The following is a 60948-nucleotide window of genomic DNA, read 5'->3' as shown; positions in this document are numbered from 1 at the left end:
TGTGAGACACCTCCCAGAGGCCAGTTGCAGCGCTGTAATCACCACGGTGTCTACATTGGCACCGCAGCCCTGTAGCCCCGGCACAGAAAGCTGAATGCCTCTCCTCGGGGTGGTTTCTTCAGAGTGCTGCATCTGTGCAGTTTCTGTGCAGTAAGTGGCTTGGCAGCATCTACACCTCAGGAGTTAACAGCACTCAAAGCTGGTTTACTGTGCACAAACTTGCCAGTGTAGACGGGGCCTTAGACCTGTGCTGTACCAGAAGCAACAACAGCGCAAATTACTGTCAGCAAGTGTGAACCATTAGAAAGTAAAACTACTCAAAAGGTGTAGGGGGCCATCAATGGTCCAGAAAGCAACTGGAATGTTTCCCTAACTGGGCCTCTGATGATCGCTCATGCAAAGAAATCCCAGGCATAATGCCAGCATAGCAGCTCTGTGCCACTACTCCTCCACTCCCAGGGAATGTTAGGGCTGAGAGGAGGTGTGGGTAGAGTAATCAGTGCTGCAAAGATCCTGGGCTGGCAAAGCAGTCCCAAAGGGACCAACCCAGCACCAGGTTGTCTTCAGGATCAGGGTGGCAGAGAGTCATTTATGTTCTCATGCTAACCATCACTCATATGTAGGACCCAGCAAATTCACAGACAAGAAAAACGCATCACAGACCATGAAATCTTTTGTGTGCTTTTACCCTATACTATACAGATTTCACAAGGGAGAACAGCATTTCTCAAACTGGAGGTCTTAACCCAAAGGGAGTTGTAAGGGGATCGCAAATTTATTTTAGGGAGTCATGGTATTGCCATCTTTACTTCTGTTCTGCCTTAAGAGCTAGGTGACACCCTGCCAGCAGCCATGCAGAAGTAAAGGTGGCAATATCATACCATGCCACCTTATTTTTGCACTGCTGCCTTCAGAGCTGGGCAGCTGGAGAGTGGCGGCTGCTTACTGAGGGCCCAGAAATGCAGGCAACAGCGCAGAAGTAAGGGTCACACTATCATACCATGCCAGCCTTACTTCTGTGCTGCTGCTGGGTGGAGCACTGCCTGCAGAGCAGGGATTCCAGCCAGTAGCCGCTGGTCTCCAGCTGCCCAGCTCTAAAGGCAGCTCTGCCGCCAGCAGCAGTGCAGAAGTAAGGGCAGCGGAACCACACTCCCCCTTCAATAACTTTGAGACCGCCTTCACAACTCCTTTTTGTGTCAGGACCCCTACAATTACAGCACCATGACATTTCAGATTTAAATAGCTGAAATCATGAAATTTATGATTTTTAAAATCCTGTGACCGTGAAATTGACCAAAATGGACCATGAATTTGGTAGGGCTCTACTCATATGTCCTGAGAGTCTAGCTCATACAGAAAATAACTAAGCAAACCTACCAAATCTTAGGCAATGTGAAGGATTTGTAGTTGGGCATTATTCTGACAGGAGTTTCATTAATATCATTATCCACTTGAGCTCCTGGTCATCTTAGATTTTGTTCACTTAAAGCCCACTAAGTATTTTATACAAAAATATGTAATAGTATTCCACTATTATTAGAAAATAACAAAGGGTATGTAAATGCTGACCCACCACTGGCATTTATAGGCATTGCTTCACCTCCATGGCTGTTGAGTTTCTTGTCTATGCCTTCATCTCCTTGGTCCTGGACTATTTCTATACCCAATGGCTTCTCCTAGACTCCCCTAGCAGCTCCAGACTGTTTATCACCACCCTTTCAGACACACAAAGGAGCCTGATTACATCACTCTGCTACTCAAACAACTCTGCTTGGTATTTGTAAACATATACAAGCTGTAAGTCATTTACCTTTTTGTATTTTACATTGTCTGTTTCTTTATAAAAATCAGTAAAAAGAATGATAAACCCCTCACGACTCTACTAGCTCCCCATTCATTTCAGGACCCAGTTGAAAACAGACCTTGTTTTCAAAGCCTTCCATAGATTGATATAAGCCTGTTTTATGGACTTCCTTCATGCCGGTGTCACCACTGTGGGTGTGAGACCCTTTTCCTCTGCAGCTCTTGCCATCTTGAATAACCTGCCTCATTAAATCTCTCTCTCATTTCAAGTCTTATCTGCAAATATCTTATCTCTTCATATTTCTCACCTGCTCCCCCTACTTTGTAATTATGTCATTTAACTCCATAAAGCTTTGGGGATTCAGTTTGCATAAAGCATTATAAAAACAATGTTGTATAGTGCTGCACTTTGTTTTCCAGGAAAATAATTTTACTTTTTTTCCTATCCTTGCACTGATTCAGTATAGGTGCATAAGAGCAGAACAAACTCATCAACCAAATTGACAGCAAAACTCTAATTCCAGGCTGTTAGTTGTAGGTAATGCTTTGTGTTGATGTACTTGCAAAGTAAGAAAGAATATAGGCTGATTGGTTTCCATTTACATTTTGGTAGTTTGAAAACAATTAACTTGGAAAATTGATCAAATATGCTTCGTAATTAGAACTGGAGAATAAATAAGGACCAAAAAGCCACTTCCACTAAGTCTATTTTCTGATCAAATTTCCACTTTAAAATTTGAACTTCATGGAGTCAATGCTTCAGCCTCAAGTGTCTCATATTAATTGCCTGGTATTTTCATTACTGGCCATGATGGCAGCAAATGCTCTTCCACAGATACTGGTATTGTAATTTATCTGCAAAAATAAATCACACATTATAGCACTTCTCCATCCCCCCCCCCCAAGTTAATTGAATCACTTCTTTAAATGTCTCCAAGCCTGATGATTTGAGAGAGGTTTATTGTTTGAAATATTTTAAGAATTCCATTCCTCAAGTTGCATGCAAAATGATCTCGATACTTACTCCAGATAAAAGTACAGTCCTAAAACTTACTACAGGGATTTTACAGAGAAATATTAATTCACTATAAAAAGATTCTACATACCAAAAAGGATCCAGTGTCTGAATATTACACATCTGTAGTGGTAATTACTTAATGAGGATTTTTAGATCTGTCATAAGTTCTACAAATACTACAAAACCATACTTATATTTTGATTTACTTTTTACACTAATGGTTTCAATATAGAATCCAAAAAAGATGGTGATGTCAATCATCAGCAATGATTCCTGACCATTGGAAGTCCAGAAACTACCAATGACAAAAACTAGATTTGATATACTATTTACTGTAAATGAGACCAATGGATCAGCTTTCAAACCTGTGATAGTGTCCATTTCATGCTGCACAGATCTATTCCTCGCTGCTGCAGTTAATCTGATTCTAAGCCTACAGTCAGGATTTTAGTCAAGCCACAAATTATTCAGTTACCTATAAACCCATAGATGGGTGCAAGCAGAAAGAGTCTGCAGGGGTTGGGGTCTGTGGTTTTGGTTTGGCCCATATTAGAAATGGGTCAGTTGCAAAGTTTGGTTTTATCTTTTTTAATCTATGGTTTAAACATAATGTTCCCAGCACAGATTTACCACTAGTCTGGTCTGCTGGGGGCTGATGTTACCCCCTATGGAATGTGCACAAGGAGTAGCCTCAACATTTGAAGGTTTCCTGAGATCTGCCTGAGGCCATAGCCGCCCATGTGGGTGTCCTCTGTCTGCCTAGCAGGCGAAGAGCTACATGCACAATCTGGCCAACTGCTGTCAGCTGAGCATCACTAAACCTCAGATAGGGATGGTGACAAAGTGCAGTGTCTTGGATCAGTGCTCTATAAAGTGTGTGCTAACATCTATGCAGTTGTGCCAGGTGTGCTTTTGGTTCCACATACTCTATGCTGAGCGACATATATAACGTACCGTCCTACTTTGAACTTCTCTTCAATTTGCTTTTTTGAATTTACTATTTGAAAAACACATCAAGCCTCAAATGGACTGACCTTTCTGCTAATGTATATCACCTAATGAACGGATGCAATTAGCTAATTCATATTGGAATATTGCACTTTCCAGTTCACATTTATCATTTCTAATTGTTCAATCTGGTTTGCCAGTTTAAATTTTTTATTATTACCCTTTAAACTAAAGGAATAAGTCTTATATCTAATTAACTGAACTTACATATTCAATTAATAGATTCATTATACCTTAATGAATATGGATACAGCACTGAGGCAACAGCAGATTGCTGTGTCGGAGTGTTCCAACCTATATATCCTGTAAAGAACATGCTATGAATCTCAGAGCAATTTTTTTCAATTAAACAAACCGGAGTGCTAAGAGCATAGCGCATATGCAAGCTAACATTTCTCTACAGCGTGAATTGGACAATTTTCTGGTCTTTGCCCTCATTCTAGCATCTGATAGATTCCCCCATGCAAAATGAACCCAAGCAGCAACACTTCTGTTTCTGGAGAGACAGAAAATTTGGGACCTCTGAAGAGAACAAAGTGGAAGGGCGACTGATTGAGAGCACCTAGAAACAGCAAGACAGGAAGCTTCTCACCTGCTAGGCGGCAGGTAATTGACTGAATGAGCTTTCAGTGGAGTGAGTGTAACACTGCTATTAGAGATGACACAAGTGAGAAGATAAAGGGGGACCATGTCACAGGATCCTAGAGCCTGGGCTCTAGCCTGAGCCTGGCTGTCTACATTGCAATTAAATAGGCCCACAGCCTGAGATCCATAAGCCCAAGTCAGCTGGCATGATCCAGCCACAAGTTGTTAATTGCTGGATAGTCCTACTAGAAGTAGGGAAGTAGAAGCACTGAGCACAAAGCAGTGCCTGGATACAAGGAGATCTTGGGGGGCGGGGATGGGGGGGTTGACCTTGGGAGTGGGCTGGCAGTGTAAAGGGAAGGTGGTTTGCAATGTAAATGGAGGAAGTTTTGTTGCCCTCCTAAAGATGCTGCCCTATCCATCTTCAAAGATTTGCTTGCCAAATGCAGCATGTTATATTGTTTTTGTGGAGATGAAAATAAGTCCTCACTTCCCTTGGGTTTTCTTAAAATAATATTTCACACTAGGAAGGCCCTTCTAGAATCTTTATTGTCTTATCCGTAGCCATAACAAGGCCCACTGTTCCTGCTACCATAAGGAATTTAGTCTTTGTAACTGGGTAAAAGGGTTTGATAATGCATCCCATTCTGATTAGGAAAATGTAGAACTTACATCATCAGAAAACTCCACTGGAAATACTTCACGGCTGTCTTGCTTTCTTCATGCAGCACAAATATATTTACAAAGAAACCTATTGCTTTCATAGCAACTCCCATTTGATCTACCTTTTGAAGTGTTTCTTCTTCAGGGGTCTGAAATTAATAAAAAAATATGGAAAGAGCCAACAATATTCTGTTCTTGCAGAGAAAGGTATGCACAACTCATGGACCTTAATTGTTCTGAAAAACAGAGAGTATGTCTGAAAATGGACAGGGAACTGGCCAGAATAAACTACTTCTCTCTACTCAATCAATCCATTCTCAAAAAAATCGCTGGCCAAATCCTGCCCTGATTTACACACCCCTCTCCCATGTGCATACAATAAGATAAAGCTAAGTGTAGTGTAACTTACAAAAGGAGCTTAGATTAGTATTATAACCAGCAGGTGTAAGGAAAAGCCATCACTAACCCAACACAGAACATTGGCATGGACACAAAAAATAGCTGTACAACTACAACATGTTTACTACACTTGCATTTTGAAACAAGAGCAGTGATACAGCAGCATTTCACTACTGCCCTCTGCTCAGCTCTTAGAGCCCTGTGAATGTGAAATGTTATCTCGGTCACACTATTTCAGCTAGATAATCTCGGAGCGCACACATTCTCAACAAATCATTGCACAGTCGTCACATACATGAGCATAGGAAGTGCCATACTGTATGCTCCTTAAAGCTATCTCAATCAATGGGATGGCTGCACGTAGCGAGATGCTGCTGGGCCCCTCTTGCTTCTGCCCCTGCTGCCCTCACAAGACCAATCAGGGGTGCCTTAAGTTGATACAATCACCCATGTATTTTATTTATAGTTCTTTCACACCACCAGCTTACTCTCTATGTGCAGGATTTTATAGCCAGACTTCACCAGCCCCTCTCAGCCTTTGGCCTTTCTCCCCCACACACAAGCCTTTATAGCCCCCAGTTAATTAGGCTAGCAGCTGTTTCTAGTTGCCAAGCAGGCAGGGCTATTCAGCCAGCCCCAGTCCATTCTGGTGTGACAAGAGGCTGATTATGCTCTTCGTGCCCAGCACCCTGTCACACACCTCTCCCCTTAGGTAACCACTAGGTTGGTCCATCCCAGGCCTCTCCTCCTTTGCCAGTGGGGTTACTCCAGGGGAGTCTCTTGCCTCCCACTGGGTGCTCCCCAGGGTCCTTCTTGCAGGTTCGTTCATCCCCCACCCACAGAACATACACTGTGTAGGGGGTGGATGGCCCCACCGCTCTGCCACCACCCACAGGTCACCACACCAATCACCTCCCCAGGTTTGGCCCCCCTGCTTCTCCCACTTTCCCTCCAGCAGGGGATCAGGGTCAGCCAAGACTTCTCCCAGGACACCAAGGGCCAAAGGTTCCTCCAACCTGTTCATTGGGGTCTGGGTCTCTTTGTCTGGGGGCTCTATTTTGGGGCACTCCTTTGGCCCCTCCTCCTCGACTCCCTTTTCTTACTCATTCGGACTCTGTTGTCTAGGGTTTTCCTCTGTTCTCTCCTGAGGACTTTGGTCCTCCCCCTTCCTGGGGTCCACTAGGGTAGGGGGCGCCCCTCCCTTCTTTGGGGTCCCTCTCTTTTTTCCTCCCAGGAGTCTCCTCCCTTTACCTCCTTTCCCTTTTGGGAACCAGTCCCCAGTACCACTGGGTACAGTAACCCCTCCACTACCCCGACCTGTTTCCAGGAAAACCTGCTCCATGCTTCCAGGGGCACCTGGTCCATTGGGCAGTGCTTCCTATCCTCATGACGTACTCAAATTTCATCGACCTCACCCCAGGGATAAGCCTGTGTGACTTTACCAGCCCCCTATGGATGAGCAAGCAGGCCGAGGCCATGTCCATTAGGGCCATCCGGGGCTTCCTCCCCACAATGGTGGCAGTCCTTGCCCCTTCCCCCACCCTCCAACGTTAGTCCAGCCGCAAAACTCGGCTAGGCCACATCCATCTCCAGGCAGTCACCCCTTTTATGTCCCAGTCATCCGCACTGCCAGCACACGAGTTGACTGGGACGACTGAGGGCTCCTCTTTCTTTCTCCCTGGCCCCTTCCCCGGTGGTGTTTCTCTGGGTTTTTTCCCCCAACTCCGGGTCCCTGCACATCCGATCCTCCTTCTGGGGTAAGTCTGCTTCCACATACTCCTCTGTTAGCTTGACTGCAGCCTCCACTGTGCTCGGCTGGTGTCATCTGACCCGGACTCACACACTTTCTGGGAGGCTCTGTAAAAACTGTTCTAGAAACACTCGGTCCATAATTTCTCCCACTGTTTGGGTATCCAGCTGCAGCCAACAAGTGGCCCAATCCGTCAGCTTCTGGTGAATGCCCAGGGCTGCAACCCCCCTGTCCACCTGACCGACTGAAATTTCTGGCAGTATTTTTATGCCGATGGGATAGGATGGCCGCCTTCACTGCCTCATAGTCTTTGGCCTGGTCATTACTGAGCATCACATAGGCCACCTGAGCCATCTCAGCCAGATAGGGAACCAGTCATAGGGCCCAGGCTGCCCTACCCCATCTGGCACCCAGGGCTACCTGCTTGAAGGTGCAGAGGAAGGCGTCCTGGTCATTGGTGGGGTTCATCTTACACAGGCCCAATCCCATCGCCATCACCCCACATGGGACTCACCAGTCTCTGTAGGAGCTGCTGCTGCTGCATGTTAGCCTGCTCCCTTATAAAGTCCTGCAGGGTTCTCTGTTGTTCCAGCAGCCAGGTGAGAAAGACCTGCCTCTCTAGCTGGTGGGATTGCTGGAAGGGTTGCAGCACCTTTTGCATCTCCTTCTGCTGCTTTGCTAGCCACTGCAGGACCTCTTCCTTCTCCGGGCCGCCATGCACTCATGCTGGCTTCATATCCCAGACAAGCCCCCATATGTAGCAAGGCACTGCTGGGCCCTTGCTGCCCTTATAAAACCAATCAGGAACACCTTAGGTCCATGCAATCACCTGTGTATTTTAATTATAATTCTTTCCCACCAGCAGCTATCTATGTACAGGGTTTTACAGCCAGACTTCACCAATAACAGGCTAGAACCACCAGCCCCTCTCAGCCTCTGCCCTTTCTCTCCCCTGCCCGCCTTTATAGCCCCCCCGGCTAATTAGGCTGGCAGCTGTTTCTAGTTGCCAAGCAGGCAGGGCTATTCAGCCAGTCCCAGTCCATGGCAGGGGGCTGATTAAGCACTGCATGCCCAAGACCCTGTCACACTGCACTTCTGTGTCTTCTAAAATGTTATCATTATGTGTTATTTCCTGAGACCTGATGGTGTGTTCAGCCTTTTACAGAACAGAGAGCTGTTGGCTTTGCCCCAAGGAGTTTACAGGACTCTCACTGCCTGCAGTGGGCTTTGAATCAGGCCCTTAAGGCTATAGCCAATGTGGAATATGCTTACAGTGTTTACTAATAGAAGTAACATGAATTCATAGGAATCTTTCAGGTTTGTCACTCCAAGGGGCTGATGTTTCTTCTCTGGACTGAGACCTTTTACTCCTCTATCTGATTCACATTAGCACTTATGCATCAGAGATCACAGCAAAGGATAGATGGAGGCAGACCAGAAAGGGAAAGAGGGTCTGCAAAAGTGTTCCTTAGGTATGCAGAGAATCAGTAATGCTGCATTTGAATCTATTCAGCTCTTCATCATAAAATAGTTGCTTTCTTTGAATGCACCAGCAATAGCAATGATTCACTTTAGAGAAAAATCCTTCAAAGATTGTGTAGTAATTTTTCTGCGAAAATGTAAGTTAGGTGAATAAACTTGCACATGGACAGGAAAAACTGCTAATGGGCATATTTGCCGCGGTGTAGCTCAACTAAAACCAACAGATTTACAGTAGGGAAGAATTTGGCCCATATAATACAAATACTGAAAGGTGCATTGTGTTGCATGTTAATAAACTTGCTCACCCTGGCTATGCTGGGTTTATCACTTACATCAATAATGATTTATGTGATACTCGGAGTACTATACTGTTAAGAACTCAGTGCTGTATATATTGTTACCCCTCAGAACTAAGCTTTGGGAGCAATATGCAGCAGCATTATTCTTTATTTCTGTAGGACAAAGCATGAGAGGGAATGTAACGAAGGTAGAACAATGCAGTCTGTATATAACCTTTCCTCATTCCTATTCTGCTTGGATATAGACATAGGGCCAAAGTACAATCTAAAGCAGATTTCACGGATGTAATGGCACAATTTATGCGGCCCCGTTCTGAGGTTACAGTATAGGTACATTCAAGAATGGATCACATTAATATTGTAGACATTCTTTCCCTTTTTTAAAAAGCTTTGGCCTCCCTGCTTTCAGTCACCTGAATTCCATTTAATGATACTTAAACTGTATATGTTACACAAATTGGAAACTCAAGTCCAGATGAAACATCATTAGCAAAAATCAATAAACTACAGGCAGGGAGTATTAGCCTCTTTGCGCTGTTCTGCACATGTGCGACCCTCTCCACCCCTTTGCAGTAATAGCAGCCTTTCCACATGAGTGATGCTCAAAGGCCAGGATTAATCACAGTCCAGAGATGCTGGTGCAGAGCAGTGGTGCTTACTGCATGGACCTGGGGAGTTACATTCCAGTTGTCAGTTTTTTAAGCTCTAAGCTACCCTGACAGTCTTGAAGGATGCTCATGTCATCTGTTTGGCAGTGCCAGTATTCCTACCATTATGACACTGCGAGCAGGGCCAAGATGGTAAACCTGAGAATGAGTGAGATTAGTAGAAAACAGTAATCATGGTGTTATCACATGACCACTGTTTAACTGGACAGTCCAGCTCTCTATGTAGTAAATGAGCAGTAACAGGAAAGGTAGATTGCATGGATTACTAATTAAGGTTTTAAATGTTTAATAACATTTCTTTTTCCTTACATTTCATGTGTTCTTTTTTTCTCCCAATGCCATCTAGATATTTGTTAGAACTGAGAGAATACTTCAACAAACCTGCTGTGATTATCACTCAGATGATAAACTGAGTTCACTACAGCTATGTCTGTGCCCTTTTGTATTGGCTTTCTGCAAAGAGTCTAGCCAATGACTTTAATGGGAGGAATATATGTGAAAACTGAAAATTGTAAGAAAATATTAAAGAATATTTGAAGAAAGCAAATTCTGATCTTTTAAATGTAGTATTGGCACTAGAAAGCGGATTCTCAGAGTTATGCTCACCTAGCTAAGGAACAAAAGCACTATGGGGAAAGCAATGTGGTCTGGAGAAAGGAGCATGGAGTTGAGAATGAGGAGCTCTTGAGTCATAATCTTGGATGTGCCACTGACTCTAACCTGTGGCTTCAGCCAACTCTCCCTCTCACAGTATTCCAGAAATGGGGCTACCAAACCTTGCACACCTGTTGTGAGGATTAATGAGGTGATCACCACACAGCCCTCTGAGCATGAAAAGGGGTATAGAAATGCAGTGCAACTCTAGAACAATGCAGCTCTTCATTGCCTCCCTACATAGGGCTGTGGCTACCTGCCACAAGCTAGGCCTGTGTTATAGAAGGAATTGCTATCAACAGTCTTCTTAATCAATTACTTTTCTTAAGTACACCACTTATGTCTCATCTTTCAAGGAGAAAACTCTATGTTCACCTCATTCTTGCTGTAATGAACATGTCCTCGGGAACCTGCTGCAATTTTTTACACAAATAATTACACAGATCTTTTTCTTTCATAGCCATAGTAAAGTTGTATCTTTTATGTGCTGTAATAACTAATATCCTGAACATGTAGCTTTGTGATGCAGTGGTGCAAAGGTGTCTCCCAAAATGTAATAAATAGGGCTATAATCACATTACACCCCAAAGCTGCACAGAACCAGAGTGATCTCTGGAATAACTCAGTTGAAGCAAATGGAGTAGACGACTCCTGAGTGAGGGAAGTGAATTTTACCATTACCCTGGTCCTGCAGAATCAGACCCTTCTTCTGGATGGGCCAGATCCAAAACCCACTGACGTTCATGGGAATGGGAATTCCCACTGATTTTAGTCGGCTTTAGGTCAGGCTCTATATTCCTGATGCTGCTAGGTGCTGCTGCTTTCTACATAGCCTTATTTACACTAGCACCTAATACACAGACACCTAACACCCCATAGGTGCAGCATGGCTGGAGACAGGAATAGCATAAACAAGATTTAGACATCTTTACCACTGGGGCATCTAACCCACTAGTGGAACTGCAGCCCACTGGGAACTGTGGGTATGCCTGCACTGCAATTAAAAACCCACGGCTGGCCCAAGTCAGCTGGTTCAGGCTAAGGGGTCTTTTATTGCAGGTTAGACATTCAGACTTAGGCTGGAACCTGAGCTCTGGGACCCTTCCCCCCGAACATCCTAGGATTGGGCTTGAGACCAAAAGTCTACATCACAGTTAAACAGCCCCTTAGCCAAGCCATTTGAGCCTGAGTCAGCTGACACAGGCCAGCCATAGGTGTCTAAATGAAGTGCAAATATATACCAGGGAGCCAAAAGCCCCCGTGTGTAGACACAGCACCAGACCCTATGCATCCCCAACTCATCATGAAGTCACCTACCAGGATTAGGCTCTGGGTATTCCTGTATTTAATACAAACAAAGCCAATGGATGAAGCAATGTGTCAACTTGTTCAACTCAATCAATCAATGTGTCAGCTGAGTCAGTGACACATCTGATAGGAACAACCAAGATGCTAATAGCTTTTTAAAGAAAAGTAGATGAGTGTTTCACTATAGAAATATTATTCCACACTGGGCCTGATTCTGTAGGGTGCTCAGAACCTTCAGCTCTCTTTCAAGTCAGTGAGAAATAAAGTCCTGAATACCTTGCAGGATCAAGCCCCTAGCCAGTTTTACTTCAACATAGGGACTACAATTAAGCTAAACATTTTAGAGGCATACAATCTTTTTCAGTGCCAGTGACAGACTATATCACACTGTTGAAAGCCACTGGACTGAAGCAGATTTCATTAGAGGCGTTTACATTATTCTGCCTCATTGCTCTCTCATTAACAGGGCTCTCTCACCACTAGAGAGTTAAGGTATTTAGCCCAAGAACTGTGTTACTATTCAGTCCGTGGATGTACAAAATCACAGCACATCTAAAGCAGCATTCTTCAATAGGCACTGAAATCGCTCTGAACTGTACAGAATGTGCCTTTTTTAAAAAAAAAAAAAAAAGAGAAAGGCTAGAGCACATTTCTTTGGCAAGCACTCACTCACTGGCACAGCCTCCTTTGCAGAAAGGTTTCAAATGGCCAACAACTGCGTAACTTTAATCCCATCTGGGAGCAAAACCAAAGACTTGCTTCCATATTTGGCAGTTTTTATAATCTCTCTCCTTCTCATCTTTTGGGGAATTAAACACACAAAAGATTACCTTGGTAAAAGGTAACCTCGGGGGAAAGACAATGATTAATCCATCCTGTGTGGAATTAGAAGAAAAAAAGTTCATCAGCTTCTGATTGTGAGGTTTCCAGTATTATCTAGTTCTGCTAATATAAATAGAAGCCAGCAAACTCAGATATCGCACAGGATGGAAAACTTATGATGAATCATCAGGTCACGCTGAGGGGATCCAGTCAATGCCTGCACAGTCAGATGATTTCACTGGCTGCACAGATGTCAAAATCTCATATTTCAATGTATAAGTAAAAGTGTCAAAGTTCAGCTGAAGCAGGGATGATTACAAAGCAAATTTGAGGGGTCTGTGTTGGAGCATAACTGGCATTACAGAGCAACAAGAGGAACCAAAAAAATGAACGGGCAAAGCAAAAGAACATTCAAGGAGAAATTTGCCTTGAAGAACAGCTTTATAAAAGAAGCCCTGTCAGAATTCCTGGGAACATTTGTCATGATAGTAAGTTTCAGCTACTTTCTTTCCTTCCCACTAATTGAATGATGGACAGTATTTGTAAGGGGACATGTGTTGCTTTTGCTTGTCTCTACAAGTAGATTGGGTCACTGACTGACAAATAGTGCACAACAGTAAATGAATTGTTTCTATTAATGGTAAGTTCGTTATTACTTCAGTCACTTGAAATAAATATGCATGACTCAAATATAGACACTAGAATATTTGTTGAATATACTTTACAATTGTCTCTTAAAAGTTTCATTTGATAGCTGTCTAGTTTTTAGTGACTTACCAACTTCTGAAAAATGTGCAGATGTGAACAATACACTTCAATAATCCTGCTTTTCAATTTTTTTTAAAAAAATCAGGAATTTCTCAGTTCTCATGCACGAGTTCTATTTGCATTGACTAATGAACCATATTGCGCATGTAGGGGATAACAGATCTCAGACTAGGTATCTTTTCACTGTGTTACACAGATTTAATCCTCTGATTCCTAGTGAACGTAATAGCTGTTGCACTGCTGAATCCTCAGGGATTTGAAAGCTTATCACATTTTGTTTGTGGCTTTTACACTATTACATTTGCTGTAACCTGCAACTATTTTCCATTTCAGGTAAATATTAGACCCCTCCATTATTTATTCACAACGGCAAAATGTTTTCCTCTTTACTTCTTGTTCAAAAAGTTTCCTGGGATCTTTGCATATTAGAAATTAGACACACAATGTAAACTTGATTTACAAAGACACACTGACATGTTAGTAATATTTTAATAGCCATAAATTAATGATTATATTGTGCTTTCCAAACACTGACTAATCCTTAGTGAGTTTGGTATTATTCTTTTTTATAGATGGGGAAACCGAGGCACAGAGCAGGTCACCAATTTACCAGAGAGGATTATCTGGGATTAGAATACTAGAGCTAATCCCCCATCCTTCCTTGTAGATGGAATTCAACTGTCTTGTGGTTTTGCTAAGTATTTTATCCAGGTGAAACTGCATCAGAAAATAAACAAAAAAAAAACCTACCAAGATCCCAAACTAAATGCAGGCATAATACTAGCATGGAAAGGTGTATTTTTTTGTCTGTAATCATGTCAATTAGATTTAAAGTATGCCATCTTCTAGAAGACTCCTGATAGTTATGTAAGTTTTGAAAATGACATTCTTTATCATACTTCAACAATCAAAGTAGGATTGTTACTGCACCGGCATGACAGTAACAATCCTACTTTGCAATTTTCTAAAACATCTATATAGTGTTATAGCAAGGTACCCAGATTCAAGAATCTCAAAGCATTTTACCAATTAAGTTTCACAATAACCCCGTAAGGAAGGAAAACATTTTACATATTAGGAAGTGTGATTACAGAGGTTATATGAGGCACGCAGGAAGTCTGTGGCAGAGCTGTGAATATAACCCAGATCACTTGACATCCAGTCCTATGTCTTAAACACATGATCCTCCCCCCTCATTAATCAGATTATGTAAGTGAAGAAAATATATTATAGTGCAGATGCTATTATTTAATGTTCTGCCATGCAAGAGTGGAAGGAAATGCAACCGTACAGTCTGTATTATAGTATAACAGGGAAATCAAACTACATAATCCTGGGGTTGGCAACATGACTAAATTTCACAACCTACTTTCCCTTTTTTTAGTTTAAAGTTGTTTCAGCCTTGAATAATGCTGAAAAGACCTACAAATAGAAAATTGGATAATTGAGCAATCAGAAAGCTGCTAAGAAACTAGGCTGATGTTTTGACTGCAAAGGATTTTCTGAAGTAAACTACAGTACAGGGTTATTGTAACAAGGCGCTTCCTTTTGTGCAGTTACTTGCCTCACGATTTAATGGGATCCCACTGCCAATAGCATCTCTCACCTCATGATTCACTTCTTTTAAAAAAAAATATTAAAACTGATTTAATTTTGAGTTGGTGAAAGGGGCATGTTTGACAACTCTGGAGACAGAAATCCACAAAGAGCAGACCAGCATCAAGGTGGACTGCAGAAGAGCTTCCCCACACTGTCCCACTGACAAGCCTTAATCCTATTCCAGAGTGAGAGTCAGACAGTTCAGTTGGTCTATTCAATCCAGAGCCTCTCTGGAGGCACAACTAATGCCAGTTGTGAGGTTTGCTTGTAGGACGTGGCTACTATATCCACCTAGAAATGGGCTAAGACCGCCTATTGATTTCTCATAGGCCACATATTGCAATGACTTTTCAAATTTTCAAAAAATAATTGCAATTACCAAATTTGGGTTTAATGGAATAATAAAAATTAAAACGATAATAATTTGGCAGTCATTTATTTCTCCTAGAAGTAGAAGACTGCATGTGTTATTACTAACCTCAGGATTCCAACCGTACTGACCCTAAGAAGATGTATCCCCCCCCTTCCGCTGCCAACACACACACACACACACACACACACACACACACACACAATGCGTTCTTATGTTACCATGTTTGAAAAGTTCACTCAAACCTGGAATATTATTTTCAAACTCTGAAAAATTCAGTGTGAAAGCCTTATAGGATTTGTTTCAGGATATTGGTAAAGTAGCAACTGGTTATGGGGCAAAACCTGCCCTTCCACCAGGGTCGCGGAGGGTTCTGCCTACAGTAGAACTGATGTGGATCCATTGAGGACAGGTCTTGAGGATGCCACACAGAGCTAGCTACTCACACACCGTGTGCCAGAGCCTGGCTTCAGAGGAGTTCACGGCACACCACAAATCCATAGGAAGCCACTGACGTAGGTGGATTTGATGGCATATAGGTCAATGACCATGGCCCCCAATATAAAATGGGTCATAGATGCTGCTGTGTAGCCTACTCCAGTTTTAGACCCCTCTGCTTTCACCACCAGTTTCCTAAGTGTTCCCCAGCACACAGTATAACTGCTCTAGTTATGCTCTAGGACCAGGATTGGAGTGGTTCGACCATACACAGGCAGTGAAAACGTTACACTTAATCAAGGCAGGAATGTCAGGCCTCATGTGTAATTTCTAAGAAACAAATTTGGACTAGTGCTGTTTCTATATTAGCAGCACAGGCAAATGTGTGCTACGAGGAGCATGCATTATGCCAAAGATTTCTGCTGGCAAATGGTTTGCTGATATCTGAACTGTTCATTTCCCCCGTTTTTATACTTGTGTTGGTGGCATTACACATAACATCTAAAGTCTCATTGTGTAGTTTAAATACATTTTTAAAGATAAAAGTCTATCTTTAACCCACCCAGTTATGGTATGTCTGCAGCATTTGCAGCACATATATAAAAATAGAGACACCTGTTTTCTTCACAGCAGGTGCAATGTCATGTGATTTTTGCACACCCAGGACATGGAAACTACAGTATAGACCAGATCGTTCCAGTTCTGGCTGACATTTGGCCCTGTTCTCATTATGGTGGCGTTTGCACCCCTCCAAAACAGGCTGTGGGTTCTGCCCCCAAATCCCAGGGACCTTCCATGGGTTTCCATGTTGCATCTGGGTCTCCCACTCACATGCATGCACCCAACCCCTGCCCCACACCAACCTCCCACACACAGAGAGCTTCCTGGCAGTGAGACTCCACTGGAGCCACATTGACAGGGCTTCTGCAGCTGCCTGCAGCCCTCGCGCTGTGGGGCTTGTGGCACATTTCATCCCAGAGTTCCATGGGGCTAGTGGGAGAGATGGCACAAGGACAGTGGCACAACAGAGTGGAGAAGCAATAGAGCAGAGCTGTGGGTTACATGATTTCCAGCTGATCTCTCATTAGGGGTCTATGTAGGGCTAGTCTGCCTCTCTCTGGTTTAAACCTTCTTTCTACATATATTTTTTTCCCTGCTGTTTTCTTACCCTGTTCTAAAGCCATGTCTGTGAAAGGGTGTCTTGCATCAGGGTAGCTTACACCAATGCAGCTACACAGAAACCAAGCTGGTGGTGATGTGCTGCTTCAGTGTAAAGTCAGACTTACTCCAGTTCACACCAGTGTAGCTCAACTGAACTGGAGCCACGAAATGCTCCAAAAGAGCCACTTCCCTCGCTTGTTCCATGAACTTAGTGTATTTTCTGTTCCATTTTCACTCTGGAGAGAATGTTCTTGTTGAAAGCAATTTCCCAGAAAACTGGCTATGGAGCAAACAACAGGCAGGTAGGGGCAGGGCCTGTTAACTTGCTAAAGTAGAGCACAAGCTTCCACTTGCAATTTCAGGGCAAGTGGGTGGCTGTTGTGCAGGCTCCCTCTACAAATAGATTGTGTGTTGTTTGCCTGTGGCCTCCTACTGATTATGGAGAACATTTCACTGTGGGTTATAGTTGGAGATGATGTTGTATATGTTTCATGGTACATCAACACTGTAACTGGGGTATGTCATTGCAGCATACGCACCCAAGCTAGCTTTAACCTAGCTAGTGTGGGTACCTGATCAGTGAAGCTGCAGCTGGACAGACTTCAACACAGGCCATTCAAGCCTGTCCAGAACCTTAGGTAATTATTCAAGCAACTAGTCTGCGCTGAAGTCCATGCTACTGTGGCTTCAGTACTGTTGGTACCCGCGCTAGCTAGATTAAAGTTAGCTTGGGTATGTATGATGCAAAATGCTGCAATCACAGACCCCAAATGCAATGCAGGTAAACCTGTAAACTTGACCTTGAAGGGGGAAGAGATGAAGACTTAGGATGGCTGCTGTCCTTCTGCACAGCTTTAGTCTGTGGTTGAAGTTGCAAGGCCTCGTTTGTAACTCCCATTGAAACGGATGGGTGTTTGTTGTGTGCATAGAGACTGATCTGTGGAGATCCGATACACCAGCTGTGTTGAAGATGCTGCCACAGGCTGAGGGAAGGTAGCAGCGGTTGTTTGACTAATGACTGAATGCCAATTTATCTTGTGGTCATCAAGATCTTTTGTCTTGTTTTCAAACTGCAAGCACTTCATTATTGTACTCACCACTTTTTTTTTCTGGTTCCTATTGTAAATAAACTCCTCTTTGAGTTTGCACCAAAATACCACATCTTGCTTTATTCCTGCCTGAAAAAACTACAAATCAATCATTGACTGCTGGTCAAGTCACAGTCAAGTCAATAAATCCATTACAATTTAGCTGACTTCATATTTTTTTTCTTCCATACTCCATACGAACTCCAGTGCACATTAAGAATGGCACGGTATTGCAGATCCACAGTAGAGAAGCCATATTTGAAGTCCTTATAAAGTGGTGTTTATTGGATAATAGCCAGTTTAAATCTTGATTATTTACTTCTGTTTATTAAATGAAAGATGTGTTTAGCCTACATTATGGAATAAGGACTTACAAATTTTATATTTTTAACAACAATGATGATTTAAGATTTGTCATGATCAAAAATCCAAAGTTTGAAGAGAGGTTAGAGTATCTATTTATAGAATGAGAGGGTTCAGTAATTTTTGTGTATTATAAGATATAAATTAAATAGATATCAGTGGCCTCTAATAGCCAGCTATCAGCTATCAATTGACAATTTCCAGAAGGCATCACGTGAATGGTTAGTTAGAAGGGATTTGAAGTAGGATGGGTTAGTCATGAGTGAGAAAAAAGCGGTTATAAATGAAAGATTAAAACGCATTTATAATTTAAATTTTGATACATCATTTACTATGGCAACACCCTTTATAACAACGTTCTATGCATTGTTGGGCTCGGGTATAGTAATACTCTGAAAAGTGGCTCTACAGCGTCACAGAGTTCTATGTAGTAGGGCCTCTGGCAATACTGTAGTACAAATAACATAATAATCATCACTCATGATTTGAACTTGACACAGTTTGGTCCTGAACTGCCAGAGCATTTTACAAGTAAAAATGTCTGAGCTTTTTCTATCTGCCAATGCCACAAATTCAACCTGGGGTGGGAAAGTTTTCTGGCTCCTGCAAACTTACCAGTAACAGATTCTGAATCTAGAATTTTGTTGGCAATTCTACTGATGACCTGCAAGCCAAATAATAATCCCTCTCTCTCTCTCTCTCAAATGTATTGAACCTGCTTGCAAACAGAAGTCAAACGTAATAAAAACATTGCTTACTTTTGTCACTAAATAGGACAGTCAGCCCAATACACATGCATCCAATTGTGTTGAGTGAGGGGGATATTTTTGCATAGTCACTTTTCTGGCCATAATCGTATTTTTATCAAAATTAGGTTTTTGCTCCAAACAGCTGTTCATATTTCACTGTAGTTTTTCTTTCCAAGTGAGCTGAATGGTTAGCAGCGGAGTGGAAGAACTGGAAGTAAGGCGAGCTAATGTTTTTCAAACCTAAAATGTTTTTCACAGCAAATAATTTTTTTTAAAGTTACAGGAAATCCTTTGTGTTTCCTGTTACCCAAAGTGCAAAATTGTGGTAGTCAGGCTTTCCAGTACATGACATTTTAATTTCAGGTGCTGCAAACAAACATTCTGTACTATGCAAAGGTTTTAAAAGAGAATTCAGTTCATCTTTGCAATACCAGCAGCCCCATCTCATTGGCTTCTGTTGATTAACACAGAGGTACCAGTAAGTAAACTGGGATACATTTTCAAAGGACAGAGGCCCAGAGTCCTTTGTGCAGATATAACTTTTGCCAGCAAAACTGGCACTGAACTGCATGCACATGGCTGAGTACTTTAGCCTCTCCCAGCCTGATTGCAAAATAATCAAAACTACATCCACAATTCAACCATATGTGCAAAATGTGGGTGCAAATTTTGCAGGCGCAAATTTGGACACTGCTCTTTTGGAAATTTGGATCATTAAGTAAGAAAATAAAAATAAATAAAATGAAGTTAAAATAAAATTTCCAAACTGTTACAAGAACCTGGAACATATAATGAGAGACAAGAAATTAACTTTCACTACAAAGTGAGTTTACACTCTTTTGCCTTCAGTACGCTCTGATTGTTAAAATCATAGAATTGTTTAGGTTAGAAGAAATTATTGTGAGACTTCTAGTTCATTCCCTTGTATAATGGCAAAGTTAATTTCTAAGCCATGCCTAAAATGGTTTATGACTGATATGGCAATTTCCTGCAATATTCTTGAAAAATCTTATTATGTTTAATTTATGTATTATTGTGGGCTGGGGTCGTATGGAACCTCTCTAGAGATGAGTGGCAGATACCAGACCTGGCAATTCTAAAAAGACTATATTGAAAATATGCCAGACAAGTGTGGAGTTCTGGAACAATAAGTGAATTTTCTGGGGAGTCCCTAGGGAAAGGTTAATGCAAATTCCCCAGCTCCAGGAGAGTATCATTATCTGCTGATTACCTGTTACAGCAGGCCAAGCTCAAAGACCTGAGCACTATAAAGAAATAGGCTGATCTGCCTAGTTTTTCTTCTGGTTCTGGATCTAAGATGTAACCATGGGGAAAACCCAGTTGTTGCTTGTGAAGGACTAAAACCTACCAGATCCCTTGGTTGGAGAAGGCTTTGATACGTTCTCTCTCTAATGCTTTTACCTTAAGAAAAAATGTGCTTGCTTAGAAGAAGCAGTGTGGTAACTTACACCTGCGGGCAATACACGGGTCATAGCCTTTGGAGAGAAAGCAAAGCACAGCCACTCGTCTGTTTAAGCAGATTGACTTGTTGGGGGTATCACACTGTAAGTCAGGGAACTGCCTGAAAAACCCCACTCAGAAGGGAGTGAGGCACAAATCTCCACCCAGAAGAAGTGACAGCAAGGAGCTGGAAGCAATTAAATGGTGCCCCAGGGTGGACGACAGAGGGAGAAAATAGGTGCAGTTGTCCTGAAACTGTGACTGCACAACACCCTCAAAAGATGAGCCAGGGAACTTAAATTCTTAATTCTGCTGGATGCTGAAAACCATAGATTTAACAAGTGCACTTATCTTGGCTCATTACAACAATTTGTAACATACCCTATCGCCTGCTGCCCATAACTGCCCCCTGCGGTCTTCTACAGCAGGTGTGAACCCCTTATACTTAATCTATTCCACCTTCTGTTTAGTTTAGGCACTCTGGTTACCTTCTTCAGACCTAAGGAAGAGCTTGTCCCTTCCACCAACAAAAGCTGGTCCTATAAGAGATTAACTCACCTAGCATGTCACACTGTTCTATTAACATTTCAAAAAAATTACACTTACAAAATGTATCCTATTTTTGAATGAAAACAAAGTTTAACCAGCTGAGGGCCATTGACCAATGGCATTGTACACACAGCATGGGGTGTGACTGTAGATGTGGGAGTATGACCAAGGCCCTGCATTCCCATTCATTTGCCAGCACCTGGAGGAAGTACATACTGGACTTTTCATGTACCACTCTCCCAGGAGCCATCAGGCCAGCTTCTGTCCTATGCAGGCACAACACCTGCAGACACTACTGCCTGGGTGATACGACTTCCCAGTCAGCATTGCTGTGGTTAAACATGCTTTTACTTTATTAAAGCTTTTACGTTTGTAAGTCGGTGCAGGAAGGAAAAGAGACAGACACCTCTCAGTACAAGAATAAATTATGAGACTTGCAAGGAAACACCAAATTAATATATTCTAGTTCTTCTCAAGAAGCTAAAAACTAATTCTTCCCTCCTTCTCCTTTCTCTGCATCCCAACCCCTGTTTGAAGCAGACACCTTCCACTCCTGCAAGGTAGGATCTTCAACCTGAACTCCTTCAGAGTGTTTTCCTTTCCTGGATTTCTAAAACCCAGTGAGAACCTGAAAATAAATTTTCACTGAAGAAATTGGTTCAAACTGGTTGTCTTGCCTAGTTTAGGACAGAAAAGCATTTCAGTATCCAGGGCTGAAGAGGACAATATTAAATTAGAAAAAAATATGAGAGAGAGTACAGACCTTTCCAGTTTCCCCGGGCAATGTAACAGTTTATTCCTCCTCTATAGAACATGCAAGAACAATAATAAAACATTTAAAACACTACTTTAAAAAATGAAGTAGGATCTATAGCTCAATATTTCTCATATATATGTTTTATTTTACAAAGAGCAATTTGAACCAGATCTTCATGTGTTTTAAAGCTTAAATGTACTCATTTCTGCCAGAGCCTATGAAATTTACAGTATATCACTGTCTCCTAGTAGTAAAGTTTTTTGCCATTAAAGAGAAACATTTTCAAAATGATAATCATTTTAGGGTTTATGTCCATACTATTTAATTACCTAAATGATCAACTTTAATTCCAAACCTTATTTTATTGGATAGTGAAAACAAATGAAGGGAAATCCATTTGAGCCTGAAAGGCTATTGATTGTGTCCCAGGAGATCTCCAGAAGAATGGATATGGCACTCTTATTGCTCCAAGTTTGATTAAATTGCAATAGCAGGACAAAACTAAATATATAACTAATCATTAAGAGCCATGTGGTTTTAAAGTAGTTACATGAATTATTTTTTTTTTTACGTAGACTACGTTTTTATTGCACCATGAAATTAGAAATGGTATCAGCCAACACACTGGAGATACTGGAAAAGATGGAGATGAAGAATCCTTTTTGCTGAAGACTTTCCAAAAAGGATAAAAAAGCTTCATAAAAATCCTGTGCCCTGAATTCTTCCAGAGCTCTGACCCTACATACTAGCTGTTTTAAAACATGCCTCTGTTGTTATGGTTTGAATTGCGATAATGCTGAGGAGCTCCAGTTATGAACTAGGCTCCATCGTGCTAGGTGCTGTACCAACACACAGCAAAAAGATGGTCCTTACCCCGAAAGATCTTACAGTTTATTATAAAAAGAGCTAATCAGGAAATCAAATGGGAAATAACGATTTAAGCAAAGCTGATTTTGCAACTGAATGGATTGTAAATGAAAGAGCACTATAAAACAGACAAAGGAAAAAACTTTTCAAGGGGATACCAACGACCTGATAATTGTGTCTCTGTCTGAAAACAGCTTAGCTAGTATTATTAACACCACCATCTAAGATTCTCGTAACTGAAGATCACAGAAAAATATTCTTTACGTTTTCAGTTTTACTTTGTGTATTTGACAGCAATTTGGGTATGATCAATTTCACTGTTTCCCCCGTAGAATCAGGTATTTAGCCAGTTTCCCTTCCTTGTGAGGATCCTTCATATAGCAATAGGAAAAAATAATCTTTTTTTCAAATGGGAAAATGTGATTGTCCCCCGGCCAATTTTTGTGGTTTTACAAACAGGCAGAGGTAGGGCCTGTAAGTTCTTTCTTTCTTTCGATTATACTGCTGTCCGTCACCGCAGTAGCTGAGCAAAGCAACTTTCATGCATGCTTGACAGCAATACAAAAAGACCCTAGTGGAGTCTCTGACCCTCCTCCCATTTCAGAATAAAAAAAACCTGTTTGGGGTATTTTTTAGGAGTGTGTGGGAGGGGCAGGGAAGTGTTAGGGTTTAAAAAAAATTTTAGTTGTTTGAATTGCATTACAGCTATATTCCTTTGAGTTTTCTTTAATTGACTAGATTTCCATGTGTCAAATGTTTGAGCAGATCGGAAATGTCCACTGTTCCTTTGTCTGCATTCATTTTAGAAAATGAAGCTTTGGAATAGATTCCACCCTTGAGACAAGAAGGTGCAGATCACACCCTGCAGCACTAGCAAGGCCTATTATGCCCCATGGAAGAGGGTCGCAGAATTAACCCATGGGAAGGGCTGTTGGTTTTCTCACTGCCCCTCTTCCTTGAGGCATCCACAGGTCAGGGACAGCTTCAGGGCTGCTCAACACTGGAAAGTTAGGTAGACCTAGCTAAGTCGCTCAGGGGTATGAAAAATTCACTCTCCTGAGAGACATAGTTAGGCTGACCTAAGTCCCAGTATAGACATGGCTAGGTGAGTGGAAGAATTCTTCCATCAACCTGCTACTGCCTCTTGGAGAGGTAAATTTAACTCAGTGACAGAAAAACCCCTTCCATCACTGTCGTAAGTGCCTACACTATAGTGTTACTGCAGTTGCATTTCTAGCCTAGACATACTCTCAGTTTCCACAAAGAACTCCACCAGAGACTGTCAAAGGCACCCACAAATTAGCACATCACCTTAGAACCTAGCTATACTTGCTCCCAGGTCAGTGACACCACTTTATGGGCTGCGCTGCTGTTAGGACCCAGGGACTAGAACACAGGTCTTCAGAGCCCAGGGCAGCTGATATTCCCACAGTGGCACTGGGAGGCCATGTGGAGGCACAGGTAGGGAGCACCGTGCAGAGTAGGTGCCGCAAAAAGCACTGCCCAAGAAACCCAGAATGACTATCTTGTGGCCCTCCGATTGGCCAAGTATTCCTACTTAGCCCTAGGAAGTTGTTGGGGCAGCCACACAGATTTTGGCCTGCTGGAACTCCAGACTTCGCTTCATCTCCTGATCTCCGACTCTGACTCCAGCCTGACTTCAACCCTGATTTCTGCCTCTCGATTCTAACCTGGTACTATCTCTGATCTCCAGTCTCTGACCCTAGCTTGACTCTGACCTTGACTCTTGTTTTCGGGACCTGGCCTTGTGATTGCTTCAACTCCTGCCAGGCAACTCCAACCTCTGGTGGGCAAACCTCAGCTGTGACCGCCTATACTGTTGTCCCTTACAACTGGTTAGACATGTTCCCCACCACAACCCAGCAGAGGGCAGTTTGCAGACATTTCAGCTGCCCATCTGATGGAATTTCTGGAATCCTATATCCTGCAGAATCCCAAACAGCTAGGGGGAAATATGGCTATTGCCTTAAGGATGTCATGTCAGACAGCTTTCCCTTAGAGATGGTCCTCCAAGCTCCCAACAGGTTCCCATGACAATCTTTCTGCTTCCACAGATTCAGGATGGATGAATCTAGGATACAGTAAGGACTCTCTCTCATGGGATAATAGGACTTTTAACCTATTGTACTGCATTGCATTCTGGGGCATCTTAGCCTCAAAGAACCAGATGCAGCTGTAAAATAATCCAGACAAATATTAAAGAGGTCCACCTTGCCTAAGAAAGAGGGGGAAGGCATGTTGCCTGCCAACAGAAAATGCCTACCAGGGGGTTACAGAGAAAGGTAGGAAGGTGGGTCTGGTGTCGGAAAGGGGCAGAGAAATCTGCACTGAAAGTTCTACTGCATTAGAGTGATCCTTGGAGCAAGCAAACGTGCGTGTCAAAGTGTGGCTGTTCTCTGAAAAGTGACTAAAATAGATGCTATTATTTTTCAATGACTTCCAGATTAAGAGTGCTTCATGGACAAGTTAAAAGATGGATTTTGTAATTGCCACCTCTGGGATCAGCCTGAGTTTGTGCTGAGTTTTCCTTTTTGTATAATATCAGCAGTTGTGAAGATTCTGGAGATCATATTCTGCTATCAGCGACACCTGTGCCACTCCATTGTAGGCTTGCACAAGTGTAACTGACTGGAGCTTAGTGCACAGTTCTGATGATGATGCGCAAGATGCAAAAGAATGCAGCTCATTGTCTAAACTGTGTTGGCTCTTTGCAGCTAACAGCGGTATAAAGCACTACAGGAAGTAGATATGACTCTGAATACACAAAAAGCAACTCTGTTGAGTAAAGAGATACCATTCTTATATATACTCTATAAGTATTGCACTTTAAAAGGACTCAGACACTGTAGCCTCTATAGAAAATATATTCCCTGTAGTTCTGGACTTAGACCTTTCGGAAAACCCTTTTTCATACCAAAGATGCTAATATTAGATACATCTTTGCAGAAATCCTGACTATCACACAGAAATCCTGACTATCACACAGATGGAGTCAGTATGCTCTCAGTCTCCCCAATGTCTGGGAAAGTTCTACAAGCTGCCAGGGACCAACAAGAATATTATGCTCAAAGGAGCCCAGTTGTTCTCCTTCCCCTGGTGTTTGTCATATTACCCAAGACAAAGGAAAAGCTTCCATGTCTGAAAAGCAAGCTCTTCTAGCAGAGAATGTGCAGACAGCCATCCCACACTCAGCCAAACTACATGTTGTTGACAACAGTAATCTTATTTGTTTTGGGACAAAAAGAGTCAGCCCTGAAGCTACAGGGGCAAATTTAAGCAGCCGAGGCTGCAGACATCTGCTGAGGAGATGAGAATCTGACAGCACAAGATAAGATAAAGGTATCTGCCCTCAATTACGCTCAGGCAACTCCCACTGATTTCAATTGTTTCAAACAGGGAGATTGCATGGGTGTAACTGAAGGCTGAACTTGGCCTAGAAACTTCCAATATTGAGTTACAATGTGATGATCCAGTCCAGTTTCAGCTCAGACTAGTGGAGATTACCAAGATATTAAATTGCTGCATATGTAATTATATTATGAGGCAGTATTTGCAGTACTTGCAAGCTTAGCTCCTGGTATGCATATAATTGACTGTGCCCATGATAGATGGTGCTCATTCACTGCGCATGGGCAAGCATTACACATACATACCGGGCAAGGCATTGAGTGCCTTAGCTACGTGTGCAAATTTTAGTTTCTGTGCCTGCTTCTGTGGGTGCAGTTAGTTGCAAGCACAAAAACAGAGGGGCTAGAGCTGAAAACTTGGGCCAGGGCATTGCTACATATTTAGAAAAGAGAGAATTTGGAACTCCCTGCCTCCCCTCATCTTTCCCACCCCAGTTGTCTCTCTCACACACACACTGGGTCACATTTTCAAGAAGGAGGTCTCTTTTTTGAGCCTGCAAAATTTGTGCCTAGCCATTCACATGAGGGATACCAACTGACTGAGCACAAAATCTGAGTGCAAACTGTACCTGCAGAAAGGTACATAGGTATCATAGCAATACTGGGAACTTTTAATTACACTTCTAAGCTGTGTCATTCACTAGGTCTTGCCTGGCACAATTTCTCAGACGTCCCCTCTACTAAGTCTGAAGAATGAGATATCTGCAGAACACATTTTACTCATCCTCTACCAGTCAACTAGTCCCATCAACTACTCCATTACACCAGTCTTGTGGTCTCAAGCTGCTTCAGTTCAGGCATATGAGCCTGAACAACCCAGGCTGTAGCTAAAGACAATACAATTAGTCAGATTTGAAAACAATTAAAAATTCATTTTGTTTTGGGGTTTGTTGTGAGTGTCTAATCATTAAGTATATCATCCTTAAAGCACAAGACAGAATATACATTACAGAAGTGTTCCACTCCTAGTATAGCATAAGGCAGACTGAAGCATGGAATTTGTCGGTCTGCTTCACAAGATACAATGCTATAGCTTATACTACTGCTTTCTAACACAACAACCCTATCTATAAAATATCCTGACAACTGTAATGCTTTGGCACCATATGATGCTTTGTTTGCTTGTGAGTGAGCATATAACCTATAAGCAACAGCCACACCTGAGTAGATGATGAGTCGGGACAGACAGGCCAGGCCAAAGGCTTTTTGCAGGTATAGCAATGTCAGGGTGTGATTTTTTTTGGCAACAACATTTCTAAAATAGCAAAAAGCCCTAATGCAGATGCAATTATACCAGCGTAGATGTGATTTCACTTGGGGAACCTGTATAAGCTATGATGGAAGAAGAACTTTTTTTGCAGGTATAAACTGCATCTATACTAGGAGGGTTTGCCTGATAGCTATAAATACCAACAAACCTTTTGTAGTTTACAGTAGGGCTAAGGCAAAATAGGCTTTTACTGCTGCTCTGCTTAGCTTGTGCAAAGAATTTGCTTCACTCTCACAATACACACTTCTCCAAGAACGAATGTATATACATTCAGATAAACAGAGTTAGCAAGACCATCTGCAATGCAGCCATCTGGTGGCTCCCAATAACATTACAAGTGATTGAAGAGAAGTGATTAGCACTGGCTAACTTGGAATCACTTTTAAGTAAAGATAAGAAAGTGATTGTTCATGAGGAGCAAGAAAAATTAGAATCCCATGCATATGGACAGGTAGAAAACGAATATGCACATGAACAAGAATCACCAGCGTAATTAACATTGCTCAAGATAATCCCACTCACACCCTAACAAGGAGTGAGTCAGACTGCACTCTGGCTGCTGAGGCACATGCTACTATCCAATGAGCCTTAGCCTCTAGATACAGATGGACGTGGAAATGGAAGTGTTCAGGCTGTTGATAACCACTCATTCTAGGGCCACAGACCCCAGTTCAGCAGCGGATCCCTAGTCAGCAAAGCACTTAAGTGTGTGCTTACATTTAGGAATGTGCTTAAAGGAGATTTTCAAAGGCACAAACTGACTTGCGATGAGAGCTGGCTGCCTAATTGACCTTTGTGACATTCACAATCTTCCCCAGTGGTTTAATGTGGGACTTGAGCATGTGCCTAAAGCTGAGCATAAGCTTTAGTGCTTTGCTGACTTGGGATGGACTTAATCTGTCTAAGTGCTTTGCTGAACCGTGACCTTGATGAGAACCAGCATAAAATGTAAATTCATTAACCTAGTGAGAATGCCCCTTGTGGACTGATGGAGAACGCTTATTTTAATGATGTGCCATGTGGATAATGCAGAGACAATGAAGCACTCATGTGACTGTTTCCGTTTGTCCACACATGCAAGAACAGTGCTAAAATAAAATATTCACAAGTGGGCAGATTTTCAAAATGCTCAGGACACAGCAACTCCCCTTTGCTCTCAGTAGGAACAGTGGGTGCTGAGCACTTTTATTACTAGTGATAAAGAAAAGAGACAGTCACTAGTGAGCATGTATAACTATTTATTTTACAGGCTGCCTGCACAGGGCAACAGAAAACAGGTAGATCTATTTGGCTGTTTTCTCCAGAACTTGCTCCAGCTTGTCTCCTTTCAACCTAGGCCCACAATGTAATTAGTCCTGGTCTTTTAGTCTTGTTTCTGACCTTTGTTTATGTAATGCTGGATCCTTCCAATTGTTCCAACCTCTTCTCCTCTATACTGTCATGTCCATTTTATGGACACCTGGCATTTTAAACATTTTTACAATATTCTAGCAATTCACATTCAGACAGAGTGTTGTCTGATCTCAAGACAGCATTATATCAGCACACAATAAAATTTGCAAAGATTGCTCTTTTACCTGCTGGTTGAACAGTGTAATCCAGAGTTTCAAAACGAAGTTACATGCTAAGAAACTGTTGGAATATATGTCACAATTTTTTATCATCATTTTCTCATTGTTTATAATAACCTATTGGAACTAAAATCTTACCAGACAGAATGATCTTCCCCAATCAGCATCCAGCCACTGGAGTGGACTTGTTTGTTTTGGGAGGTGGACTTCAGAAAGGGCAGCATTAAAAGGATTTAGCCTGAAAGAAAAAAGTCAAAATAAATATATAAACTTGAACATGTTTTACCCAATAAATCGAGCTGAATTTTGTGAGGCTGGTGCACCCGAAGGTGTGTTCCTTTCCAGTGACACTCAGCCCTCAGGCTCTAGTGCAGGCTCTGTGCTGGGCTGAATTTCACCAACAGAGCTCAAAAGTATTTTCACAGGAGAGACCATTTAAAATTCTATGTATACCCAACATAAGTAGAGCTAGGAGGCAAGAGCTAGGTTTGCTGCCTTTTAATGAAGCAAAAAGAGAAATGTAACATTGTCATAGCACTTTGTCTTCCAACCTAGAAGTTCACTTTTATTCCATGAATACCAGATCCTTGTCTGTTATAATATAGGGCAGGGGTAAGCAACCTATGGCACGTGTGCTGAAGGCAGCATGCGAGCTGATTTTCAGTGGCACTCACACTGCCTGGGTTCTGGCCACCCGTCCGGGGGGGCTCTGCATTTTAATTTAATTGTAAATGAAAATTTAATTCTTAAATGTTTTTAAAACCTTATTTACTTTACATACAACAATAGTTTAGTTATATATTATAGACTTATAGAAAGAGACCTTCTAAAAACCTTAAAATGTATTACTGGCACACAAAACCTTAAATTAGAGTGAATAAATGAAGACTCATCCGACCACTTCTGAAAGGTTGTCGACCCCTGATATAGGACAGTGGTGGATAGAATTCCTACCCACAACAAGCCACGCTTTCTGCCACTGAATTGAGGGAGATGAAAACCAATACCCAGCAAAATTGAAGTACTGGTTGTCCACATGCCATTGATTTCAAACACTTGCATTTCTTCACTAACACGTTTCCCCTGACATTAAGGCAGCAAGCAGGAGTTACAAACTATCCAGTTAGATCTCATATACAGCTTGGGGCCAGCATGCTCATGTTTTACCTTTCCCTTCTGAACTACAGGTGCTTGGATGTGGGTCTGTTGCCCAAGCCGTCCTTAGCCGAGGGGCCATGGGTGGAACTGTAACAGTATCCGTTGGATTTGCAATGGCAGTCACCATGGCATTGTATGTATCTGGGGGCGTGTCTGGTAAGTCATTTTTGTGTGTGAAGCATTCATGCCACAGCTTTCACAGATTTATATATAGTCCAGTTTCATAGTATTCTTATCAGTTACACATTTAGCAACTTCAAGCTGCTGTCTGTACCATTATAGCAAAGGATAGATCAGATCTTCCATTAACCCCATCACTCCCCACACTTTCCTCTTTCAGCATTTAGTAAATTCAGCCACCAGTTTCCATTCTGGATTTAAACACTTAACACTAAGGCCCCTAGGGATCCTGGTCCTTACAATAAGTGCTTTGCACCAGTTCAGAAACCAGCTAAGCCACTGCCCTGAGGTTTCCTCAGCAGAGAGGGCTCCCTGGACAGCATAGGAGCCATGTTAGGGTAATGGCCAGGAAAAGCTGCTAGAGTCCAGCAGTGCCCAGCTACTACAATGATTCTCAGCTGGGTACAAGTTAGAGCAATTTCAGAGTCACTCTAACTTGCATCACTAGCCAGCCATAGGATCAGGGATGTATAAAGGTGACATACATACACCTTTGCCATCCCCTTCCCCATGTCTGCAGCAAGGGGAGCTGAGCTAGACTACAGATCGAGGTCTCAGGTCAGTAAAGTAGCAAGTGTCTTCCTCCTCTCTCTCTGTGCCTTCTTCCCCGCCCCCTCCGATTTGTAAAACATCAGTTTGGTCACTTTTAAGAATCAGGTATTACAGAAATCAATAAAAGATGAAGGGTTTCAAGGAAAAGGTTTAAACATGCCAGATGTTCTTCATAATCCGGGAATAACATGCAAAGCCATAATAATTCTCTTCTTGTACTGTGAGACTTTCCCTTTGTTTCTCTGTCTACCTTTCCACTTGTCTATATATAAATAAAATCAGTGAATCCATCCAGGCATCTCTAATGTGCCTGTCACTGAGGTAATTCTTTACAGTACTGACATGTAGCACACTCAGGTCTTGGCTGCACTTGAGAGTTACAGCGCTGGTGGTGGCTTTACAGCGCTGTAACTCACTCCCCGTCCACACTGGCAAGGCACATACAGCGCTGTATCTCCGCAGTTGCAGCGCTGCTTGTACTCCACTTCCATGAGAGGAATAAAGAGTATAGCGCTGCTCTGCACCCAAAGCGCTGTGATTGGCCTCCAGAAGTATTCAGCAGTATCCCAGAATGCCTGTTCTAGCCACTCTGTTCATCAGTTCGAACTCTACTGTCCTGGCCTCAGGTGACCAACCATCAGACCCACCCTTTAAATTCCCCGAGAATTTTAAAAATCCCCTTCCTGTTTGCTCAGCCAGGTGTGGAGTGCAATCAGTGAATCTTTCCAGGTGACCATGCCTCCACGCGCCAAATGAGCCCCAGCATGGAGCAATGGCGAATTGCTGGACCTCATCAGTGTTTGTGGGGAGGAAGCTGCGCAGTCTCAGCTGCGCCCCAGCCACAGGAATTATGATACCTTTGGGCAGATATCAAGGGCCATGATGGAAAGGGGCCATGACTGGGACGCACTGCAGTCCCACAGTTAAAGTGAAGGAGCTGCGGAGTGCCTACTTCAAAGACTGCAAGGGAAACCGCCACTCCAGTGCTGCCCCCACGACCTGCCATTTCTACAAAGAGCTGGACGCGATACTTGGGGGTGACCCCACCTCCACTCCAAGGACCACCATGGACACTTCAGAGCGGGGAGAGGAGGAGGAGGAGGAAAGCGAGAGTGAGGGTACTGGGGTGGGGGGGAGACACCCAGGAGTGCCTGGTGGCATGCAGCCAGGAGCTCTTCTCATGCCAGGAGGAAGGTAGCCAGTCGCAGCAGCCAGCACTTGGTGGAGGACAAACAGAGGAGCAGGTTCCCGGTAAGTGGCTTTTATTCTCAGGATGGAAATTTTTCGGGAGAGGAGGGTTAGGGCTGCATGCATGCATGCCTAGATGCAGAATAGCGCATTGATGTGGTCTATCACATTGCGATAGATCGCCAGTGGCCTTTTAAACGGCCAAAAGCACACTCCACAGTCATTTGGCACTGGCTCAGCCTGTAGTTGAACCATTCCTTGCTGCTGTCAAGGCTCCCTGTGTAGGGTTTCATGAGCCACAGCATTAACGGGTAAGCGGGGTCTCCAAGGATCACAATGGGCATTTCGATGTCTCCTACTGTGATCTTCCGCTTTGGGGAAAAAGTCCCGGCCTGCAGCTTCCTGAACAGGCCAGTGTTCCAAAAGATGTATGCATCATGCACCTTTCCAGGCCAGCCTGTGTTAATATCAATGAAATGCCCACGGTGATCCACAAACGCCTGGAGAACCATAGAGAAATACCCCTTTCGATTAACGTACTTGGGTGCTAGGTGGGGTGGTGCCAGAATGGGAATATGCGTCCCATCTATCGCCCCTCCACAGTTAGGGAAACCCACTTGTGCAAAGCCATCCACAATGTCCTGCACGTTCCCCAGAGTCACGGTTCTTCTTAGCAGGATGTGATTAATGGCCCTGCAAACTTGCATCAACATGATTCCAACGGTCAACTTTCCCACTCCAAACTGGTTCACTACCGATCGGTAGCTGTCTGGAGTTGCCAGCTTCCAGATTGCAATAGCCACCCGCTTCTCTACTGGCAGAGCAGCTCTCAATCTCGTGTCCTTGCACCGCAGGGTGGGGACGTCGGCCTCATACAGTCCCATGAAAGTGGCTTTTCTCATCCGAAAGTTCTGCAGCCACTGCTCGTCATCCCAGACTTGCAGGACGATGTGATCCCACCACTCAGTGCTTGTTTCCCAAGCCCAAAAGTGGCATTTCACTGTGCTGAGCATGTCTGTGAATGCCACAAGCAATTTCGTGTCGTACACGTTACGTGATTCGTTATCGTCGGATGCCTCACTGTCACATTGGATCTTAAGGAATAGCTCCACTGTCAAACGTGATGTGCTGGTGAGACTCGTCAGCATACTCCTGAGCAGTTCAGGCTCCATTTCCCGCAGACCGAAACGGAACACAGAATCACGCCGCACAGAAACAGTTGAAAGATGGCGCCAAATGTGGACAGAAACGCAGGGATTGCTGGGATGTGGAGCGATGCATCACAAGGCGTTGGGACAGGAACCAGAATGCACCACCCCCTCCGCCCCCTTCTCACAACCCACGTCACCAGAATGGGAAGATGTGCTCTGTGGGATAGCTGCCCATAATGCACCACTCCTAACACCGCTGCAAATGCTGCAAATGTGGCCACGACAGTGCGCTGCCTAGCTGTCAATATGGCCAGACTGCAGCGCTTTTCCTACACAGCTGTACGAAGACAGCTTTAACTCCCAACACTGTACAGCTGCAAGTGTAGCCATACCCTTATACTCTCCCATTCGGCTCTGACCAAATTGATCCTGGGAGCATTTGTATGCCTGCTTTCAGCTCTAGTGTTTATTCTGAGTTAGCTGTCACACCTAAAAGGGAAGCTTGCATTTTTTGTTTATAACTTAAGCAAAATTAATTGCAAGTGAAGAGGAGACTGCCAGGGTTAAAGTTAAAGGTTCCCTTGCCCTCTAGTTTCGGTTGAGGAAACTGTGACCACTGATAAAGAGGGGCAGTTCAGCCTAGCAATAAGCATGTAAATCTAGTTGCCTTGGAAGGAATTGCTGTGGCTGTTTGTTTTCTCCTCTCTAGTGTGTTTTTAAGCAGACAATACATTGAGATAACCGACTGAGAGGATATTTCTAGGTTCATACCAAGAAGTGGTTCAGTGTATTGTGAAACAGCCAGATCTCATTACCTTCACTCAGACAGATAAGTGTGATTCAATAGTATCACACAAGCTTAATTTGGTAGTACAGTATGTCAGGAATGCTGTTCTAATCTGAGCAAGGATTAACTACAGCTGTTGCTTGTGATGTGGATACAGTTAGGTTAGGTCTTCCAATGCAGCACTATGAAAATAACCTGGAAAGCACATCTCACTTTTTGTACATTTAAAGGATATTCATTTGGACCTGCCTAAAATATATGGGGCTCAGCTGTGGCAAGGTTGCAAAGCTTTTCCTTTGAGAAGGGATTCTGCATGCAGCAAATTTTCTCTGGGAAAGAGCAGATGTGTCAATAGGATGTGACAACCCAACATCTAATTATTTGTATATGTTGTAGAATATCCGTTTCCACATAGCCTCATTAATAAACCCTCTGGCTCACTGGAATCCTGCATTCCCATGGCTAAGTGCTGCTGACATCCTTTGCATTGGTACTTTAAGAAATTCTAACTCCCTGTATCATAAGGTTAAAGGTCTGGATAATCTGAGCTGTCTTCTAGATGCCATTTTAAGGGAATGTCCCTTTTTCTCATCATTCTAGGGCTGTCTACATCCCTGTCAATGCCCTAAGAATTCCCCTCCCCACATTTTTTCCTCATTTCACTGTTGATGCTTCCTCATCCTTCTGGCTGAATTAGAATGGAAACGACTCTTTCCAAAGCCTGTCAGTGCTGCTATTTCATCAGTTGAAGGAGCAGTAGGTGGCTCAAAGACCAAGAATCTTGAGTCTCTCCCAAGTCAGTGGCAAATCCATCCAGTAGACTAGCCCATTGCAGATCTAATTTTATCAGCCATTTCTAATGAGCTCCTTTTCCAGGTTATAATCGTCTCCCCTGCATGCGGCTCCTTTTCCAGGTTATAATCGTCTCCCCTGCATTATCCAGGTTATAATCGTCTCGCTAAGCACAGGTGTGGGATTGTTGAAAGAAAAGAAAATTGTTCATTTCAGACAGAACAAGGAAAAAGAAAGATAAGACAAGGACATATGAAATTCGCATGAAAGATTGTTAAATAAGCTCCCATCCATCTATTAGCTCTATGATGAAGCATTAGAGGAGTTCAGAATTCATTCTAGACTGATGACAGTTTTGGAAAAGATACAAGGGAGGTCTTTATCCTACCTGTTATCTGTGTTTATCTGTTCACGTGTCATACGTGCCTATGTTTCACAAGATGATAACACAGTGCAAGTAAACATGGAAATAGCAGAGAGAAAACCTTTCTCCATTGCTATCTTTTGACAAAGGTCACTTTCTTATATACATTTTATCAAAGACAGTGGCCACCATTTTTCTTGTCTCAATATCTCTCTGAATGTGGCTTTACCTGGAAGTTACCATATGGCATATTCTATATTGGAGCAAAATCCAAGATCATATTTACATGTTAGAATATCTTGAAGTCTACATATTACTGTAACTAGAAATATGCATTTCTTAAGCATCTACTGCACATCCAGCTATAATGAGGTTTACAGAGGCATTCAACGCTTTTCCCCAATGCAGATTAAAAGGTGTTGAGGGAAGTGGATAATACATGACGTAATAAACAACACAATTCAGATTTTGATAATGAAGTTGTCACAGTTAATTCAGCTATTGGAGAAATCTCATCCTTCCTAAATATCTTGGTACTTACATGGTCCCTGTCACAAATGCATCTGAGCACTTCCTAAATAGTTAAAAATAGGTCCCTCTGCTTACACAGGGTCACCACAGCAGCTCCCTGGCCACACACCCTCCTGAACTCAGCATAGGGGTAAGGGTACAGTGAGGGGTAGAGTGCGTCTATTCACCAGTGAGGGGTAAGGGTGCATCTATTCAGTGGTGATCTCAATTCCAGATAGCCTCTTGTCAGCACACCTAAGCAGCCTGAGGTGATTTTACTTTATGCCAGGGAAGGCTCAGTTCTCACCTAGCTCCAGCATTAAAGAGGGGAACATGAAGATGACTTAATGCCACCTTCTCCTGAGTGCAGCTCAGATGTAGCCCAGAATCCAGATCAAGATTTGCAGCATGACCAAGTCAACGTTACTTCTTAATCTTAATAAATGCTTGGGAAGCAGAATGAACAGTTAACAATATTCTACTGACTCCCCTTCCCCACAAATACTGAGAAGAGTGAGAGATAGCAAAATAACCCCTTCTCCAGCAAACCTAGGCACATAGTCTAGTGTTCAAAAGTGCTCACATTTTTACAAACACTCCACTTTCTCTGTGTTATCTATATTATTGGTATTATTTTGTGATTTATTTTTCAGGTGGTCACATAAACCCAGCTGTTTCATTAGCCATGTGTGCAACTGGAAGGTTGAAATGGACCAAATTACCCTTTTATATATTAGCACAATTCCTGGGAGCATTCGTTGGAGCAGCAGCTGTCTTTGGGATTTATTATGGTGAGTATATAGTAGACACACCTATAGGAGTTGCTAGAAGTAAGGAAATCTCTGACACCCTGATGCTTCAAAGAGTTCCAAGCAGGCACAGAGGTCTGCCATACCCAGTTCATTGTAGGACTGGGCCTATGTCACAAAAGAGAAAGGAAGAACTAAGAGGGAAGGCTCTGACCTCCCAAGTGTTCGACAACACTTACATTTCAGAAAACAGAAAAAATTCTGAAATGTAGAAAAATGACTCATTCTTGGGAAATTAGATACTCCAAGAACATGGATTTCTCACAAAGACTTTTGCTTATTTAATTCTTAGCATGTATACAGGGCTTCTCCTCCTGGAAGGACTTTAGAAATACTGAAGGACTGATCCAACAGCTTTTATGCGAGTAACACCAACATTGTTCAGTGAGGCTACAGACTGGGAGATCAAGTCCCACCTGACTAAATCTCAGACCACCTCTTTGAGCTAGGTATTAACCCTATTTCAGAGATGGAAACTGAGGCAGAGGATCATATAGTAGGTGCAAGACTAGAATGCAGGAATTTCTTACTCTCCACTCTATCTGGACCATGCTTCTCTCTATGACATGTTGAGGCATAATAGAAAAATAAAATATCAGATTGTATATTTATAGTCCTCCCTGGCTACATAAATCCTCCAGGACTAGGTCATTTCTTTAACCACTGCTTCTTGTTTAAAAGGACTCACTCCATGCTTCTGTGGCCCCATCCTTAATTCTATTGATCTCTGTAGGAGTTTGTATTTCATGAAAGCTTTTTCTTTGCTTTCTGTTACTGTCTCCTAGGATCTAGGATTACAGAAACTCTTTTTTCTCCAATTTTCCTAGGCCCTCTCCTCTCTCTCTCTCCTTTAGTCCTTGTTCAATCCCTACACCCTTATATGCCCCACCCATTATACTATTGCTTGTGGTCCCTGAAGCCAGGTAAACTTTTCCAAAGCACCAAAGTGACTTAGGAGCCTAAGTCTCATTTTAAAAAGTGACAGTTTCAGAGTGGTAGCCATGTTAGTCTGTATCAGCAAAATGAACGAGGAGTACCTGTGGCACCTTAGAGAGACTAAAATTTATTTGAGCACAAGCTTTCGTGAGCTAAAATCCACTTCATCGAATGCATGCAGTGGAAAAAACAATAGGAAGATATATATATACACAGAGGACATGAAAAAATTGGTGTTGCCATGCTAACTATATCGAGAGTAATCAGTTAAGCTGGGCTGTTACCAATGAAGTGGGTTTTAGCCCATGAAAGCTTATGCTCAAATAAATATGTTAGTCTCTATGGTGCCACAAGTGCTCCTCATTCTTTTTAAAAAGTGATTTAGGCACTTAGGAGCCAAAGCCTATATGAAAATCAGTGGGGTTTAGGTGCTTTTTATAACTTTACTCCACATCACGTGCCTATGCTATTTTCCTTCACCACCAGTGATGTCCCAGAGAGAGATGGTACTTCACACAACAGGATTCTGTGATAATCTGACTGATGTACATATGGAATTTTTAAAGATATACAGAATTAAACAAAAGTAAGGCACAGTTAAAAAGTTTTCCTTTCCCTTTTTATTCGTAGATAGTTGTGATGGAACCATCCACCAATGAGAAGCAGGAAGCCTGAGGAGGGGTCAACTAGTCAAGGGCTAACCCAAAAGCCATTTGCAGTTAAACTAATCTCAACTCTACACAAAGCTAGAAAGAAAAAAACAACCATGGGGTGTACGCAGCGGAGTTGTTGTTTTTTCTTAAGCTTGCCCTTTTATTACAAAAAGTAGAGACCTGGGCACTCTTATGTCTGAGAAGTTTCTAAAACCATTTTGGGTCACCGCCGGCTGTAGCCAACACCAGCAATACTTACCAGTGACCTCCATTCTGAGAGAGGTGAGGCTATTTCTACGTTCCCATAGCACTACTTGAAGGCAGGAGTGTGGCACAGAAAGCAATGCTCAGTTTGTTCTCATTGTTTGTTTTCATGGGTCCCTGGTGTTGGTGACCCCTTCCTTCCTCCTGGTCAGGCAGGGTGCCAAGGTAGCAAGTTGTTTTTAGATAGTTGACACACTACAAACTCACAGACAAAAGGTTATGAACCCCCTGCCCCACCACATGGGCAGCGGAGTGGGGCTGACTGGCTGAAAGAAAGGTGGAGCAAAGGGACTATTAATGCAGGTTTCCATGGCCTTGGAGCCCACCCTAAGTTAGAGCCAGTTCTAGTAAAAGCTCATTCCAGGTTAGGATCCAGGCAGGAGATCTGGAAAGCTGGATCTTTAGGACCAGAATTTTGTTACCTCAAATTTTGTAAGTCAAATTACAGGAAGTTTTACATTAAAATACCTTATTTTGATATATATAATGGAGTCTTCATTTCTTTCTGCCCTAATGAGCTTCCCCCACAATACCATGCTGTAGCTGTAGTGTGGCAAGGAGATATTCCTTTCTCAGCCAAGATTTTCAGAACTGAGGGGTGATTTTGGATGTCTGACTTGAGACACCTTAGAGACCTGCCTTTCACAAGCCTAGCACATCGTGATAATCAGGTCCCTATAAAGTGTCTCAGGTTTAGCACCCAAGAATCGATCACAAGTCACTTTAAAAAATCGTGGCCATAATGAAGACCAATGCTAGAAGTGGTAATACCTTACGTACAGATAAAAAGATAAGAGAGGACTAACCATGTTCTGTCTGCTATTTGGACGAAAAAGTAGGTTGGATGGCTAGGAAAATGAGAGAGTCATTTCTTTTAGGCGGGACTACAATTTGGAAAAGGAATGTAACTCTGAAGACTTTGGGAAACAGTAAATTAGATAGAGAAATTAAGGGTAATAAGGCACCAACTCCCATGCCACCAAGCAGGTCCTTCCAGGGAGCTGAACTCTTTGGCTGGGGAATGGCAACATTTGAGAGGAGTGATTCCCTTTCTCCAGGCAGGCAGACGTTTGGGTATCAGAAGAAATGTCTGGCAGTTGGTTGAAGTAAAGCCCTCTCACAGAGCAGGGAATGCAAGCTCTTTGGGGCCAGAGATCTCTCAGAATGTTCCTTTACCACAGCAAGGGACTGTATAATGTAATGTAATGCAAAAAGTAATGTGGCATTATTCTGTGGCTGCTGATGACCTGAATGGTTTTACAACAGTAAAATCAGAATGCTGCTGAAATCGGATACCTGAAGATGTCATGTCAGGTCTAGAAACATTTTGCAGAACAATATAAATGTGTTCAAGACCAGGACACTTTTCCAAGCACTGGTCTGGGGCAAGCAATCAGAAAGAAGGAACACATGAGCCTGGATTTGAAAGATGGACCATAAGAGACAAGAGGTGCACTGCAGTGCCTGAATGCACAGGAGCAGAAATGAGACATGGAGGAGGTGGTTTTATCATTCCTCGGCCATAAATAAAACAGGATCCAATAGCTTCCAAATGAGAATGTGATGTGCAATTCCCACTGTATGTAATGTTGATAAGTAAGCATAACCAGGCAATGGATGTTTTCTGTAGATGCATTCATGAACTACAGTGGTGGAGAGCTTACAGTTACAGGATCTAATGCAACCGCACATATTTTTGCAACTTATCCAGCTCCACATCTGTCCCTGATAAGTGGATTTGCAGATCAAGTAAGTACCCAGAGAAAAACAAAAAAAATTAGTCTTGTTACATTTGTTGTCTTGACTGTAGAAACAAAATGTTGAAAAACATTAAATTGGCCAATTAAAAAAACCTATTAAAAATCTAACAACTATGGCCAAGTTTATCATTTTGGTCACTCCTTGTTATGCATTATAGTAATGACAAGATATTACTGCTTGTAGAGATAAAATTTCATTCAGATTGCAAGGAAAACTCTTTAAAATTGCTCTTTCCAGCAGTGAGAGCCATGTTAAACCCCAGATAATAGCTATTCTTATCTGCACAGTCTTTGGAGTTCTTCTACTATTTTATGGTTTGTCAATGTATTGAGCCAGATCTTCAGCTGATGCAAATCAGCACTGCTCCACTGTCTCCAGAGGAGTACACCAATTTATACCTGCTGGGGTTCTGGCCCAGTAGGTACATGTATGTTATCCCTGGCTAAATAGCAGTTTACTCCTAGAACTGCAATCATTTATTTGTTACCTTTAACTTCCTCATAGATGCCTCTTTACTGCACCCTGCTCTGCACACATTTTTGATGATTAAAGAAAAATTGAGAAGATCTACCACAACTTCTACCTTTCTCCTTCCCTTCCAAAACCTTCACTTTCTCCTCGTTCAATGACAGCGTGGTTTCTTACCTACTGTCTGCCTCTAATCCCTCTGTTTGCCTTCTCCAGCACTGTGGAAAAATAGCATGTGATTATCTATGTAAAGACGAGAACTGTCAAAAGGATAGAAATTGCATTAAGTGAAGGATTTTGAGACTTTAAAAACATGGCGTCATTTCAAATCTGAACAAAACCTGAACATTTCAAAATTCTCTGCAAAAGAATTTTTAAAAAACTGTAGTGTATTGATCAATTTTTTATTTTATATTAAAAACATGATATACCAAAAAAATTGAAAATGAAGTCATTTCAAAGCAAAAAAATAAAATAAAAAAATTTCATTCCAAAAACGTCAACATTGAATGTTTCAACACTGTCTGAACTCTCCCCTTCTACCACTCCCCACAGAGGTCTCTCTCCAAAATAAACTTTTGGGGAAATTGACTCAACTTTGCAAAGTATTTTGATTTTGTCAGAACTGTCTTTTCTGACAGAAAACTGTTTTGTCAAAGTTTCTCCATGCAGCTCTATTAAAAATTATGTCATAAGTCATATGCACAAAAGACCCAAATTAAGGTTGTACAGGCAATGAAAATTCCAGCATTTCCTAACTTTTGAGTGCTTAGCTTTATAAACTTATTGTTCTTTAAATGTAGGTTTTGGATGTAATACCAAAATAAAGGTTCTCTCACTCTTTTTTTAAACTGTAAATTTAGGGGAATAAGCTGTATCAGCATGTCACCTTTATACTGGTATATAAAACTTACCACATTAGGAGTTGTACCAATTTAATGATATCGGTAAAAAAAAAAAAAAAAAAAAAAAAAAAAAAAATCACACTCTTAACTGAAATAGCTAAATTACTACAAAAACCTGAGTGTAGATGAGTCCTCAGACATGGGGGACATCTCTCTCTCTCTCTCTCTCTCTCCTGCTCCACTCGTTCAAGCTCGTAAACAAATCTTGCCACTTCCTTCTCTACATTTCTAAGATTTGTCCTTTGCTTTCTGTTCAGACAGTCTCGTCCTTTGTGTCTATGTACACACACTTTACATAACGTTAACTAGAATCAAGCAGAGCTAGCTGTGACGGTATAAAGTACTCAGGGGGTGGGAAAGGTGATTTTTCTTCTTCAGAAGCATCCTAGACAGCAAGTAAAGCAACCCTAGATACATTTCCATGTAAGCACACTGGGCTGAATAATGGCAGTTTTGCCTGTACATAGTCTGCGGGATTAAGCCCATCATAAGCAAATGATTCTGTAGCAACATTTTTAATGTGCATGGATGCTGTGTTTAAATACAGGTTTCAGAGTAGCAGCCGTGTTAGTTGACTATCAAAATGTGCAAGAGAGACTGCTGAGCAAAGCAGAAATATGAAGCAATTAGGTTTGTGCTGGCAAAATTATTGCATAAAGGAATGTGATCTGCCAGGTACCAACAGCTTCAGTTTACATTGCATTTCTCTGCTTGCATTTTTCAGTATTTTTAGATCTATTATTGCTTGGGCACCTTTCTGTTATGTGTTTGCAAATGATGAACATTTGGGTGGAGGTGGATTTTTTTATTTTGGATGCTTATTGCTAATAGGGGACAAACCAGACCATATTCCTAACACCTTGAACTACAGGGACAGTAGGATTGCAACTGGGCTGCTCTGTCATCTCCCCATAATGGGATGAATTTGATCATCAAATCCAAACTTCAAATTTTGGAGAAGTTCAGATTCTGATCCAGATGGCCCCCTCTCTATTTAGAGCTTATGTGTGTATTTATTCAATATATTTTCTTTTCATTGGACAGGTGATTTCAACAGCTCTTCTTATTCTGGTTATCTTTGCTATTTTTGACACCAAAAATTTGGGTGTACCAAAGGGCTTGGAACCAATTGCAGTTGGACTTCTAATCCTTCTGCTCACTTGTTCCTTGGGAATGAACAGTGGCTGTGCCATGAACCCAGCCAGGGACCTAAGCCCAAGGATTTTCACAGCTATAGCAGGATGGGGTTTCGAAGTATTCACGTAAGTAATTCTTGCATCAGTGGGATGTGAATATACCCCTGTTAAGTGTTGCTCTGCTGAAAGATTAAGACCCTGATCAAGCCTGGTACTTCAGCACATACCATATTCACTGGCGTATGAAATAGTTCCAGTGAAATCTAGTCATGTACTTGAAGTTTGACACGTGATAAAGTAAGTACCGTGCCTTAATGAGGATTTTTAGCACATCCAGAAAATAAAACTTGCATTTCCTCAAATATCAGGTACAGTTTCAGATACACTCTCCCAAAATATTATGGGGTCTTGGATAACACTGAAAATAGCATAAAGGAAATGCTTTCTTCTCCCACAACAGTTTTCATGAAGAACAAAAACTGCTGCAGAGAGTCAGCAATTAGTGCAGTGATAGGTGCACTAAAAGCCATAGATAGATCAGACAAGATGGGTGAGGTAATATCTTTTCATTGGACCAACTTCTGGTGGTGAAAGAGACAAGTCTGAGCTTACACAGCGCTCTTCTTCAGGTCTGGGAAAGGTAAGAAGAGCGCTGTGTATGCTTGGAAGCTTGTCTCTTTCACAGAAGTTGGTCCAATAACAGATATTACCTCTCCCACCTTATCTCGCTAATATCCTGGGACACACCTGGCCACAATAATCTGAAAACAACATAAATAGAGCAGGTTGACTTGGACTACTATTTTGAGAGTTGAATGCAGGTAATTGCAGAAATCTGAAAAATCTAAAGGCCTGATTTTTAGGCTGCGTGATACCTCCTTAGTGTTCGTATTTCAGCATGCACTCTCAAATCCCTGGTTTGCACAAACTGAGCTGGCTAGGCACACAGTTAGCCACGTGCACATACCAAAAGCAAAGCTCACCCATCTGTATCCAGTTGTATCCAGGTGCTGCTTTGTACATACACAAACAGCACTGTTTTCAAACTTTTCTTCAGGAGGAGGCTCCTCTGGTTGGTTAGTTTTGTATTGCTAATTATTTACAAGTAGGAATCCCAAGTGCTCAACACAACTACTTAAAGCCCCTAGATATCTACAGGATAAATATCCAGAGCCCCTAATATTCCATACAAAGACATTTAATACTACTATGCAGCTCTTACATAGCACGTTTTTCCATCCATAGATCTCTAAGCATTTATAAAATAGGTCAGTAGCATTACCCCATTTTCCATACAGGGAAACTGAGGCACAGAGTGCCTGGGAAGTGACTTGCCCAAAGTCACCCAACAGGCCAGTGGCAGAGCTGAAAATCCATTCCAGGTCTCCTGAGTTCCAGGGCAGTGCTCTATCCACTAGACAACACTGCCTTATTAAAAAAATGGAGCACCTGCAGTGTAAGATTTCATATCCAGGGAAAAAAAAAACTTTCATTATAAATAGGCAATTTTGCTGGAGAAGGTTGGGAAGCCCTGTCATGCAGTAATCTAATCACTGATTCTCTAGGAACTCCCCTCTCCTCGTATGAGGTGTCATACACATTTCTATTTTAAAATCTACAGGAAAACAGAAGTAAATGCATTTGTTACCTGTTTCAGATCATTTCTGTTAGTTTTGCTTGGGATTTATAGTAAGGTGGGAAATATGTCCACACCGTAAGGACCATATTGAGCATTTAAAAGGGAGAGCACAGAATGTATTGCAGTAGATCTCTGAAACCATGAGAAAAAATAATCTGAACAGTCCTAGAGACATACAAATGAAGTAGGACAGCTTCCTCTCTACAGCTTTACCCTACAGCTGTAACTGGGGAGCCAGTTACAACACGCTTGTTCCCTTACCCATTTACAACATAGTTCCAAGTTGGAGTACAGAAGGTTAAATGGAGTGTTACATAACTGGGCTGAAACTTAGGTACAGTATGTTGGTTGCAGAATACGGGTAAGGCCTTGCATATGCTAAAGTCTGAATAATATTGTAAGCAGATCAGTGGCAGGATTTCTCTAATCACTGTGGACAGCTTTGGTTTTGCCTAACCCATGTTAGAATTGTGTTGTCAAACCATTCTGTATACTTCAGAAGGGGACAGAGAAGGTTGTCTGTAGTACAGTTCGGATAACTTACTCAAACAAGTAGGTCCTATTGAAGGCTACTGTATCAATGGAAAGCCAAAGTTTTCAAGGTTTAGCCACCTGAACAGGGCAATAATGCTAGAGCCTCCTAAAAACCATACTTAAACATGGTTTCCACTAACAGTTCTGGTTACAGTGGGGAAAAAAAAGCCAGAGATTCAGATACAAATGCTCAACCTTGCAGTTGATTAGCTGCCGGGTTAACAAAATGTGAAGAGGTGATGAGGGACATTGCTACAGATGAGTATTTTACTACAGTATCTGAAACTATCTAGCAGCAGTGGAATTTCCGCTCCCCCCACCCTCCCCGTGTTTATCATACCTTCCTTTTTAACCAGGGCCCACGATGATTCCGAAAGGCTAGGTAAGCACTGACTAGCAGACTGAAAGTTCTGCATGTGCTGTGCAGCCAGTACTGTTCTTTCAACATTACATCTGCAGTGTATTTAGACTCCCCTGAAACTGCCTTTGAATTCCTTTAGAGAGACAAGGTGGGTGTGGCAATATCTTTTATTGGATCAAATTCTGTTGGTGCAAGAGATAAGCTTTCAAGCCACACTGAGCCCTTCTTCAGATCAGAATTCCTTTATCTGATTTAAAATGTGTTGGGGATTTTTTAGTTATACTATATAGTAATAGTGCCCTCTGGTGGCTAGCTGCAAGAGATCAGTCCTAATATTTCCATACTGAAGCTTCAGGGGTTTATCGGCTATCAGCTTCTCCTATTTAAAGGTTATAGATAGCATTCAGATATCTACCATCTACACACATCTCTGCTGACATGCCTAGTTTGAGTGACGCAAACAGCATTAACTAAAACCAACTTCTGTTCTAGAGAAGTCCAAAAGAACTACATAAGGTCTTGTGTACAGTGAGATTTTGTGCATCATTTTGCATTTGTTTTAAAATGTGAAGGAGCTTCCAGAAATTCCCAGAATTTAAACTGTTTGAATTCTCTGAAAAATCAATTCAGAATTATTCTAACTTCAATATCCTACTTCAAAAGGTGAGAGATGTGTTGGAAGGTGCATTAATAGCCTTACATACATCCGACAAAGTGGGTATTCACCCACGAAAACTCATGCTCCAATACGTCAGTTAGTCTATAAGATGCCACAGGACTCTTTGCTGCTCTTAATAGCCTTAGGTTCTCTGTGCATGTACCTTCAACGAACCAGTTTCGCCTGTTGTTGGGAAACTTTCAAACAGCAACAGGGGAGAGGACAAGCATTTTTAAAACAAAGAAAATGTGACGGTAAAACAATCAAAATGGGCAAGGGGGCTTAAGCACTCCGTACAATGTTGAACTCTTTTTAAAATGACTAGATTTGAACCTGAGAGTTTCCCTTTAAAGTGTAACATACCGTAGTTAATTGCCGCTCATACGTGTAATGTTCTCTCTATGATGCAGCTGCCCCATGTTTAAAAATCTCCACAGGATTTTGTTTAATATATTTTATCCCATATAGTTGCAGCCCAGATTTTCTGATTAACCACATCCATTTTTTTTTAATTTGCAGTTCTATTACAGATGGGGGATACTGGACCAAATCCCTACTTATTTTACTTATGAGTAGGAAATCTACTTAAATCAGAGAAAAAAAATCACATTTTTTGTGGGTTGGTCATGGCATAAATAGCAAATTTTGCAGATGTGTTACACCATGCATCATATCCACGAAATTTGCTATTTATGCCATGACCAACCCACAAAAAATGTGTGATTTCTCCACAGCCTCTCTCAAACTGGGGGCCCTGACCCACAAGGAGGTTGCAAATCTTTTTTTGGAGGGGGGGGCATGGTATTGACACCCTTACTTCTCTGTTGTTGCTGGCAACACCACTTCCTGAAGCTAGGCAGCACGAGTGCAGTGGCTGCTGTCCGAGCGCCAGCTCTGGAGGCAGCACTGCTGCCAGCAGCAGCAGCAGAGAAGTAAGGTGGGTTGGCCACGGCGCTGCCTTCAGAGCTGGGTGCCTGACCAGCAGCTGCCACTCTCCACTCTGCCTTCAGAGCTAGGTGATCAGAGACCAGATTTCACAGTTGAAACCAGATTTCACGATCCATGACATGATTTTCTGCGAATTTGCTAGACCCCTACTTATGAGAGCTGTCCCAATGGGGCAGATTTTCTGCTGTGCCCAGTTTTGGGTGTAGCAAAGCTGTTACTGAGCTAATTACACCTCCCTGATTCTCTGCCCCAGCTCCCCAAAGGACCATGAACTAGCTGGGGATGACCAGAGTGCAGTGTACTTCAACCACTCCCACTCCCCCACCTATACCATGCTCCCTGAGCCAGGGGCTGCAGGTAAGAAAGCATAGGCATTGGCTTTGTCAGCTCTGCATCTACTGTGAACTCTTTCGTCCTGAGGGAATCCCTAGCTGCAGCAAAGGAAACTACCTGCAAGCTCCCTTAGTTTTCAGTTGCATGAATACAGTGGGCAGAATGCGTCCCTTTAGTAGTAGTGGGAGAGAAAAGACTTTATTATCACAAAGACATAATTGGAGGATTTCCTTCTGACCTGGCAGCACAGCTGCATGCTGGGCAACAGGAGAACTAAATGTGCATCAGTGGAGCTAAGGGACATCACAAAGAGTACTTGCCTCTGGTTCAGGAGGAGCATAGAGGGTAATGGCAACTCATAACTCAAGCATGTCCTGATCTCAGTTTAGCTTTGCAATCAGCTCCAGAACATCTGCTCTTGCACTCTCCTAGCAGGAGAGAAAATGCCAGTTTTCCAGTGCAAGTAAGGGCCATAATTTAGAGAAGATAAAATAGGAAGCACTAGGGCCCCATCTTCACAGACTTTGTTTAGAACAGGGACACGCACACACATGCAAGACACACATGGAGTTTCGCATGTGTAGTGTGACACTGCACTCCATAATGTATTATGGAAATATGCTTATGAGTGTGAATATGATGTAACTGGAATATGCTTCATGCAAAAGGTCTTTGTATCATTACAAAGCTTATGATCTACTGAGTGTGTTCATCCTATTTGTTTGCATGTATTATTTCTATGTCTGGAGTTAGAAGAATATATAAATTTGTAATACTAATGTAAACATATTAAGTGGAAGCCATTAAGGGGGCTTCAGAATCAATAACCTGTAAATGGCTCTGTCTACTTGCAAACCTTCCTGTGTACATGTGGGCCAGCCCTGGAAGAATGTAGGCTGGGGTCTCACAGAACAGGTCACCTGATACTGGAATCCATCTTAAACCTGGTGCTTTTCCATTTAGAAGAAGGGGCGGGGACCCAGAGAGACAAAGGATTCCCACCTTAGGCCAAAGCTATGAAAGGGGGTGGAGCAGGACAAGGAGAGGCCAGCCATGAGAAATCCCCTGTTTACCATCTGAAATGTCTGCTGGAACTAACAAGGACTGTACCAGGGGAAAGGATTGGGCCCAGACTTGGAAGGAGTCTAGTCTATGAAAGAAGCTTATTAGAACATCTGAGTGTGAGAGATGACTTGTAATCACTTTCTTAATGTATTAGGCTTAGACGTGTGTTTTTGCTTTATTTTGCTTGGTGACTTACTTTGTTCTGTCTGTTATTACTTGAAACCACTTAAATACTACTTTTTATACTTAATAAAATCACTTTTGTTTATTAAAAAACAGAGTAAGTGATTAATACCTACGGGAGAAAACAGCTGTGCATCTCTCTCTATTAGTGTTATAGAGGACAGACAATTTAAGAATTTACCCTGTATAAGCTTTATACAGAGTAAAATGGATTTATTTGGGGTTTGGATCCCATTGGGAGCTTGGTGTCTGGGTGCTGGAGATAGGTACCAGCTGAGCTGTTTTCCATTAAGTCTGCAGCTTTAGGGGCATGGACCATACCCTGAATCTGGTTTGCAGCAGGCTAGTGTGTCTGGATCAACAAGACAGGGTTCTGGAGTCTCAAGCTGGCAGGGAAAACAAGCTCAGAGGTAATTTTAGCACATCAGGTGACAGTCCCAAGGGGATATCTGTGACCAAACCAATCATATGTAGATCAACAAAACAAAGACTACTGAGTACACCTTGTCCTCCCACTCCCTGACTGCCCCCCCCTCAGAATTCCCAACCCATTAACCCCCCCGCTCCTTGTCCTCTGACCTATCCGCCCGGGACCCCACCCCTAACCAAACCTCCCCCATCAAAATCCCCTTTCAGAATGTGGCCCTGCGAACATGGACGGAGGACTCAGGAGGAGCAGGGGCAGCCACGCAGCCAGAGAGAAGCATCAGTTTCCCCTTCAAAGTGCTGCTTCTCTCCAGTTAGCTGCTTGGCCACCGGATGCTCCTCCCGAGTCTTCCGGCCCATGTTCGCAGCACTCCCACCACCTGCACATCCCTCCCTGCTCTCCTGCCCCCACAGTGCAGCCCCCCACCCGTGGGGGATGTGCTGGTGCCAGGCTGCCCGAGTTCCCGGCCCTGGGACCCCCGTGGTAGGGGGCCCCAGGTTAGGGCAACCTGTGTTTGCTGGTAAATCCGCCCCTGAGCTGCGCCACCTGTCCGGAGTCAGCTATGCTGCTGCGCTGCCCAGCAGAAGCTCGCAGCCCAACCACCCAGAGAGCTGGAAGCATGGCGAGCTTAGGCTGTGGGGAAGGGGGGACAGCAGGGGAGGGGCCGGGGACTAGCCTTTCTGGCTGGAACCTCAAGGGACAGAACAGTCCCACAGCTGTAGTTTGCCCACCTCTGCTCCAGCAAGATCTTAACAACTCCAGAGGAGAAACTCCAGACTATGGCATAAAGAATGAGTAAAAGAATAATTTCATGAAATGGACATTGTGAAGACTGCAACAAATACTATTGTACTTGTACTGTGGCTAAACATAAATTCACTTCTACATAAAATTATGCTGTCATGCACATTCATATCATTTAAAATTTTGATTTGCCACTGTTTGTAGTAATCTCCTAGAATCATCTTCCAATAAAATCCTCACTCAAATTAAATTTATCTTTTTGTATTTGGGGAAAATATGTTCCCTCTTCATTTCCAGTATGCGTTAAATGTACGTGACTCTTTTCTGCTTGAGAATAACATCTTCAATTGATATATCATGTTATTGAGCCAAAACAGCTCATTATACCAGCACAGCTGAGTATATCATCAGAGCTCTGGGATCAGTGCTCAGAATTAACTACTGCTGCTGATACACACATAGTTATTACCTACCAGTCCCAGCTCCATTGAAATCAATGGCAAAATTTCCATCGACTTCAATGGAACCAAAATTTCACCCTTAGATTCTACAAGACTTTCCATCAGAGAATTGCCATTATAAGAAGGTTCAGTTTCAGGCCTATAAAACTTGACAGTATCTTTTTTAACTATTACTGAAAAAAACCTCACATCTTAAACAGAGATAATAAACTGCGTTATGAAACTTGAATCTTGGCCACTCTAGTCAAGCATAATATACTTTACACTTTAGTATGTTAAACTATACTCTTCAAGACACACAAAATATACTTTACTTCTCGAGCAAAACATTGTATATTATGTGAATATAGGGCCTGATCCTGCAAACCGTTCCTCATACGAGCAGAAAAATTGAGACATACCTGTGCAATCATCACACTTGATGTTGCTAGCTACCCATTAGTGTGTTCGTCATCTGACAATGTAGTGCAAAAAATGTGTTTCATTTAATTTCACTACAAGCCAACAAATCCCAACTTTCCCAAATTCCCTGTCCCCTAAGGGTCTGGTAGTTAGGAGGCCTTATTTTCTAAAGAATATATACAGTACTCAGACCTAAGGCACGGGGGTTGTTAGCATATTTCAACCAGAGCGTGTACAGGAAAATAACAGTTGTCACCAATCTACAGAAACATTAGGTCAAAGTAAACATTTACCACAGTAAGGGCTTGGCTACACTCGAAACTTCAGAGCGCTGCTGCGGGAGCGCTGCCGTGGCAGCACTTTGAAGTGCGAGTGTGGTCGCAGCACCAACGCTGGGAGAGAGCTCTCCCAGTGCTGCACGTACTCCACCTCCTCATGGGGATTAGCTTGCAGCGCTGGGAGCCGCGCTCCCAGTGCTGGGAGCCGCGCTCCCAGCGCTGGGGCACTGTTTACACTGGCGCTTTACAGCACTGTATCTTGCAGCGCTCAGGGGGGTGTTTTTTTCACACCCTTGAGCGAGAAAGTTGCAGCGCTGTAAAGCACCAGTGTAGCCAAGGCCTAAAAGATATGGTACAAAAACCTCACTGTAATAGGCATTTTAGCTATACGAAATATTGCAGTAAAGTCAATACCACCATACAGTGTTTCTAACTTAGCTTCTAAACAGATTAGTATTAGCAACATAGTGAATAGTAATTCTGCTTTTCTTTCTTACAGGGCTGGAAATAACTGGTGGTGGGTTCCTACCATTGCACCTATGATGGGAGGAGTAATTGGAGCCGTTACCTATATTATTTTTATTGAAATTCACCATTCAGATACACATCTGGAAGAAGACACTGATATGTATGAGAAATATGAACTTTCCAATATGGAGAAAGAAGAAAATTTGCGATCAGCACCCTGTTCAGATTTAAAGCAGAATGACTATATAGGTCATTCTGCAAACACTGTGTGCCTCAATTAAAGTACACAGTTCATAATTTACATGACCTGCACAGAAAACAAGTCCAAAAAGGATTTCTTCCCCTGAAGGAAAGGCTGATTATTTCAAAATCTGGGACTTAAATTACTTACTTGCTTCAGGGAAAAAAATGCTGTTTTTTTTTTCTGTGGTTTTCAGGTCAAGTTTTCTCCTAGATGAAATTGTAATGGGATGATACACTGATTTGCTAATTCAATCCATACAATCCATAAGTCAAGTAATCTAACTAACCACTAATGGATGAGGCACTGCGTCACAAAACTGCCTGCGCAGAGACAGTTAAGTGGTCCAGTACTGCATTGCCATGTAAAGAAACAAATTCACTCATTACAGCCATATACTTAAAAAAGGTACGTGCTGAAAAGATTACGCTTTAGGAAAAACAAATATCAGAATTGCCCAAAAGTTAATTGAAGTGGTTTGTACCTAATTTTGTATCTGGGTATTAACTGGACAGCTGTGAAAGGATATGCAAGTGGTGAGGATTGATAATAGACAACATGTTGACAAAAGGTAAGAAATCTCTGTCTAGAGCTCTAATCCAAAAGACAATATTGATACTTCTGCTCAGTTTCTTCATAGCTGTAATGCTCCAAGTAGGTTTTCAAACCAATCAATTAATCTTAATGGAATCTATTTAAAACCTAAACTAGATTATTCATCCAAATGTCTCTTGCTATGTTCTCTGGGTGAATTTCATCCTTGGGCAGAGGGCCAGCAGCACAAGGCTTGCGCCATGCAGACAAGTCCTATGCACTACTTAAGTTCATAAGAGGCCTTGTATGGGCACTCTGCACAGGATGAATTTCATCCTCTAAAAGGGAGCAATTTTTGTTTTAGTGGCTTCAAGTCATCTCACAAAAACAGTCATTAACATTAGAAATAGATCCAAAGCCAGACCCCAGATTCAAACTGCATTGAACTCTGAGATCCAGACTGAGTTCAAAGTCAGACAGGCTGTGAGGAGTGGGCTGTCTTTCTCTAATGAAGATGGTTAGATGTATTCTACTTCCACACTATTTAGTTTATGCTAGTCAGTATCATTATCAAGTCCTCTCTTTGAAAATCCAGTTTCCTGTTTTATCAATGTAAATGGAATGTGTCAAATTAGCTCAAAGCAATCTCTAATATTTATATGGCTGTGATTGTGAATAAAGAGACTTCATGTTCAAAAGCTGTGTTTTAAAGCTCTGGTTATCAACTCTATTCACTCATTTTAGGGTATTATTGTTCCCTATTTAACCTCAATCCATCCTCAAAACCCACAACATTTTCTCCAAAGTATCTACACTGGGGAGTGCAGAACTGTTTTTATGGCCAGCCACTCCAACAATTGAAAAAAATGGTTTTGGGAATAATGTGGTCAGAAGCCTTCTCCCAATTTCCAGAGGGCAGGTCTGTTACTCCCCCTCCTTGACATAATATGCCAGTAAAAATTTAGAGGCCCAGCACATGGCTGCAAAAAGGTAGAAAATCATCTGGTCAGACAAAAGCTTTATTTGAATTTGCATTGTTGACTGGACATTGACGATACCATTTACCTGAGGAGCTGCATAGATTCATAGGACTGGAAGGGACCTCGAGAGGTCATTTAGTCCAGTCCCCTGCATGCAAGGCAGGATTAAGTATTATCTAGACCAGTAGTTCCCAAACTTGTTCCTCCGCTTGTGCAGGGAAAGCCCCTGGCGGGCCGGGCCAGTTTGTGTACCTGCCACGTCTGCAGGTTCGGCCAATTGCGGCCCCTGCAGGAACAAGTTTGGGAACTACTGATCTAGACCATCCCTGACAGGTGGTTGTCTAACCTGCTTTTTAAAATCTCCAATGACGGAGATTCCACAACCTCCCTGGGCAATTTATTCCAGTGCTTAATCACCCTGACAATTAGGAAGTTTTTCCTAATGTCCAACCTAAACCGCCATGGCTACAATTTAAGCTCACTGCTTCTTGTCCTATCCTCAGATGTTAACTAGAACAATTTATCTCCCTCCTCCTTGTAAAAACCTTTTATATACTTGAAAACTGTTATCATTTCCCCTCAGTCTTCTCTTTTCCAGACTAAACAAACCCAATTTTTTCAATCTTCCTCCATAGGTCATGTTTTCAAGACCTCTAATCATTTTTGTTGCTCTTCTCAGATCTTTAAAATTTGTCCACGTCTTTCCTGAAATGTGGTACCCAGAACTGGACAAAAAACTCCAATTGAGGCCTAATCAGCACAGAGTAGAGCAGAAGAATTATTTCTTGTGTCTTGCTTGCAACACTCCTGCTAATACATCCCAGAATGATGTTTGCTTTTTTTTTGCAACAGTATTACACTGTTGATTCATATTTAGTTTGTGATCTATTATGACCACCAGGTCCCTTTTCGCAGTACTCCCTGCTATGCAGTCATTTCCCATTTTGTCTGTATGCAATTGATCGTTCCTTCCTAAGTGGAGTACTTTGCATTTGTACTTATTGAATTTTTTCCTGTTTACTTCAGACCATTTCTCCAGTTTGTCCAGATCATTTTGAATTTCAATCCTATCCTTCAAAGCATTTGCAATGCCTCCCAGCTTGATATCATCCGCAAACTTTATAAGTAGACTCTCAATGCCATTATCTAAACCATTAATGAAGATATTGAACAGACCCAGACCCTGATCTGATCCCTGCTGGAACCCACTCAACATGCCCTTCCAGCTTGACTTGAGAACTATTCTCTGGGAACAGTTTTCCAATCAGCATAACTCCATTTTCAACGGACACTTTAAGAAAATATACACAACCATAAAACACTCACATTGCCAAGTCACCATACAAGCACAGTGAAAAATGTTGTCTCTGCTTATGACCAGTTTGCTTTGGACTACTGTATTCAAAAACATACTCAGTTAGATCCATTTGCTTGTTATATTGCACCACTTTTTGGAGAGTCACCATAACAAAATGGAAGGACAGGCATAGCTGGTCCATGCCTTTTGGAGAAGGGAAGAATACAGGAAAAGCAAGTGTATGACGAATACGTGATTGCTAACTATACAGATCTATATGCAGGGTTTACAGCTGTAGCAGCTTCCTCCTCTGCCTTGTATATTGATATATTGTACTGTTACAGCTTGTGACATCACACAGTAAAATACAAGGCTGTCAGAAAATGGAATTTATAAACTCTAACAATAACCTTCACTTGTAGTACAAATTAGTAACACCCACCCTCCAAATATCTGCTCAACAAACCACAGTCCGTTAATTTACAGAACACTCCAAGGCACTGAGAGGTTAAGTAGCTTGTCCAAAATCACATAGGGTGTGATCCTGCAAGTTGCTGAGTGCCCTTAACTCCCACTGAAGTCAGTGCCTTATCGGAAGCATCTGTGCAGAAGATAAAAATATGCATGTGTTATGCAACTGAACGAGGGTAATAAGTTTTGCCTGGAATGTTTAAAACAGGCTAAAGTTTGTTGTGCCAGGACTTTCCACAAGAAGGCCACAGACAGTTAGCATGCCCCACATACCACAAGCTGTTGTTTCCTTTGGATTATGCACCATGGTACAAAGTGTGGAAGCATGGGTCAGGAATCTCTGAGTGGGACATTTTACACAGGATATAGAACAACTGGTCTACACCTATAGCATGTGTCTGTGTATTAGCTGTGGTACACAAAGAATCATAGAATATCAGGGTTGGAAGGGACCTCAGGAGGTCATCTAGTCCAACCCCCTGCTCAAAGCAGGACCATTCCCCAACTAAATCATCCCAGCCAGGGCTTTGTCAAGCCTGACCTTAAAAACCTCTAAGGAAGGAGATTCCACCACCTCCCTGGGTAACCCATTCCAGTGCTTCACCACCCTCCTAGTGAAAAAGTTTTTTCTAATATCCAACCTAAACCTCCCGCACTGCAACTTGAGACCATTACTCCTTGTTCTGTCATCTGGAACCACTGAGAACAGCCTAGATCCATCCTCTTTGAAACCCCCTTTCAAGTAGTTAAAAGCAGCTATGAAATCCCCTTTCATTCTTCTCTTCTGCAGACTAAACAATCCCAGTTCCCTCAGCCTCTCCTCATAAGTCACATGTTCCAGCCCCTTAATCATTTTTGCTGACCTCCGCTGGACTCTTTCCAATTTTTCCACATCCTTCTTGTAGTGTGGGGCCCAAAACTGGACTTAGTACTCCAGAAGAGGCCTCACCAATGTCAAATAGAGGGGAACGATCACATCCCTCAATCTGCTGGCAATGCCCCTACTTATATAGCCCAAAATGCTATTAGCCTTCTTGGCAACAAGGGTACACTGTTGACTCATATCCAGCTTCTCGTCCACTGTAACCCCTAGATCCTTTTCTGCAGAACTGCTGCCTAGCCATTCGGTCCCTAGTCTGTAGCAGTGCATGGGATTCTTCCATCCTAAGTGCAGGACTCTGCACTTGTCCTTGTTGAACCTCATCAGATTTCTTTTGGCTCAATCCTCTAATTTGTCTAGGTCCCTCTGTATCCTATCCCTACCCTTCAGCGTACCTACCACTCCTCTCAGTTTAGTGTCATCTGCAAACTTGCTGAGAGCGCAGTCCACGCCATCCTCCAGATCATTAATGAAGGTATTGAACAAAACCGGCCGCAGGACTGACCCTTGGGGCACTCCATCATTTCTACGCAGGGATCTATTTTTTAAATTAATTTTAACTCAAACTAATTAATGGGTTTATTTCTACATTCTCAGAAGATTCCCTCTGTACAAATGAGAGTTCTCTTTGACTTCAGGGGGGGCCAGGATTTCACCCAGAAACTAAGGGCTTGGCTCCACTCAAAACTCCAAAGCGCTGCTGCGTGAGCGCTGCCGCGGCAGCGCTTTGAAGTGCGAGTGTGGTCGCGGCGCCAGCGCTAGGAGAGAGCTCTCCCAGCGCTGCAGGTACTCCACCTCCCCATGGGGATTAGCTTGCAGAGCTGGGAGCTGCGCTCCCAGCACTGGGGCACTGTTTACACTGGCGCTTTGCAGCGCTGTAACGTGCTGCACTCAGGGGTGTGTTTTTTTCACACCCCTGAGCGAGAAAGTTGCAGCGCTGTAAAGCGCCAGTGTAGCCAAGGCCTAAGTGCTATAGTTTTTGAGAGCATATGTTGTACTATTCATGCCAAACAAAGAAACTGAATCCTTGCTTTGAGTGCAAAACTCAGCTCAATCTTAACTCTGGAGTCACGATCAGCATCTCCATAACACAGCTGAAAACATGAACTCCATCTTATGCTACAGGCCTCAATTCATGAAGCTCAGTTTGCGCAGAACAAAAGTATTTTTAGTTTACATAATCATGACATTGTCTCTTATCAATTGATAGTGCAAATGTCCCCATTGCTTGAGTTAATATAAGACACAGGTACAAAGAAAAGCTTTTCCATTAAGAGAGATTTTCCAGCCAGTGAGTTGACATTGAGCAGGCTTCAATGTACTAATTTGGATCTGAAATATCAGCTCCTGGAGAAAGATCACATTATTTGATGTTCAGGTTATCTTTTGGACAAATTTAAATAGTGTCTTAAAGCTAATTAATCGCTTAACTAATTGAGAGTCCGATCTTGCAAACAACATAGGGTCAAATGCTTACTACTGCTATTGTTCCATAGAAGTCAATGGCACCACTCACAGTAATAAGCAAGGTGGCCAGTAGTAAGTGTTGGTAGGATCAGGCTGTTAATGTAGCTGAAACTGCACTTTCAAATACGTTTGATTAAAAAAAAATTGGATTATACTGCAAATGAGTTATAATCCAAACCATATTGAGTACATTCTAATACCAATTTTTATTTATATCAAAATCCTCCTCTTTGGCACTGAGGAAAATACTAAGAAATAAATAGCCACTAACCATGACCTACAGTGTTTTATAGACTGGTGTTGCAAGAACACATTAACTAACCCTATTCCCAAATTACTTGGGTCAGAAGCTGTGCCAGGAGCACAGGAATGCTGGGGCATGAATAATGCCCATTGTGCAGTCAGGGGGCATCCATGCACAGACAAAGTGGACCAAGCCCCTATATCTCAGCCTGTTCCGCTCTGCAGTTCTGCTTGGGGAAAAACTCTTGAAGTAGCTTTCCAACAGGTCTGAACTAAAGGAGGAATTAGGGTGGAATAATTTTGTCTACATAAGTCTCATTTCAGCAATCCATTTTAAGGCATGCACAGATAGTCAGAATTTGGCCTACTGTGCTTTAAAATCTCTCAGGCCAACGTATCCACAGAGAGCTCCATTGAGGTTAACAGAGTTATACCAGGGATGCATTTTACTCTTTAATTTAAATTTACATAACAAAAATTTGATGTACAGGTTACAATAACCAAAGGAAATAACCCAACAAAACAGTGGTTAAGTAGAGTTCTTCACTTTGTCACAGAAATCAGCACAAGCAAGGAGATTCAGAGTTGTAATTGATGTTTCATTCTTCATCCACCCTGCAGAGTATTACACTACCAGAAAGACCATAAGCTGTAGGGAGGTATGTTCTTCTCTCTTTCCTTAGTCATCTCTATTTTCTCTGCTCTTTCTCTATATAGTGCAATGGCTCTCCAGAGATTTATATTCAGCATTTTTTTCAGCTACTTTCAAATCTGAGAATGTTCTCATGAGAGCAACTACAAGTTTTACCTCACATGCTTTTTTTTTGGCAGTTGCCTGCATTTTTTCTCCCACCAAACAACCTTACACTGGAAAATACAAGTAAACTGACTAAGATGCAGTAACAGCTGTTCTCTGTCTGTTCGGTACAATTGTTATTGCATAGCATTACTGGCTCTGTGGTGCCGTAGTTTTTAAAAAATTTCTACTTTTTAATCTGTTGCTAAACTGTAACAAAAAAGAGTATTTAGGAAAAAACATCATCTGTGCATAACATTATTTTAGGTTTTTTTTTACCTCAATTTGTTAAAATTATTTCTTTGTATGGCACTACTACTGTTACTGTCTCTGCTTTTCTAGTCAGCCTAAGGTGTACAGCATCTGTTTGTTGATCACCCAAGAATGAACAGTAAGTAATGATTTTAAGCCACTGATACGTGCTCTGGGTGTCTAAATGGAACACTAAAGAAACCTATATAGGTGTGAAAGAGGAAACTGTGCACGCTATACTTGTGAGTTTTTCCCTCATTCCTTCTCTTTTTCTTCCTTAGAGGGATGTTATCAGGAAAAAAAAAAATCAAAACTTATTCTTCTGTATGCAATTAACATCCTCCCGAACTGAGCACAAATCAGATTTACTTTTCACTGTCTCCATATTTCCGATCCCAAGCATTCAAAAATCATAAAGTCAAACCCCAACCAGTTATGAGATTGGTTTAAAAATCACGAGATTTAAAAATAATAAATGTGGGTTTCTTTTTATTTGCCTTCTGGATTTTTTACCTTTAGGGAGTCCACATTTTCGATCTTGGCTTCATAATAATGAGGGCTTGAAATTTTTGCTTGTTTGTTTTAATTAAATCAGAGAGTCTCATGTCATCACCTGACTCCAGAAATCAGGGCTTTAATTCAAAAAAACAATCACCACAAGACTCATGATAAAAATCTCAAGAGTTGACAACACTGCAGTTTATGCTGTTGTGCTTTTGCATTTCACTCAGTGAAGGCAACTGATGCAGACTGATCAGTTTCCTTTTTGTTTCTGTAGCTCATGCCCTAGCATGCAGTAGGCTGTTTATACTAAGAGTCGAATTTTCAAAAGTACTATCACTGGCTCTACCTCTGCTCCTGCTGAAATCAATTGTAAAACTCCCACTTACTTCACTGGGAACAGAGTTTTGCCAAGGCTGAGTGCTTTTGAAGATAGCATCCTATATTAATTAGTATTTACTGAAGTCAGAAATGAATGTCTACATCTCAGAATCTGTTAGGAAGTGTGCAAAGGCATGAATACTTTTGTTTTGGAAGCAGGATGCGTTTTAGTTTGTAGGATGAGTTCTTTGGATGGCTTAGATCTAGAGCCCAGTTAGGAGTTAATCTGTCCTGCAAGTCCCAGGCCAATTTTTTCAGGGCTGACCAAGGATGTTGTATTTGTAGGTAGTGTGTTGCACATGATAAAAGACCTAGTTATGAAAAGGTTAATGGCAGGTTAATACACGAGACACCACAAACAAATAACATTCTTTCATATGCTTTAAAGAATTAGAAATACCTTTTAGCTGCACTTTACTGTTCTTAAAATTAAATTTAAAGTAAAGATACCATGTGCAAATAATGCAAGAAGAGAGCTAAATTTGGAGATCTTTTGTACAATAATTCAACACCATCTCCAGACACCTATTGTGATTTGGGACATTTCTAGGTAGCATCTTTTCACTTACATGTTTAGAACAATTACAAATTCTACTACGAAACCTTGGACTGCAATGGCATGCATATTTAGGTACACACACTAAGCCAAATTCTGATCTTTGTTATATTCTGGATTTACTGTGAAGTAAATTAGAGGAGAATGAGACTCGCCATTTCTTTTTGTCTATATTGGCTTTTCATTCTAGGACAACAGTACAACATAAAATCTATTCCTTATCATTAATGTAATGCTTCGAAGACCTTAATAATAGATAGCAAAGCAGGGATTCTCTTTAGTGGTAGAAAGAAACAGCCATAAGTCAGATAAAAACAAAGATAAATATCAATTAGGAAAAAACAGATTGTTTACTAAACAGCAGCAATGGGATGGCTCCTATCATTTGGGAAAGAGTGTTGGGAAACGGTATTATATTTTGCTAATATAACCATATTGTTTCCTCAAGTGTTTACACTCTGCCTACATAATTGCAAATATATAGCCTTCCCCCTGTTTTACACCATATTTCAAGGCCCACACCTTCACTCCTATGTAACAAGAATGATTGTGGACAGTGTAAAAACTGGCAATGCAAACCAACAATGTCAGCCAACCAGCGCACGCGCCACCTTACGCAACAGCTCCCCTAAAGGCTTTGAGCAAGCCTTTCTAACTGTAAATGGAGTGATATGTATGGCCTGCTGGTAAGCATCATAAATATGAAGTGTTCTCTGCTGTTTGTTGGAAAGCATACTGCTTTGGGGAGGGGTGAGTTAAGAGACAGAATAATAAGATCCTTTACCCCTTCCCACAATAAAAATACAAGACTGCATGTTTCCATTGATTTGAGGGAAATTTAAATTCCCATTATATTGAAAGGAAAAGAGGTCTGATTTCTGTGCTGCTAGGCTTCCCTCTCAATTTTATAGAGACTTCAGCTTTAGATTTAGACTATGACTTTCCCCTTGCAGGATGCATACGGGGGATAAGAACCTGTAAATCCATTCCTGGCACAGGATATTCAGTCCTTGGATCAGGGAGTGCTGTGCAAACACTATTCTCCACCCATGTGTTTCAGGGGTGGGGAAGTGTGTGGGGAGGACTAAGGAGTGGCTGGAATCTTTGCTCTGCCACAATAGTGCATTGGCCAGCATAGATGCACTAGAGCAGAGGATGTTGTAAGTTAGACCAACAGCTAAATTACTTAACTGCACACCAAAGCAAGGGAAAGTAGGTAAAGAACTATGCCTCAGAGGGACATCTCTGAGACAGTGCCTCCTAAGGGTATTCCTGGGATGGTGGTGTATGTTCCAGGATGTGCCTAATGGCACAATCTCATCCTTAAAGGACATGA

The 60948-nt window shown here is 42.2% G+C and overlaps 1 protein-coding gene across 1 annotated transcript; it reads left to right on the top strand.

Annotated features, from left to right (window-relative positions):
• The first annotated feature begins 12391 nt into the window (after positions 1 to 12391).
• AQP9 (aquaporin 9) lies at positions 12392 to 52448 on the top strand. The gene is made up of 6 exons (XM_050968000.1): positions 12392 to 12947; positions 30086 to 30212; positions 36234 to 36371; positions 39873 to 39991; positions 42421 to 42638; positions 51045 to 52448. The coding sequence occupies exons 1-6, from the start codon at positions 12846 to 12848 to the stop codon at positions 51292 to 51294; spliced, it is 954 nt and encodes a 317-aa protein (XP_050823957.1). The 5' UTR covers positions 12392 to 12845; the 3' UTR covers positions 51295 to 52448.
• The last annotated feature ends 8500 nt before the right edge of the window (positions 52449 to 60948 follow it).

The sequence above is a fragment of the Gopherus flavomarginatus genome, chromosome 9 (genome assembly GCF_025201925.1).
Source record: "Gopherus flavomarginatus isolate rGopFla2 chromosome 9, rGopFla2.mat.asm, whole genome shotgun sequence".
Classification (NCBI taxonomy): Eukaryota; Metazoa; Chordata; order Testudines; family Testudinidae; genus Gopherus; species Gopherus flavomarginatus.
The sequence above is the reverse complement of the archived record's forward strand: the minus strand, read 5'-3'. Positions and strand labels throughout refer to the sequence as shown.

What these genes read in the sequence shown, in the direction of transcription:
- AQP9 (XM_050968000.1), top strand. Translation starts at nt 12,846, where the DNA reads ATGAACGGGCAAAGCAAAAGAACATTCAAGGAGAAATTTGCCTTGAAG. An exon ending in TGTCTTTGGGATTTATTATG is followed by an intron (nt 36,372 to 39,872) that starts GTGAGTATATAG and finishes TGTTTTCTGTAG; the next exon opens with ATGCATTCATGAACTACAGT. An exon ending in TGGGGTTTCGAAGTATTCAC is followed by an intron (nt 42,639 to 51,044) that starts GTAAGTAATTCT and finishes TCTTTCTTACAG; the next exon opens with GGCTGGAAATAACTGGTGGT.